The sequence below is a fragment of the Lissotriton helveticus genome, chromosome 2_2 (genome assembly GCF_964261635.1).
Source record: "Lissotriton helveticus chromosome 2_2, aLisHel1.1, whole genome shotgun sequence".
NCBI classification, from domain to species: Eukaryota; Metazoa; Chordata; class Amphibia; order Caudata; family Salamandridae; genus Lissotriton; species Lissotriton helveticus.
In genome coordinates, this window is record NC_136060.1 from 5,082,969 (window position 1) to 5,155,057 (window position 72,089).

Genomic DNA, 72,089 nt, shown 5'->3' on the forward strand with positions numbered 1-72,089 from the left:
GTCATGGGCCAATGATTGGTTTTTCATCAGGAAAAACCTGGGGCTGTCTTACTATTCCAACTTTGCCCCAATATGGGACTCCCCGGGTCAACCTTTGTGTTTAAAGGATAGCCTGTCCTCTTCGTTGGAGGAGGCCGGGGTCACAAGATGGGGAGAGCTATTGGTGGAAGGATCAATAATAGCCTGGGATGAACTACGTGAGCATATAGGCTCAGGGCTCTCCAGATTTAAGTGTATCCAACTTGATAGTTGGGTCAGGGCCCAGTGTGGTAAGGGGTTACAACTAGGTAAGGCCAGTACCTTGGAGCAGATGTTGGTGGAACGATATAGGGGCGGTAAAGAAGTTGCCCTATGGTATTGGCAGTTGATGGAAGAAATTGATGGGGAGTTTGTCCTCCCAGATGAACTTTGGGGGGAGACGACTGGCTTTCAGTGTGAGGAGATATGGCCAGAATCTTTCACCCTCCTTTATAAAATTGTAAAACCATCATGGTTAAGACGTAACCACCTGTTCACAGTTCATCGGGCATATATTACTCCGTTGAGACTCTCCAAGTTTCTCCCAAACAAGAAATGCAACAAATGTAATTTATTGGAAGCATCAGATATTCATATGTTCATGGAGTGCCCTAACATTGCCCAGTTCTGGGAGGAAGTGAGATCTACTCTAAACTCCATTTTAAATACATCACTGTCAATCACTCTGTCACTTATTATCTTCGGGTGGGAAGACAGTATTATTGGCAAGGCGAGATCTTTCTTGTTCTATGCCATTTTACTAGCTGGTCCGTGACTTCACGAGGGGACACCATGCACTGATGTGATGCTCCGACGACCAAGCTGCAGTGGGCGGGGGGTTGTAAGGTCAGGACAGCAGGTTTTGCCACAAGTGAAATCCAGGTGCGAAGGGAACAGGAGGCAGACATCGCCCACTTAGGAGAGTACAGACGCTGAGTGACTGCCTACGTGAAACTCGGAGTACCGAGTTTCGAGATGCTCCCTTGTGCCTACCAAATGACTACAACCAATCGCAGTAAGCCAAGCTGGTTTTAAGTGGACATTGGTCAGCATTCATAATTTTAGGCATTTGAATAAGTCTTCCGACGAAACGCGTCATGCCCTGAAAGCTGAATAAAACCGAGTTGGTCCTGTGTACCTGTGTGGCTCGTTCTTCCTGTGAGAGAGGAGGTTTTGGATTTGATGTTTAAGTGCATGGCCACAGCGCACTTGGAGCCCCCTCCCCACAAGTTGTTCAGCGGTAAACAGTGGCAAGTGCTCGTTTTGGATTATTCACATGAACTGGGGAACCGCTGAACCACCGCTCGCTGCAACCGGTACTTACCAACAAGCTGGTCCGTGACTTCACGAGGGGACACCATGCACTGATGTGATGCTCCGACGACCAAGCTGCAGTGGGCAGGGGGGTTGTAAGGTCAGGACAGCAGGTTTTGCCACAAGTGAAATCCAGGTGCGAAGGGAACAGGAGGCAGACACCGCCCACTTGGGAGAGTACAGACGCTGAGTGACTGCCTACGTGAAACTCGGAGTACCGAGTTTCGAGATGCTCCCTTGTGCCTACCAGATGACTACAACCAATCGCAGTAAGCCAAGCTGGTTTTAAGTGGACATTGGTCAGCATTCGTAATTTTAAGCGTTTGAAAAAGTCTTCAGACGAAACGCGTCATGCCCTGAAAGCTGAATACAACCGAGTTGGTCCTGTGTACCTGAGTGGCTTGTTCTTCCTGTGAGAGAGGAGGTTTTGGATTTGATGTTTACGTGCGTGGCCACAGCGCACTTGGAGCCCCCTCCCCACAAGTTGTTCAGCGGTAAACAGTGGCAAGTGCTCTTTTTGGATTATTCTCATGAACTGGGGAACCGCTGAACCACCGCTCGCTGCAACCAGTACTTACCAACAAGCTGGTCCGTGACTTCACGAGGGGACACCATGCACTGATGTGATGCTCCAACAACCAAGCTGCAGTGGGCGGGGGGGGTGTAAGGTCAGGACAGCAGGTTTTGCCACAAGTGAAATTCAGGTGCGAAGGGAACAGGAGGCAGACACCGCCCACTTGGGAGAGTACAGACGCTGAGTGACTGCCTACGTGAAACTCGGAGTACCAAGTTTCGAGATGCTCCCTTGTGCCTACCAGATGACTACAACCAATCGCAGTAAGCCAAGCTGGTTTTAAGTGGACATTGGTCAGCATTCGTAATTTTAGGCATTTGAAAAAGTCTTCCGACGAAACGCGTCATGCCCTGAAAGCTGAATAAAACAGAGTTGGTCCTGTGTACCTGTGTGGCTCGTTCTTCCTGTGAGAGAGGAGGTTTTGGATTTGATGTTTAAGTGCGTGGCCACAGCGCACTTGGAGCCCCCTCCCCACAAGTAGTTCAGCGGTAAACAGTGGCAATTGCTCGTATTGGATTATTCTCATGAACTGGGGAACCGCTGAACCACCGCTCGCTGCAACCGGTACTTACCAACAAGCTGGTCCGTGACTTCACGAGGGGACACCATGCACTGATGTGATGCTCCGACGACCAAGCTGCAGTGGGCGGGGGGGTTGTAAGGTCAGGACAGCAGGTTTTGCCACAAGTGAAATCCAGGTGCGAAGGGAACAGGAGGCAGACACCGCCCACTTGGGAGAGTACAGACGCTGAGTGACTGCCTACGTGAAACTCGGAGTACCGAGTTTCGAGATGCTCCCTTGTGCCTACCAGATGACTACAACCAATCGCAGTAAGCCAAGCTGGTTTTAAGTGGACATTGGTCAGCATTCGTAATTTTAGGCATTTGAAAAAGTCTTCCGACGAAACGCGTCATGCCCTGAAAGCTGAATTAAACCGAGTTGGTCCTGTGTACCTGTGTGGCTTGTTCTTCCTGTGAGAGAGGAGGTTTTGGATTTGATGTTGAAGTGCGTGGCCACAGCGCACTTGGAGCCCCGTCCCCACAAGTTGTTCAGCGGTAAACAGTGGCAAGTGCTCGTTTGGGATCATTCACATGAACTGGGGAACCGCTGAACCACCGCTCGCTGCACCGGTACTTACCAACAAGCTGGTCCGTGACTTCACGAGGGGACACCATGCACTGATGTGATGCTCCGACGACCAAGCTGCAGTGGGCGGGGGGGTTGTAAGGTCAAGACAGCAGGTTTTGCCACAAGTGAAATCCAGATTTGAAGGGAACAGGAGGCAGACACCGCCCACTTGGGAGAGTACAGACGCTGAGTGTCTGCCTACGTGAAACTCGGAGTACCGAGTTTCGAGATGCTCCCTTGTACCTACCAGATGACTACAACCAATCGCAGTAATCCAAGCTGGATTTAAGTGGACATTGGTCAGCATTCGTAATTTTAGGCATTTGAAAAAGTCTTCCGACGAAACGCGTCATGCCCTGAAAGCTGAATAAAACCGAGTTGGTCCTGTGTACCTGTGTGGCTCGTTCTTCCTGTGAGAGAGGAGGTTTTGGATTTGATGTTTAAGTGCGTGGCCACAGCGCACTTGGAGCCCCCTCCCCACAAGTTGTTCAGCGGTAAACAGTGGCAAGTGCTCGTTTGGGTTATTCTCATGAACTGGGGAACCGCTGAACCACCGCTCGCTGCAACCGGTACTTACCAACAAGCTGGTCCGTGACTTCACGAGGGGACACCATGCACTGATGTGATGCTCCGACGACCAAGCTGCAGTGGGAGGGGGGGTTGTAAGGTCAGGACAGCAGGTTTTGCCACAAGTGAAATCCAGGTGCGAAGGGAACAGGAGGCAGACACCGCCCACTTGGGAGAGTACAGACGCTGAGTGACTGCCTACGTGAAACTCGTAGTACCGAGTTTCGAGATGCTCCCTTGTGCCTACCAGATGACTACAACCAATCGCAGTAAGCCAAGCTGGTTTTAAGTGGACATTGGTCAGCATTCGTAATTTTAGGCATTTGAAAAAGTCTTCCGACGAAACGCGTCATGCCCTGAAAGCTGAATTAAACCGAGTTGGTCCTGTGTACCTGTGTGGCTCGTTCCTCCTGTGAGAGAGGAGGTTTTGGATTTGATGTTGAAGTGCGTGGCCACAGCGCACTTGGAGCCCCGTCCTCACAAGTTGTTCAGCGGTAAACAGTGGCAAGTGCTCGTTTGGGATTATTCACATGAACTGGGGTACCGCTGAACCACCCCTCGCTGCACCGGTACTTACCAACAAGCTGGTCCGTGACTTCACGAGGGGACACCATGCACTGATGTGATGCTCCGACGACCAAGCTGCAGTGGGCGGGGGGGTTGTAAAGTCAAGACAGCAGGTTTTGCGACAAGTGAAATCCAGATTTGAAAGGAACAGGAGGCAGACACCGCCCACTTGGGAGAGTACAGACGCTGAGTGACTGCCTACGTGAAACTCGGAGTACCGAGTTTCGAGATGCTCCCTTGTACCTACCAGATGACTACAACCAATCGCAGTAAGCCAAGCTGGTTTTAAGTGGACATTGGTCAGCATTCGTAATTTTAGGCATTTGAAAAAGTCTTCCGACGAAATGCGTCATGCCCTGAAAGCTGAATAAAACCGAGTTGGTCCTGTGTACCTGTGTGGCTCGTTCTTCCTGTGAGAGAGGAGGTTTTGGATTTGATGTTTAAGTGCGTGGCCACAGCGCACTTAGAGCCCCCTCCCCACAAGTTGTTCGGCGGTAAACAGTGGCAAGTGCTCGTTTGGGTTATTTTCATGAACTGGGGAACCGCTGAACCACCGCTCGCTGCAACCGGTACTTACCAACAAGCTGGTCCGTGACTTCACGAGGGGACACCATGCACTGATGTGATGCTCCGACGACCAAGCTGCAGTGGGCGGGGGGGGTTGTAAGGTCAGGACAGCAGGTTTTGCCACAAGTGAAATCCAGGTGCGAAGGGAACAGGAGGCAGACACCGCCCACTTGGGAGAGTACAGACGCTGAGTGACTGCCTACGTGAAACTCGTAGTACCGAGTTTCGAGATGCTCCCTTGTGCCTACCAGATGACTACAACCAATCGCAGTAAGCCAAGCTGGTTTTAAGTGGACATTGGTCAGCATTCGTAATTTTAGGCATTTGAAAAAGTCTTCCGACGAAACGCGTCATGCCCTGAAAGCTGAATTAAACCGAGTTGGTCCTGTGTACCTGTGTGGCTCATTCTTCCTGTGAGAGAGGAGGTTTTGGATTTGATGTTGAAGTGCGTGGCCACAGCGCACTTGGAGCCCCCTCCCCACAAGTTGTTCAGCGGTAAACAGTGGCAAGTGCTCGTTTGGGATTATTCACATGAACTGGGGAACCGCTGAACCACCGCTCGCTGCACCGGTACTTACCAACAAGCTGGTCCGTGACTTCACGAGGGGACACCATGCACTGATGTGATGCTCCGACGAGCAAGCTGCAGTGGGCGGGGTGGTTGTAAGGTCAGGACAGCAGGTTTTGCCACAAGTGAAATCCAGGTGCGAAGGGAACAGGAGGCAGACACCGCCCACTTGGGAGAGTACAGACGCTGAGTGACTGCCTACGTGAAACTCGTAGTACCGAGTTTCGAGATGCTCCCTTGTGCCTACCAGATGACTACAACCAATCGCAGTAAGCCAAGCTGGTTTTAAGTGGACATTGGTCAGCATTCGTGATTTTAGGCATTTGAAAAAGTCTTCCGACGAAACGCGTCATGCCCTGAAAGCTGAATTAAACCGAGTTGGTCCTGTGTACCTGTGTGGCTCGTTCTTCCTGTGAGAGAGGAGGTTTTGGATTTGATGTTGAAGTGCGTGGCCACAGCGCACTTGGAGCCCCCTCCCCACAAGTTGTTCAGCGGTCAACAGTGGCAAGTGCTCGTTTTGGATTATTCTCATGAACTGGGGAACCGCTGAACCACCTCTCGCTGCAACCGGTACTTACCAACAAGCTGGTCCGTGACTTCACGAGGGGACACCATGCACTGATGTGATGCTCCGACAACCAAGCTGCAGTCGGTGGGGGGGTTGTAAGGTCAGGACAGCAGGTTTTGCCACAAGTGAAATCCAGGTGCGAAGGGAACAGGAGGCAGACACCGCCCACTTGGGAGAGTACAGACGCTGAGTGACTGCCTACGTGAAACTCGGAGTACCGAGTTTCGAGATGCTCCCTTGTGCCTACCAGATGACTACAACCAATCGCAGTAAGCCAAGCTGGTTTTAAGTGGACATTGGTCAGCATTCATAATTTTAGGCATTTGAAAAAGTCTTCAGACGAAACGCGTCATGCCCTGAAAGCTGAATAAAACAGAGTTGGTCCTGTGTACCTGTGTGGCTCGTTCTTCCTGTGAGAGAGGAGGTTTTGGATTTGATGTTGAAGTGCGTGGCCACAGCGCACTTGGAGCCCCCTCCCCACAAGTTGTTCAGCGGTAAACAATGGCAAGTGCTCGTATTGGATTATTCTCAGGAACTGGGGAACCGCTGAACCACCGCTCGCTGCAACCGGTACTTACCAACAAGCTGGTCCGTGACTTCACGAGGGGACACCATGCACTGATGTGATGCTCCGACGACCAAGCTGCAGTGGGCGGGGGGGTTGTAAGGTCAGGACAGCAGGTTTTGCCACAAGTGAAATCCAGGTGCGAAGGGAACAGGAGGCAGACACCGCCCACTTGGGAGAGTACAGACGCTGAGTGACTGCCTACTTGAAACTCGGAGTACCGAGTTTCGAGATGCTCCCTTGTGCCTACCAGATGACTACAACCAATCGCAGTAAGCCAAGCTGGTTTTAAGTGGACATTGGTCAGCATTCGTAATTTTAGGCATTTGAAAAAGTCTTCCGACGAAACGCGTCATGCCCTGAAAGCTGAATTAAACCGAGTTGGTCCTGTGTACCTGTGTGGCTCGTTCTTCCTGTGAGAGAGGAGGTTTTGGATTTGATGTTGAAGTGCGTGGCCACAGCGCACTTGGAGCCCCGTCCCCACAAGTTGTTCAGCGGTAAACAGTGGCAAATGCTCGTTTGGGATTATTCACATGAACTGGGGAACCGCTGAACCACCGCTCGCTGCACCGGTACTTACCAACAAGCTGGTCCGTGACTTCACGAGGGGACACCATGCACTGATGTGATGCTCCGACGACCAAGCTGCAGTGGGCGGGGGGGTTGTAAGGTCAAGACAGCAGGTTTTGCCACAAGTGAAATCCAGATTTGAAGGGAACAGGAGGCAGACACCGCCCACTTGGGAGAGTACAGACGCTGAGTGACTGCCTACGTGAAACTCGGAGTACCGAGTTTCGAGATGCTCCCTTGTACCTACCAGATGACTACAACCAATCGCAGTAAGCCAAGCTGGTTTTAAGTGGACATTGGTCAGCATTCATAATTTTAGGCATTTGAAAAAGTCTTCCGACGAAACGCGTCATGCCCTGAAAGCTGAATAAAACCGAGTTGGTCCTGTGTACCTGTGTGGCTCGTTCTTCCTGTGAGAGAGGAGGTTTTGGATTTGATGTTTAAGTGCGTGGCCACAGCGCACTTGGAGCCCCCTCCCCACAAGTTGTTCAGCGGTAAACAGTGGCAAGTGCTCGTATTGGATTATTCTCAGGAACTGGGGAACCGCTGAACCACCGCTCGCTGCAACCGGTACTTACCAACAAGCTGGTCCGTGACTTCACGAGGGGACACCATGCACTGATGTGATGCTCCGACGACCAAGCTGCAGTGGGCGGGGGGGTTGTAAGGTCAGGACAGCAGGTTATGCCACAAGTGAAATCCAGGTGCGAAGGGAACAGGAGGCAGACACCGCCCACTTGGGAGAGTACAGACGCTGAGTGACTGCCTACTTGAAACTCGGAGTACCGAGTTTCGAGATGCTCCCTTGTGCCTACCAGATGACTACAACCAATCGCAGTAAGCCAAGCTGGTTTTAAGTGGACATTGGTCAGCATTCGTAATTTTAGGCATTTGAAAAAGTCTTCCGACGAAACGCGTCATGCCCTGAAAGCTGAATTAAACCGAGTTGGTCCTGTGTACCTGTGTGGCTCGTTCTTCCTGTGAGAGAGGAGGTTTTGGATTTGATGTTGAAGTGCGTGGCCACAGCGCACTTGGAGCCCCGTCCCCACAAGTTGTTCAGCGGTAAACAGTGGCAAGTGCTCGTTTGGGATCATTCACATGAACTGGGGAACCGCTGAACCACCGCTCGCTGCACCGGTACTTACCAACAAGCTGGTCCGTGACTTCACAAGGGGACACCATGCACTGATGTGATGCTCCGACGACCAAGCTGCAGTGGGCGGGGGGGTTGTAAGGTCAAGACAGCAGGTTTTGCCACAAGTGAAATCCAGATTTGAAGGGAACAGGAGGCAGACACCGCCCACTTGGGAGAGTACAGACGCTGAGTGTCTGCCTACGTGAAACTCGGAGTACCGAGTTTCGAGATGCTCCCTTGTACCTACCAGATGACTACAACCAATCGCAGTAATCCAAGCTGGATTTAAGTGGACATTGGTCAGCATTCGTAATTTTAGGCATTTGAAAAAGTCTTCCGACGAAACGCGTCATGCCCTGAAAGCTGAATAAAACCGAGTTGGTCCTGTGTACCTGTGTGGCTCGTTCTTCCTGTGAGAGAGGAGGTTTTGGATTTGATGTTTAAGTGCGTGGCCACAGCGCACTTGGAGCCCCCTCCCCACAAGTTGTTCAGCGGTAAACAGTGGCAAGTGCTCGTTTGGGTTATTCTCATGAACTGGGGAACCGCTGAACCACCGCTCGCTGCAACCGGTACTTACCAACAAGCTGGTCCGTGACTTCACGAGGGGACACCATGCACTGATGTGATGCTCCGACGACCAAGCTGCAGTGGGAGGGGGGGTTGTAAGGTCAGGACAGCAGGTTTTGCCACAAGTGAAATCCAGGTGCGAAGGGAACAGGAGGCAGACACCGCCCACTTGGGAGAGTACAGACGCTGAGTGACTGCCTACGTGAAACTCGTAGTACCGAGTTTCGAGATGCTCCCTTGTGCCTACCAGATGACTACAACCAATCGCAGTAAGCCAAGCTGGTTTTAAGTGGACATTGGTCAGCATTCGTAATTTTAGGCATTTGAAAAAGTCTTCCGACGAAACGCGTCATGCCCTGAAAGCTGAATTAAACCGAGTTGGTCCTGTGTACCTGTGTGGCTCGTTCCTCCTGTGAGAGAGGAGGTTTTGGATTTGATGTTGAAGTGCGTGGCCACAGCGCACTTGGAGCCCCGTCCTCACAAGTTGTTCAGCGGTAAACAGTGGCAAGTGCTCGTTTGGGATTATTCACATGAACTGGGGTACCGCTGAACCACCCCTCGCTGCACCGGTACTTACCAACAAGCTGGTCCGTGACTTCACGAGGGGACACCATGCACTGATGTGATGCTCCGACGACCAAGCTGCAGTGGGCGGGGGGGTTGTAAGGTCAAGACAGCAGGTTTTGCCACAAGTGAAATCCAGATTTGAAGGGAACAGGAGGCAGACACCGCCCACTTGGGAGAGTACAGACGCTGAGTGACTGCCTACGTGAAACTCGGAGTACCGAGTTTCGAGATGCTCCCTTGTACCTACCAGATGACTACAACCAATCGCAGTAAGCCAAGCTGGTTTTAAGTGGACATTGGTCAGCATTCATAATTTTAGGCATTTGAAAAAGTCTTCCGACGAAACGCGTCATGCCCTGAAAGCTGAATAAAACCGAGTTGGTCCTGTGTACCTGTGTGGCTCGTTCTTCCTGTGAGAGAGGAGGTTTTGGATTTGATGTTTAAGTGCGTGGCCACAGCGCACTTGGAGCCCCCTCCCCACAAGTTGTTCAGCGGTAAACAGTGGCAAGTGCTCGTATTGGATTATTCTCAGGAACTGGGGAACCGCTGAACCACCGCTCGCTGCAACCGGTACTTACCAACAAGCTGGTCCGTGACTTCACGAGGGGACACCATGCACTGATGTGATGCTCCGACGACCAAGCTGCAGTGGGCGGGGGGGTTGTAAGGTCAGGACAGCAGGTTATGCCACAAGTGAAATCCAGGTGCGAAGGGAACAGGAGGCAGACACCGCCCACTTGGGAGAGTACAGACGCTGAGTGACTGCCTACTTGAAACTCGGAGTACCGAGTTTCGAGATGCTCCCTTGTGCCTACCAGATGACTACAACCAATCGCAGTAAGCCAAGCTGGTTTTAAGTGGACATTGGTCAGCATTCGTAATTTTAGGCATTTGAAAAAGTCTTCCGACGAAACGCGTCATGCCCTGAAAGCTGAATTAAACCGAGTTGGTCCTGTGTACCTGTGTGGCTCGTTCTTCCTGTGAGAGAGGAGGTTTTGGATTTGATGTTGAAGTGCGTGGCCACAGCGCACTTGGAGCCCCGTCCCCACAAGTTGTTCAGCGGTAAACAGTGGCAAATGCTCGTTTGGGATTATTCACATGAACTGGGGAACCGCTGAACCACCGCTCGCTGCACCGGTACTTACCAACAAGCTGGTCCGTGACTTCACGAGGGGACACCATGCACTGATGTGATGCTCCGACGACCAAGCTGCAGTGGGCGGGGGGGTTGTAAGGTCAAGACAGCAGGTTTTGCCACAAGTGAAATCCAGATTTGAAGGGAACAGGAGGCAGACACCGCCCACTTGGGAGAGTACAGACGCTGAGTGACTGCCTACGTGAAACTCGGAGTACCGAGTTTCGAGATGCTCCCTTGTACCTACCAGATGACTACAACCAATCGCAGTAAGCCAAGCTGGTTTTAAGTGGACATTGGTCAGCATTCGTAATTTTAGGCATTTGAAAAAGTCTTCCGACGAAACGCGTCATGCCCTGAAAGCTGAATAAAACCGAGTTGGTCCTGTGTACCTGTGTGGCTCGTTCTTCCTGTGAGAGAGGAGGTTTTGGATTTGATGTTTAAGTGCGTGGCCACAGCGCACTTGGAGCCCCCTCCCCACAAGTTGTTCAGCGGTAAACAGTGGCAAGTGCTCGTTTGGGTTATTCTCATGAACTGGGGAACCGCTGAACCACCACTCGCTGCAACCGGTACTTACCAACAAGCTGGTCCGTGACTTCACGAGGGGACACCATGCACTGATGTGATGCTCCGACGACCAAGCTGCTGTGGGCGGGGGGTTGTAAGGTCAGGACAGCAGGTTTTGCCACAAGTGAAATCCAGGTGCAAAGGGAACAGGAGGCAGACACCGCCCACTTGGGAGAGTACAGACGCTGAGTGACTGCCTACGTGAAACTCGTAGTACCGAGTTTCGAGATGCTCCCTTGTGCCTACCAGATGACTACAACCAATCGCAGTAAGCCAAGCTGGTTTTAAGTGGACATTGGTCAGCATTCGTAATTTTAGGCATTTGAAAAAGTCTTCCGACGAAACGCGTCATGCCCTGAAAGCTGAATTAAACCGAGTTGGTCCTGTGTACCTGTGTGGCTCGTTCTTCCTGTGAGAGAGGAGGTTTTGGATTTGATGTTGAAGTGCGTGGCCACAGCGCACTTGGAGCCCCGTCCCCACAAGTTGTTCAGCGGTAAACAGTGGCAAGTGCTCGTTTGGGATTATTCACATGAACTGGGGAACCGCTGAACCACCGCTCGCTGCACCGGTACTTAACAACAAGCTGGTCCGTGACTTCACGAGGGGACACCATGCACTGATGTGATGCTCCGACGACCAAGCTGCAGTGGGCGGGGTGGTTGTAAGGTCAGGACAGCAGGTTTTGCCACAAGTGAAATCCAGATTCGAAGGGAACAGGAGGCAGACACCGCCCACTTGGGAGAGTACAGACGCTGAGTGACTGCCTACGTGAAACTCGGAGTACCGAGTTTCAAGATGCTCCCTTGTACCTACCAGATTACTACAACCAATCGCAGTAAGCCAAGCTGGTTTTAAGTGGACATTGGTCAGCATTCGTAATTTTAGGCATTTGAAAAAGTCTTCCGACGAAACGCGGCATGCCCTGAAAGCTGAATAAAACCGAGTTGGTCCTGTGTACCTGTGTGGCTCGTTCTTCCTGTGAGAGAGGAGGTTTTGGATTTGATGTTTAAGTGCGTGGCCACAGCACACTTGGAGCCCCCTCCCCACAAGTTGTTCAGCGGTCAACAGTGGCAAGTGCTAGTTTTGGATTATTCTCATGAACTGGTGAACCGCTGAACCACCGCTCGCTGCAACCGGTACTTACCAACAAGCTGGTCCGTGACTTCACGAGGAGACACCATGCACTGATGTGATGGTCCGACGACCAAGCTGCAGTGGGCGGGGGGGTTGTAAGGTCAGGACAGCAGGTTTTGCCACAAGTGAAATCCAGGTGCGAAGGGAACAGGAGGCAGACACCGCCCACTTGGGAGAGTACAGACGCTGAGTGACTGCCTACGTGAAACTTGGAGTACCGAGTTTCGAGATGCTCCCTTGTGCCTACCAGATGACTACAACCAATCGCAGTAAGCCAAGCTGGTTTTAAGTGGACATTGGTCAGCATTCGTAATTTTAGGCATTTCAAAAAGTCTTCCGACGAAACGCGTCATGCCCTGAAAGCTGAATAAAACCGAGTTGGTCCTGTATACCTGTGTGGCTCGTTCTTCCTGTGAGAGAGGAAGTTTTGGATTTGATATATATATATATATGATCAAGGCAACCCAGCTGAAACGGGTCATGTTGTGAGAAGGCTTAATAAATCGCACTGAAACTTTGAAACCATTGTGGTGGTCCGTTCCTGGTAAAGGAGTTCGCTTTTTCCAGTTCAGGATTTGATTTCCATATATATATATATATATATTACCTACTGGCGGTCGCCAGTAGGTATATATAGTTAGGATTTTTTCTCTATGGGTTTTTTGAAAATTCTATGTCTAATAACTTTGGCGTTTGTGGACGGAATTGGCTGAAATTTTCAGGAAAATGGCACATTTTGTTTCTGAGCAGCCCTTGAAAATTTGGGGGGGGTTCGTCCAGGGGGGGCCGAGAAAAAAGGGGGGTCCCAAAACGTGTTTTTAACATTGAGTGTCCCATAGGGCGGTTGGCCTCACTTTTAGCCCGAACGGCTGAATGGATTTGCACGAAACTTGGCAAAATTGTAGGGACTGGTAGCCCGATGTGCCTTTTGTAGGTCTCAATATATGTGCTCCAGTGGATTTTGAGAAATTAACGTTTAAAAAAGATATATATCTGTAAGCGCGGACCAGGCAGCGCTCTGGTTCGCGGACTTTTCGCGCAACGGAGCTTTGTGAAGCGAAGCTGATTGGTTCTCCGGAGTCTGTCAACATTCCAAACAGTCCGTAGCGGCCGCCATCTTGTCTCTCGGTAGGATCGAGAGACAAGAGGAGGTCAAAACAAAGGGGGAAATAACTATAAGGGGGCATAGTAGATCCTCGCTGACCCCCTAGGTTTGATGTGGAGGTTTTAAAAGGGCCCCGCGGAGCAAAAAAAAATAATAAAAATAATAATTGAACGGCTGAATGGATTTGCACGAAACTTGGCAAAATATTAGGGACTGGTAGCCCGATGTGCCTTTGCTAGGTCTCAATATATGTGCTCCAGTGGATTTTGAGAAATTAACGTTCAAAAAAAGATATATATCTGTAACAGCGCTCCGCTTCGCGTAACGGAGGTTTGCGAAGCTGATTGGTCATTCTGTCACTGGGCTATAGTTGGGCTACATCTGGCTGATATTTGGGCTACATTTGTTTTTTTGTGTGTCTGGCGGCCATCTTTGGGCTACATTGGGCTACATTGGGCTTCATTGGGCTACATTCGGCTAATTAGCAAATAGCTCATCGCAAACTAGGAATGGTAAAGAATCGCTATTTATTCCTTAAAGTTCGCTATTTAGGAAATGCAAATAACTTTGATGATACATATGGCGGTTCATCTCTAACAAGATAAGAAGCATAGGGATAGATTTATGATGACTGGCGCATCACCAGGGATGTGTTAGTCATTCTGTGCCGCTGTTCCGTCACCTATGGTGTGCTGCATTTACAATGCGGCGCATCATGGGGCAAAAACAGCACAGATGCGTGATGTATCTGTGCCGTAAAGGTGGCGCATTGCTGGAGTTGTATCGCAAGTGTGATGAAGCTCCAGCAAGGGTCGGGGGTGCCCCTGTCGCAGGGTTTCTGTTCTCACACAGAACTGTGGACAGAGGATTGGAACCTCGGCGAATTAGGGTGTCCCAAAACTCACGTTAGTAATCAAAAACTATTTAGCAAGCTAGGTACAGTGTCACATTGGATATAACAAACTCTCAATGTTTAGACAATCCAGAATATGAACTTATAGTACCTCAGGATACGTGGAACTCATGAACAGTCGGTCGTTATAGATTTCTTAGAAACCAGAACATGGAGTTAAGAAGAACAGATGTGTATTTGAAATGTTTATTTACTAATGCCGTCTTCTCAGGCGTAGTACCTTAGATAATAAAAGTACACATATTATCAGTAGCAAAATTACCAGCATAGTTACTAGTACATAAAAAGTGAATGGTGATAGTATGTTAACATGCTGTAAATGAATAAGAGTTAGCAACACTTATAAGCAGCCGCGGGCCGTGGAGGGAGTTACGGTGAGGCAGGGAGGCGGGGAGGGGGAGAAGCAGGGTGGAGAATACAAGTACACATATTATCAGTAGCAAAATTACCAGCATAGTTACTAGTACATAAAAAGCGAATGGTGACAGTATGTTAACATGCTGTAAATGAATAAGAGTTAGCAACACTTATAAGCAGCCGCGGGCCGTGGAGGGAGTTACGGTGGGGCAGGGAGGCGGGGAGGGGGAGGGGCAAGGTAGAGAGGGCTCCACCCTGCTTCTCCCCCTCCCCGCCTCCCTGCCCCATCGTAACTCCCTCCACGGCCCGCGGCTGCTTATATCTCACCCTCCCTAATACACATATTATATTATTTGCTAAGAAGGTCTCTTTGTGTTGGTTTAGGGCGTGCCCATACTTTAGTGTCTTAGATTTGAAGGAATCACATCAGCATACACCAGCTCTCTCTTCATGTGAACCGCATCAACTGTTGTGTATGTGTGTTTGGCAAAGCAATATAAAACCCGCCTCATGCCCAGAATTGGCAGAAGTTGCACTTATGTTATGAGTATGAAGTCGTGGAGATCAGACCTCATAACAATTCTGTATCGTGTTGTTCTTGAAACTTTAGCACTCGCTGTACAGATATAGTTTAACAAGTAAAGCAGATAGTAGACCAATAACATATTATTCTCATGTAAACCACGATGAACTACTAGGTGGAAAGCTAAAGCAACAACTAAGTGTCGTGTGCAGAAGTTGCAAAAAAGGAAAAATGGCGTTTAAACCGGTAATGAGCCCATGCTAACTTAACACGGTGTAAAGATATCCAGGACCTAGATGACACCTCCTCATGATCCGGAAACGAACTGAATAAGATAATAGAAGTGCCATCTCATGAGAGCAGATTGCAAGTTTATATGTGGACGGTCCGCAAGGTAAAGCATTAAAAACTAGGAAAATTCAATGCTAAAGAAAAATAAAACAGCCAAGTACTTTATCGAGTCTTAAGCCAATAGGCAAGGTAAATAATAAAAACTTGACAAATAAGTCAATGAATTGTCAATGAAATGCTAGTACTCAGCATATCAAACATGAAAAAGGTCTATGACATAACTGTGTATGCAAAATAAGCTGCAACAGCCTCCAATAGGAAGTCACCGTCTTCATCCGAAAACAGTTCAGCCATCCAATTTAAAAGCGGAAAAGAACATACGTGCTCTCCCAGCACCGGATCCTCTATCACCATCAGAGGACAGCTCGGTGGGTTTTCAAGAAAGCTGTGTTCCAAGAAAGACTGTGCTGCCGCCAGTAAATTCCAGGGACCAAGTAGTCCATGCATCAATGCCACAGCCATAATCCTTTCGCCAGGACAAATCAACTCGTGAGTAATGATAGGAGTCATCAGCTGATTAAAGTCGACGTCAGGAGAAACCAGTCCGCAGAGACACAAATCAATGGCCCAACCGAAATCACAGGTCAGGCAGTGAAATACAGGCTGGACACAGGTGAAGTAGGAGAACCGAAAAGATAATCCATATGCCGTGCTTAATATCGCCAACGGCATTGTGCCATAATATTCTAGCATGCGATTGCGGAACAGTGTCAGCAGCTGCAGGGTCGGAGGTTGCATAGGAGGGACATCCATATTTAAAAATGTAAAAAAGCACAAGAGCGTCCGCTGGTAATGCAAGTAAAAATGCCAATCCACGAACCAGAGTGCAGAAAATACAATGAAAGGGAGCAGGGATGACTCCAAAGATTTTCTCAAATGAAGTCACGAGACCACTGGTAACAACTTTAAAAAAGTGTGCCAGGGATTTTGTGGAGGATGCGTTAAAGATAGTCGGAAACATGTTGCTGAAATTGAAAGGCAAACCTGTGTACGGGTGTTCGCTATGTGAAGTACGAAAGTTTCACGGGCCGAACTCAAGGCCACCTCTCTCTGAGACAAAAGAGCTCTTATTCTTGCCATGCCGTTGAAACGTGTCCCAAGGTTGGTATTTGTGGCCAGATTGAAAACTCCCTATGTTCATGTGTGGGAGGAAATAGAACATTTCTGCAGCAAATAACCCGTTCACTTACTGTTACGATAAAAGGAATACTTTTAATTAACTCAGAACAATCTTCATTATTGAGCATCAAATAACTACCATTTTCCAACAACTTGAACGTGGGGATGATAGCAGGAACTGGCGTGCCTTGCAACACGCAAGCCATATTTGGTCGGTGTTTGTTGCATGAATCGTGTAACTGTATGTGCCTACACATTAGTGAATGATCTGGCGTCTCAGTGCATTCCTCTCCATTCAGATAAACTTCTTGATCATCTTTGAAACATCTGTATGTGTATGGAAGCGACCAGACCTCATGAACAAAAGCACTACCTAAAGGTTCATAAAGACCTATTGGTATATATTTCATACAATTTGAAAACTTATATAAAGCAAAAGGCAGCGTTATTAAACCGTGGATAAGGCATGTTGCCAAAAAACCCGCAATCCTCTGCTGATGATGTCACTGAGCATGTCATGAATGATGTAATATGTGACATCATCAGCAGTGGATTATGGGTAATAGTATCTCTAGTTTACTCCCCTATAGCTGTCTTTCTTTTAACATAAGTGTGTGTTTCCTTCCCTTATACTTACTGTTTTTGGTTCGCTTCCAGTTCGCGTACCAGCGAGCGAACTAGGAAGCGAACTAAGAGAAATAGAGGTTGGCACAGTTCCAAATATTGTACCAATTTTTTAATAACGGGGAGGTAGTTCTGAAAAGAACTTTTTTTTTTATTTTTCTGAACATTTTTTTACTGTTTTTGAATTTTTCGGAACAGTTTTATATTTTTTTGGGTTTTTCTTGGAGGGGGCAATGAAAACGATTCATTGTAAAGGGCTCAACAGGAGCAACAAAACAAAAAAAAGAAGTATTTATTATTTTGGGCGTTTCGGACAAACTTGCATATGATAGTCAATAGCTCTGTTGATCAGAGTGATGCTTCTTTCTCCGTAGGAAATGAATCCATCGCAAAATACGCAGGTGTGTTTTACTTCACCAAATCTCATTTGTATATTTGGCACCATCTCCCTGCCCTCTGGTCCCGTTACTTCCGGTACAACAGATCTTCTGGCCATAATAGGGAGATTATCTAGGTCGTTCCGAAACTGTGCAGCACTGTAGTTGTTAGGATGCCACCTAGTCATATGGCGATGCATTGTGTAGTTTCCGAAACTGTATTTTTTGTCGGTCCCTCTGGACAGTCTATCTTGACATATAAGGCAAGTTACGTATCTTGCATTTACTTTTTTCTGACCTTTGGGAATTTTAAAAAATTGCCAAATGAAGTTTTCTTTCCGGTGAGACGTCTTGGGCTGCTCAGGCAAAAACTGCCTCTCTTCGTGCTCGTCCTCCTGTTCCTCTTCTTCTTCTTCTTGTTGAATTACAACTTGAGCAGGTGGTCCACTCTTCCTTGGATGTGGTGGAGGTGGTGGGGAAGCACCAGCTGAAGCTACTAAAGAAGCCATTGCTCAGTGATCACAAAGGGTCTTTCTCTCACAATGATGAAAGTCAGAGTGAGGAAAGAAGGAGGGATTTTCATCATTTGGGAAAAACAAGAGTTCTCAACCAATCAAAAGTGTTCATTTTAGATTATATGACCTAGTCTTACATCATTAGGAAACCAAAAGTGAAATGAACCAATGAAAATTGTTATTACCAAGTCACATGACTTGCTGTGTTTACGTTAAGCGCTTTGCAGGGCCTCCCGGTTTGCTTCCAGAAACCTGCGCTTTGGCACTCGCTTCGCGTACCAGTTCGCTAACGTAGCACGTCATATGACGTATCACGCGACAACGTGAAACGTCATGCGGACGGGAGGCGTCACGATGTTGTTTTCTAACGCGGCACTTGCGGTAAAGAAACGTTTACCGGCTCGCGGTCTATTTCGCGGCATCAAGGTCAGCTAACGGGAAGCTTCCCGATTCGCGAAGCGGGAACGAAGAAAAAAAAATATTTAAAAAAAAAATTATTCATAAACATATAAAATATATTTTTGGATTTAAAGAAGAATACATTTTACAGCTACAGATATTAGCTGTTAAAAAACCAATGAAATTCACAGAAAAAACCATAGGTTATAGACCATATATAGTTAGGAATTAGCATTTACAAAACCTTGAAAATTCACTGAAAAAACCATAGGTTATAGACCATATATAGTTAGGAATTAGCATTTAGAAAACCTTATTTTACTCACACAAAACCATTGAAATTCCATATATAGTTAGTTGCACTAACTATATATCGCGCACCCGCAATCCACTGCTGATGATGTCACATATTACATCATTCATGACATGGTCAGTGACATCACTGATGACATCACTGATGACATCTCAAATGACATCACTGATGACAACATCCAGTGACTGTATGTTTCTGTAAAGTTAAAATATGTCTTAGATATTGAAGAATGAGTGGATGTATAAGTGTCTGGATGAAGGATTTAGTAGGTGCGTGACTGACTGTATGAGTGAGTGATTAAATGTGTCTCACTGAATGCATGGGTTAGTGACTAAACTGTCTTAATTTGTGCATCATTATGTCTGTTGTGATGTAAACTGCTGCATGTGTTGATCATTAGCTATACGAGAGGCTATATGTGTTATTAATTGGTTGCCCAAGTATTTCTATGGGAGATTGAGTTTGTGTGGGGGTGGCTGGGAGGTGTGTGACTCTGTGCATAGATGTGTGAGCAGTTGATTCACTAGGTGTATGAGTTCAAGAGTGCATGTGGAAAAAGCTACATGGGCGGTTGACTGTGTGCATGAGTGTATTGATGAGTGAATGGATATCTCAATGCTACATGTCATAGTAAGTACATATGTAAAACACAGTACATGTGAGAGTTGGCATATATAAATAACTGTGCATGAGAGCCACTGAATGTGTGAGTGGCTGTATGGATCATTGTGAACTTGTATCAGGGATTGTATAAGAGAGTAAATATGTGTTAGTATATGTTTGAATAAGTAAGGTGTGTATAACTGTATAGTTGAGGAAATGGAGGTGAGATTGTTTCTTTGCATGACTGACTAGGTGTGTGAGTAACTCCATGGATGAGTGACAGTGTGTGAGTGTCTGTATACACTGAGTGTATCTAAGGTTATATTAGAGTCTGAAGAGGTTTATCGTATTAGCACAAGAATGATGTCAAATGAGATGTCATCAGTGATGTCATCAGTGATGTCATTTGAGATGTCATCAGTGATGTCATCAGTGATGTCACTGACCATGTCATGAATGATGTAATATGTGACATCATCAGCAGTGGATTGCGGGTGCGCGATATATAGTTAGTGCAACTAACTATATATGGAATTTCAATGGTTTTGTGTGAGTAAAATAAGGTTTTCTAAATGCTAATTCCTAACTATATATGGTCTATAACCTATGGTTTTTTCAGTGAATATATATATATATATATATATATATATATATATATATATATGTATATATTACCTACTGGCGGTCGCCAGTAGGTAGTTATAGTTAGGACCTAGTTTCCATAGGAAATCCGCAACATTCTATTTGGAATAACTTTGGTGCCAGTTGATGAATATCCGCGAAATTCTCAAAGAAGATGGCCTGCTCCGCTCCGCTCCTTCCCTGAAAGTTTGGGGGTGATTCGTGAAGCGAGACTGAGAAAAAAATGGGCTCCCAAAACGTGTTTTTCCCATGCAATTTTCTATAGAACCTTTAGCCAGGGCTACAGCCCGAATGGCTCAACGGAATTACACAAAATTTGGCAAAAAGGTAGAGTTCGGTTCGCAGATTACCCTTTTTGTTAAATGCTGTAAATTCGTTCAGTAGTTCCTGAGAAAATCAAAAGTAAAATCATAGATATATCTATAGACGAAGTACTGTACACGTACCTTCCCGAGCACGAGCTTTATGCTAATTGGCTGTCAACACTCCAAACCAGGAAGTGTTCGCAGCCATCTTGTGCCTCGGTAGAACCGAGGCACAAGAAAGCAGCAAAAGAAACGCGAAAAATACGCAAAGTGGGCAGGGTAGAAACACCCTGACCCCCTAGGCCTGCTCAGGGGGTCCCACAAGGACTTTTAAAATGTAAAAAATCACGGGATACCTGTAGCCACGCGTACCCCGTGAAAAAAAAAAAAACAGTCTCCATTTTTTTTCAAATTACCCCCCGGGGGGACCAAATCCCGGGGGCATAATACAAAAAAGTGTGGGGGGGCCCCAATCCCCCACCACCACTGAGTGTGCTCAGATGCATGTCTTGTGTTATCTGCGCTTATTTAAACGCTGCTCGTCTGCTGTGACAAGATAGGATATCCCCTTTCTGTGAACGGGTGTGCCGGCATGGTGAGGCCTGGCATCACTGGAGTCTGTGCCAGGGTTAATCCATTGTCAGGTCTCAGCAGAGGAACCCTGCCCCTCCAGGGCCCCCACAGACATGTCCCCTGTGTTATCCTTTGAGGTGAAGATCGCGTGATGCTGTGAGCGAATGTTTCATAATGTGGGCACGAGCGCTCTATGTGCGCCCCAGTGCCCTCCCTCACATCACATGTGAGACCTCAGACAGGCCTGGCTCCTAGACAGCACAAAGCAGTAACTGCAAATCTACGACACCCAGAATGCAACTTGTGTCTTTTTATGTCCGCGCTGCTGAGGGGACAGCCAGGAGTGCTGTGTGGCGCAGCACACTTCCACTTACTGTGCCATTTAGAGGGTTCTGAATTACATATTGTTTCATAAAATTTTGTTAAAATCCATGAAAAAATTGTGAAAAGTATGGAAAATTATTCTTTCAAAGCAAAATTAATGTGTCAGTAAGATATATGACGTTTTATACGAGCGCGCACCTCGTGTGAATAAAAGTCCCGCTGATACCAGGAGAAGCCTAGTTCGAGCAGAAAATGTGTTCCTTCGAGATGTTTTTTACACTAAGCAATCTCCAAATTTGCGAAGTTTCAAGAAAATTGGGCAATTTCTCAACACAGGTTGAGAGACTGCTGATGTAGCCACTTCTGCCAATCGGGGACCTTGGTCCCTGGTACACACACCACGGTGCATGAATTATGAGACACTACACATCAAGGAACGGGGGCTCTCTGGGTGGGGGTCAGGCCCCGGGGCTTTGAGGTATTGTGACAGCTTTTCACCAGGACTGTTTTCAGCATTCTGATGAGAGGAGGAGCGCCATGAGTGCCCTCCTGGTGCTAATCGCGTCTGTCAAGAGAGTCAAGCTGTTCTAACAACACCTCGAGTGTCACAGCAGGGCAACGCCTGAGAAAAACAAACAGAGCCCGCACGGTGTTTGGAGGAGAGCTCCTCCTTTGTGTATCAGAAATGTAATGCTTTGTTTACCCCTTATCAGCAATTTCCTCAAGCAGCAGGTGAGATAGCTTGACGGGTTAACGCACCTGCAGCAGGGCCTAGTGCACAAGTCATGTCAATCTATCCGTGTTTACTGCTCTCGCATTTTCGCAGCATGCTGATATTTCATATAATTGAGTGCGAGTATTTTATCCAGTCCCGGTTTTCCGATTGCATTCTGGTACTCGAGGTCTGTAATTCATAATGAGGTTAACAGTATCATGAACTCAAGGGGGTTGGAGGGCAGGAGATGTTGAAAGTTGATGATTTTCACCTTAGAGAAGGCTGTGTTCTTATTAGCAGAGGGTAATCTGCTGGTTTTGGGAGTCTGGTGGGGGTCCTGCAACCTCCCACACATGTGTGAGGGAGGTCAGTGTGGGCTGGGCTCCAAGTTTTGAGTTTTCTGTGTGGAGACTGTATCAGCGTCTTTAGTGGCCCGGGATTTGTGTTCTGTTGGGTGTAGTATTCCCTCTGTTAGGTGATGTAGGCATCCTGTAGGAGGCCATGTCTTGCTACCACTCCAGCCCCTTGTGAGGCACGCCTGAGGGGTTGTACTACAGTTAACCCCGTCGATGCTCATGACGAGCTCAGCTCGTCATGAGGTATACCTCTAGGGTGTCCTTGACGAGCTGAGCTCGTCATGACCACACCCATTATCATTATGGCCCAGCACAGGAGGAAAATAACTCAAGCAGCCAAGGTGTTAATAACTTGTTTACATGTGTGTCTTTTGTTGTACTACTTGAAACCTCAGCCTGGATGATCCTTTCTGCTGCAAATAACAAGAATTGTTATAACCAAATTTAATAGCACTACTCCTCATAGTGACCTGGGAAGGCTGAAAGTCAATCAAAGCCCTGTGGGTTTGAGGCTCACAGAGCTCCCTCAGTATTCATGCTCCAAACCTGGTGATCTTGTGCTGAGGGACTTAGAGTTTCCCCCCTCTTAGCATGCTGGGTCTATCGGCGGGTGTCAATAACTATAGGGCCTTTGGAGTCCCCTGTGACGTGAAGGGGCCCAGTGAGAGGCCCAGGACATGCAGTCACCTCAGCACCCTTCAGTGAAGTTGTTGGGGTGTCTGCTTAAATGCTGAGTGTTTCCCTGTGGATGCCCGCAGGGTTGGACTCTCTGTATCTCGAGTTGCTACCTCAGGGGGCCTGCGACACCTGCTTGTTCAATGGATGGTTTTGCCTACAGTGGAAGTCACACAACAGGGCCGGGTCGTGCAGCTTTTGTAACGTAATACCTGTCTGTGTACACGTTTATTGTATAGCCAGGGGTGTGACACAGGACAGGATGACCAGGGCAGACATAAAAGTAGGTTTTTGGGACAAAGGTCAAGTCATCCCAATGCAAAATCGAAACTATGCTCTCACTTCAAAGGCACCTCTAAAGTTCGAGGTGACTTCAGTTGCTTTCAGGCTGCAAAGGAAGAGGCCGGCTGTGTGCAGCGATAGAGAGAGAGGAGGGGGGGGCTCAGGGGAAGATCCTGCACCTAAAACAGAGAAGGTCATATAAAGTAACATTGTAAATATATATATGTATATATGTATATATATATATATATATATACATATATATATATATATATATATATATATATATATATATATATATATATATATATATATATATACATATATATATATATATATTACCTACTGGCGGTCGCCAGTAGGCAGGTATAGTTAGGACCTAGTTTCCATAGGAAACGCGTCTGGAGGCTGCCTTGCAGAGACGTGTAAAGAGGCCACGCCCCTTTTTACACCTATCTGCAACGCAGCCCCCTGGCGCATTCTGGAGGTTCCTGGTGGGCCAGTTGGCCCCCAGGGACCCCGGTATGCAAGAGGAATTAGTTCCCCCTCTGAAAAAGCACCAGGGGGCTACGTTGCAGAGAGGTGTAAAAAGGGGCGTTGCCTCATTACACCTCTCTGTAACGCAGCCCCGTGGTGCATACTGGGGGTTCCTGGTGGGCTAGTTGGCCCACAGGGACCCCCAGTATTCAAGGGAAATTAGTTCCCCCTCTGTAAATGCGCCAGGGAGCTGCGTTGCAGAGAGGTGTAAAAAGGGGCATGGCCTCATTACACCTCTCTGCAAGGCATCCCCCGGCCCATACTGGAGGTTCCTAGTGGGCTAGTTGGCCCCCAGGGACCTCCAGTATGCAAGGGTAATTAGTTACCCCTCTGCAAATGCCTCAGGGGGCTGCGTTGCAGAGAGGTGTAATGAGGCCACGCCCCTTTTTACACCTCTCTGCAATGCAGCCCCCTGGCGCATACTGGAGGTTCCTGGTGGGTTAGTAGGCCCCCAGGGACCCCCAGTATGCAAGGGGACTTAATCCCCCAACTTAGAACATGCTACAGGGCGCGTTTGCACAGTGGTGAATGTAGGGGGCGGGGGTTGAAGGGATGTGAGTGCAAACATGCCCTGTGGCGCGTTTTAAGTTGGGGAATTAATTCCTCTTCAATCCAGAGGTCCCCTAGGGGGAAACTAGTCCAACAGGTGTCTCCAGTAAGTGCCACAGAGCTCTGTTGCAGAGTATTGTAAAAAGGGGGCATGCCCTCTGAACACCTCTCTGCAACACATCTGCCTGGCGCATACTGAAGGTACCCGGTGGGCTAGCTGGCTCACAGGGGACCTCAGGATTGAAGAGGAATTAATTCCCCAACCAAAAACGCACCACGGGGCGTGTTTGCACACATATTACCTCAGGCCCCGCCTCCTTCCTTCACTATTGTGCAAAATATTCCTGTAAAATCAGCCGGACTACGAATTCCGATTTACTCACCTGTTATCACAAGAGACCTCAGTGTTGCATCTTTAAGCTCACTACTGATCCTGAAAAGTAATTCTAACCATACTTACAGTAACTTGAATTTCCTGCCATAGGCTAATATTGACTGGTTTCACTTGGAAATATTTCTAAGTGTGGATTTTTGGAACTTAAAAAAATTCCTCAAAAATCAGCCAAACTGCGAATTCCGATTTACTCACCTGTTATCAGGAGATACCTCAGTGCTGCATCTTTCAGCTCACTACTATTCCTGAAAAGTAAATTTAACTGTACTTACCAGTAACTTGAATCTCCTTCCATAGTATATCATTGCCTGCTATATAAAATATATATATATTTTTAAAAACATTTTTTTTTAATTTATATTAAAAATATGTAATGTAATTTAAAAGATGAAATATCTAAAAATAAATATTTTAAAACAATGTAGTAAATTAGTATAAAAAAATATAGCAATTAATAAATTTAAAAATTATCATTTACAAAACCTTTGAAATTCACTGAAAAAACCATAAGTTTCAGCCACGTTATAGTTAGGGATTAGCATTTAAAAAACCTTTGAAATTCACTGAAAAAAAACATAGGTTTCAGCCACATTATAGTTAGGAATTAGCATTTAAAAAACCTTAGAAATTCACTGAAAAAACCATAGGTTTCACACATGTTATAGTTAGCTGGACATTTCACTCATACAAAACCATTGAAATTTCCCCGTTATAGTTAGTTCAGCTAACTATAACTCGCGCGCCCGCAATGCACTGCTGATGACGTCACATATTACATCACTCATGACATGGTCAGTGACATCAATCATGACATCACTGATGACATATCAAATGACATCATCCTTGTGAAAAAGTGGCAGACCTCCTCTCACTGTAATATAATGTTTGTTACACAAATTCAAAAATAGGAACTCAAATTTTCAAAAAAACTGGAGATACCAACAGCAGTTACAACAACATATTCAGTAATTCCAACATCTACATACACATACACTCATTCACCAACAGTTCTATATAGTAACTCATACATGTACTCACTCATCATATGTACTCATACACCTAACATCCTGTTACACACCAACACTCATCCATAGTTACTCACACACATACTCACACATGCAAATAAACTATCAAACATCCATTTACTTGCATATACAGCTATAGACACACCTCTAGACTTACTTCTACAGAAAGGTGCACATAGTTAATCTCTTACATAATCACTTATAGAAACACATACTTATTTATACAGGAACTCTTCCAATCTCTCACTCTCACATATACTCACTTATATACATCAATACTCACATATACTAGTTTAAAACATATGTAGTTACTCATAAAGATACTATTGAGACAGTAATTCACTCACTAACACACCCATACACACACTCCTGCACCCATACAGTCCTGCACACATGCTGTCTTCAAAACACATACAGTGAGTCAGTCATTCATGCATCTATGTGCTAAGTAATACCCCTCACCAAACCATACAAACACTCATACTGATACTCAAAAAAACACCCAAATGCCCATATAGTCACTCATGTAGCTACTCACCAACCCATGCAGCCACGTATACACAAAGTGAGATACTGATACAGATATTTACATATTTAAACATTACTCGAGAATACATGTATTCACTAAGATACACTTAATAAGTCAGTTCTACAATCAATTTTACAAAAAAAACATCCATTGAGACAGTTATTTACCCCTTTATTCTTCCATCGACCTTTAGATATACATATACAAAAATATTTATTTTTTCAGAAAGACACACATTCACTGGATGATGTCATCAGTGATGTCGTTTGAGATATCACCACTGATGTCATGAGTGATGTCACTGACCATGTCATGAGTGATGTAATATGTGACGACATCAGCAGTGCTTTGCGGGCACGCAAGTTATAGTTAGCTGAACTAACTATAACGGGGGAAATTCAATGGTTTTGTATGAGTGAAAAGTCCAGCTAACTATAACATGTGTGAATCCTATGTTTTTTTCAGTGAATTTCTAAGGTTTTTTACATCACCCACTGAAGGGAAATAATTGTGAGACTGACTACAGGGACCATAATGCTTCATACCGCAGTCCACCACGGCGCCTACTAGAGGGTAAATCACTGTGAAATAAAACAAGCACTTACCTGGTTTCTGTATGTACGGCCCCCAGATACCTGAAGCTCCTCCAAGGAAGAAGGTCAATAGTTGGCTGAAATGCATTAGGAGCACTGGAGCTTGTGAAACTACAGCGAATAAATTCTGAAAGCTACAGTGATGTGTGCGGCTCATTCTTTCCCACAAGGAGAGGTTTTGTGAAATATAATGCGGCGTGGTCCTGCCGAGGAGCAACGCACCACCTTGAAAAGCACGCCACAACTACCCACATAGGGACCACGGAGTGAATTTTGGCGAGGGCAACTGGGTAGTGGCAGCCACCAGGGACTAACCCTCGGTTAAGTCCTCAGCACGCTCGAAAATGGTGTGCAAGGGGATCGCGGCAGCTTTTTACAGGCAGATTATAACAGACATCACCCGCTGAAGAGAAATAATTGTGAGGCTGACTACAGGGACCATAATGCTTCATACCGCAGTCCACTACGGCACCCACTAGAGGGTAAATCACTGTGATATAAAATGAGCAATTAACTGGTTTCTGTATTACGGCCCCCAGATGCCTGAAGCTCCTCCTCGGTTGAAGGCCAAAGGTTGGCCGAAATGCATTAGGACTACTGGAGCATGTGAAACTACTGCAAATAAATTCCGAAAGCTGCCTCGATGTGTGCGGCTCATTCTTTGCCACAAGGAGAGGTTTTGTGAAATATATATATATATTCACAGAAAAAAACATATTTTTCAGGGGTGCTATAGTTAACTGGCCATTTCACTCATACAAAACCATAGAAATTCCTCCGTTATAGTTAGTTCTGCTAACTATAACTTGCGCGCCCGCAATGCACTGCTGATGATGTCATATATTGCATCATTCATGACGTGGTCAGTGACATTACTGATGACATCACTGAGAACATCTAAAATGAAATCACTGATGACATCACTGCTCTGTAGCCTAAGAACTAGGTCAGCAGAGCTGCTCTAGAGCCAGAGAACCAGGTCAGCAGAGCTGCTTTAGAGGGAGAGAACCAGGTCAGCAGAGCTGCTTTAGAGCCAGAGAACCAGGTCAGCACAGCTGCTTTAGAGCCAGAGGACCAGGTCAGCAGAGCTGCTCTGGCTTACACTGACTGACTGACACTGACTGACACTGACTAATTGACACTGACTGACACTGATTCGCTGACACTGACTGACACCGATTGATTGACACTGACTGACTGACACTGATTGACTGACACTGACTGACTGACACTGACTGACACTTATTGACTGACACTGACTGACACTCACTGACTGACACTGATTGACTGACACTGACTGACTGACTGAAACTCACTGACTGACACTGACACTGACACTGACTGACTGATACTGACTGACTGACACTGACTGACACTGACTGACTACTTTCTACTACTCACTCTCTACTACTCTCTCTTTACTACTCACTCTCTACTACTCTCTACTACTCACTCTCTACTACTCACTCTCTACTACTCTCTACTACTCTCTCTCTACTACTCACTCGCTACTACTTTCTACTACTCACACTCTACTACTCTACTACTTCTCTCTACTACTCACTCTCTACTACTCGCTCTCTACTACTTGCACTACTCTCTTTCTACTACTCACTCTCTACTACTCACTTTACTACTGACTCTCTACTACTCTCTCTAACACTCACTCTCTACTATTCACTCTCTACTTCTCACTCTCTACTACTCACTCTCTACTACTCTCTCTCTACTACTCACTCTATTACTCACTCTCTACTACTCACTCTACTACTTACTCTCTACTAATCTCTACTACTCACTCTCTACTACTCTAAAACTCTCTACTACTCACTCTCTACTACTCTCTCTCTACTACTCTCTACTACTCACTCCCTACTACTCTCTCTCTACTACTCTCTACTACTCACTCTCTACTACTCACTCTCTACTACTTACTCTCTACTACTCACTATCTACTGTGCTCTCTACTACTCTCCACTACTCACTCTACTACTCACTCTCTACTACTCTCTACCTCTCTACCTCTACCTCTCTACCTCTACCTCTCTACCTTTACACCTCTACCTTTACACCTTTACTTCTATACCTCTCTCTACCTCTCTCTACACGCACACATATGCACATATATATATGCATATATATATGCATATGCATGTATATATATGTATGTGTATATATATATATATATTCACTGAAAAAACCATAGGTTATAGACCATATATAGTTAGGAATTAGCATTTAAAAAACCTTATTTTACTCACACAAAACCATTGAAATTCCATATATAGTTAGTTGCACTAACTATATATCGCGCACCCGCAATCCACTGCTGATCATGTCACATATTACATCATTCATGACATGGTCAGTGACATCACTGATGACATCACTGATGACATCTCAAATGACATCACTGATGACATCACTGATGACTACATCCAGTGACTGTATAATTCTGTAAAGTTAAAATATGTCTTACATATTGAAGAATGAGTGGATGTATAAGTGTCTTGATGAAGGATTTAGTAGGGGCATGGCTGACTGTATGAGTGACTGATTAAATGTGTCTCACTGAGTGCATGGGTTAGTGACTAAACTGTCTTAATTTGTGCATCATTATGTCTGTTGTTCTGTAAACTGCTGCATGTGTTGATCATTAGCTATATGATTAACTGTATGGGTTATTGATTGGTTGCCCAAGCATTTGTATGGGAGACTGAGTGTGTGTCTGGGTGGCTGGGAGGTGTATGACTCTCTGCATAGATGTGTGAGCAGTTGATTGACTAGATGTATGGGTTCAAAAGTGCATGTGGAAACAGCTGTATGGGCGGTTGACTGTGTGAATGAGTGTATTGGTGAGTGAATGGATATCTCAGTGCTACATGTCAAAGTAAGTACATATGTAAAACACAGTACATGTGAGAGTTGACATATATAAATAACTGTGCATAAGAGCCAGTGAATGTGTGAGTGGCTGTATGGATCATTGTGAACTTGTATCCAGGATTGTATAAGTGAGTAAATATGTTTTAGTATATGTTTGAATAAGTAAGGTGTGTATAACTGTATAGTTGAGGAAATGGAGGTGTGATTGATTCTTTGCATGACTGACTAAGTGTCTGAGTAACTCCATGGATGAGTGACAGTCTATGAGTGTCTGATTACACTGATTGTATCTAAGGTTATATTAGAGTCTGAAGAGGTTCATCGTATTATCACATGAATGATGTCATCAGTGATGTGATCAGTAATGTCAAATGAGATGTCATCAGTGATGTCATTTGAGATGTCATCAGTGATGTCATCAGTGATGTCATTTGAGATGTCATCAGTGATGTCATCAGTGATGTCATTTGAGATGTCATCAGTGATGTCATCAGTGATGTCACTGACCATGTCATGAATGATGTAATATGTGACATGATCAGCAGTGGATTGCGGGTGCACGATATATAGTTAGTGCAACTAACTATATATGGAATTTCAATGGTTTTGTGTGAGTAAAATAAGGTTTTTTAAATGCTAATTCCTAACTATATATGGTCTATAACCTATGGTTTTTTCAGTGAATTTTCAAGGTTTTGTAAATGCTAATTCCTAACTATATATGGTCTATAACCTATGGTTTTTTCAGTGAATTTCAATGGTTTTTTAATAGCAAATATCATAAGCTGTCGAATGTCAAGTACGTGGTAAGTGAAAACATTTTCGTGTTTATGCACACTGATCTGCTTTGAATGGTGCCCCCCCCCCCTCATTTCTATTAGGAGTACTCTCTCTTTGCAGATAGTGAAAGGAAGTTAACGCAGGCCTTTGCCCCCGTTGTAATCCGTCGTGCCTGCTTCTCTCTCCATTTGATTGATTGTTATCCAAGTATTTACTGTTTTAGAATTAGTTCTCTTTGGTTCATTCTCTATTTACAAACAAACACAGAGTCGCAATACTCTGTTTAGTCTTTGCAGATAACCAAAAATCGTGTAAAAAAAAAAGAAAAGGAATCGAGCAAAATCAGTAGGCCACTAATGGGATCTCTTTTTGACCTCGCTAAAATAGAAACATTAGGAACAACCCCTCATGACAAATACAAAACTAGTGAGATGAACTGAACTCCACACAATGATGGCTGCAAAACAGCTCGGCTCCGCCACCCACCCCGCCCAAAATAACGATAAAGAGCGGCTGCCATGATTGGTTGCGGAATGGCCACGACGGAGCTACGAAATGGTGCTGCTCTCATGCTAACCCCAGCTTCAGTCTGAAACATCCAGAAACACTGTAGACTACCAATTCGATCAGTTCCGGTAGCGCCCCAATGTAACCCGGTAGAGAAGAACTAGCCCTCCCCTCTTTGACTGATGGTTCTTGTTGCCTGTCCCTTCTGTTGTCATTTAACAGAACTATTTAGCCTGCTGAAAGGGGTTGTGTTCCGACCGCTGGTTGGTGGAGACATTTTGACTATATTCTGTACCTGCGTTGTCGCGTAATGCGTCATATGACGCGCCGCGTTAGCGCATCCGGAAGTCATCCGGGGCGCGCAGCGCGTAACGTAAGCATAACAAGTCATGTGACTTGTTAATAAAACTTTTCATTGGTTCATTTTACTTTTCTTATTGTAATGATGAAAGGCTTGGTCATATGACCTAAAAATTACGCTTTTCATTACTTCCGAACATTATTTTTTCTTAAATATATGTTATAATGTTCCAGGCTAATGTACTTTCCCGGAAATTTTACAACTGTCCTGCAAGTAAAATATATTCTTTTTTCGAGAAAAAGAGCGTTTCTTCGTCCCATGACGGAGCCGTTGAGCAAAAGAGGGTCGACCTGCTGTCTTAGTCGCCGATACGCCTGAATATGAGATTCTTATTGATCACTTTATGTTGCAGGAATAGAAAACACAACAGCCCTTGACCATTTATCTTTACTGCGTTCCTTCGTATTATACCTTTTACCCTTCATGTAATTGGTCTGCTTTATTTCACTTGCCTTTTAATGATTCTAAAACAGTCACTATTATTAAAAACTTTACCAATGTATATACTACTACCATGTTTTCTTTTAAAAACCTTTATTGTGAAAATTTCATTATACAAATACGAGCCTATAACCACGTGGGCCTGCCACTGAGCAAACTGTAATCGTATATGATGAATAGACATTTACACTGTAGAGGAACGTAACGGGCGGGCCATTAGGTTGCAAGAACTAAGGTGTCTAACAGTTACGGAATCGGTGGACGTACATTTTATAATTAAAATACGACAGGGCCAGTTACAATAAAATTATCTAGATATACATTTGCGGGCAAGTACCATGGGTGACGTTAATTCGAACTTTCAACAGTACAGTAATCAATAACACATCAGAACTTAATATCAATAGGGATGTCGAAATATTCAATCAATTCTCGTCCCCGCCCGCCATCTGCTTCAAAGCTGCATACGTATCTCGTGATTTCAAGGTTCTGCAACCAGTACACAACAAGGAGTTACGAGTCCCATTTATTCCGGCGCCATTTTGGGCGAGGACGGGCAGGTCCAGGATATAGTCAAAATGTCTCTACCAACCATCGACTATGATGATGTTCATATGCTGTATTTATTAGAGTAACACTCATCTGTCCACATGAAATTAATTTGCCACATTCTAAACATGTCATTTTAATCTTTCCAAAGTTCTTCTAAATATTTGGGACCGTTTCCCTTGCCTCTGAAGCTCTCAGTGCCACTTCTTTGATGAATGTACTAGCAGGTCAGGGGTTCTCCTCCAAATCTCTCTTTTATGCAGCACTATAATTAATTGGTGCCACCTCTCCATATGACGATGCATGGTATAGTTACCACAACTATATTTTTTTGCGGTTCCTCTGGAGAGTTCATCGTGGCAGATGAAGCGTGTAACGTACCGGGCATTTACCTTTTTTTGCATGTACAGGAAAGGAAAAAAAATTCGAGCGTCCGAGTTCTAAGGTGTCCCAGGGCCATTTTAGTGGACCAGGCCCAAATCCAAAGAACAGGCCGCCATTTTGAGAGTCCTCTTGCAGCCGCCTGTCGCTATAGCATCAAGAGCAGCCGAAACTCAGCTGAATGGCAACTGAAACGGTAAAGGGGCGCCCCACTACAGCAGACGAGCCTCCACCTAGGAAGGCCCATTCACGCCGGCTCCCCCCCCCTTCGGGCACCCCACGCCGTTATTCGGAGCAGTATTGTAGGATGGCCACACCAGTGCGGCAACTTGCTAGACATCACCTCGGTGGTAACCGAATCTCAACGCCTTGTGGTGTCTTCTATTCAGAAAACATTGTTATGCTGCCTTCGACCTATTCGCCGCAAGTGCGCACACAACTCAACTGCATAGCTTGCTAGACACCACCTCGGTGCCATCCGGATCTTGGAATGTCAGCACCTTTTGGTGTCTTCTCTTCAGAAAATATTGTTGCGCTGCCTTTGGCCCCATTCGCACATCAGTCCGCTACTGACGCCATCTCACAGGCTAATGGGGCGCCCCACGCCGACTTTCAGCATTGTAGAATGACCACATCAGTACAGCAACTTGCTAGACATCACCTCGGTGCCATCCGGATCTCGGCGCCCCACTGCAGATGAAGTGCCTCTCAACTATGAAACCACCACGGTGACATCCGGATCTTGGCGCGTTGTGCTGCCTTCGGCCTATTCGCACATCGGTCCGCTACTGACGCCATCTCACAGGCTAATGGGGCGACCCACGCCGAGTTTCAGCATTGTAGGATGACCACACCAGTACAGCAACTTGCTAGACATCACCTCGGTGCCATCCGAATCTTGGCATCTCAACGCCTAGTGGTATCTTCCATACAAAAAATATTGTTACGCTGCCTTTGGCCCCATTCGCACATCAGTCCGCAACTTAGACATCACCTCGGTGCCATCCGGATCTTGGCATCTCAGCGCCTTGTGGTGTCAGTCAGAAAATATTGTTGCGCTGCCTTTGGCCCCATTCGCACATCAGTCCGCTACTGACACCATCTCACAGGCCAACAGGGCGCCCCACGCCGACTTTTACCATTGTACGATGGCCACACCAGTGCCACAACTTGCTAGACACCACCTCGGTGCCATCCGGATCTTGGCATCTCAGCGCCTTGTGGTGTCTTCAAATCAGAAAATATTGTTGCGCTGCCTTTGGCCCCATTCGCACATCGGTCCGCTACTGACGCCATCTCACAGGCCAACGGGGCGCCCCACGCCGACTTTCAACATTGTAGGATGGCCATAGAAGTGCGACAACTTACTAGACACCACCTCTGTGCCATCCGGATCTTGGCGCGTTGTATTGCCTTCGGCCTATTCGCACATCGGTCCGCTACTGACGCCGCCTCACGTGCCAACGTATTTTCTCCGCATTTTATACCCTATGCCGCATAACAGGTCATGTGACTTGTTTATAAAACTTTTCATTGGTTCATTTTACTTTTGGTTTCCTAATGATGGAAGGCTTGATCATATGACCTAAAAACAACACTTTTCATTGGATGAAAACTTTTTTTTTTTTCCCAAACGATGAAAGCCCCACCTTGTTTCTGGATGTTTCAGACTAAACTGGCGTCAGCATGAGAGCACCACCATCTCGTAGCTCCGTCGTGGTCATTCCGCGAGCAATCATGGCAGCCGCTCCCCACCAGAAGCCTGCAGGAGTCGGGGCCCCCAAAACTTTTGATGAATTCTCAAGGCGGAGGGGACGCTTTCGAGAATGGGGTCCAAGACCTAGCAGACAAGCGTCCGATTTCCAAGGTGTCCCAGGGCCATTTCAGTGGACCAGGCCCAAAAAGGAAAGAGCCTGCCGCCATTTTGAGAGTCCTGTGACAGCCGCCTATCGCTGCACCGCAAGAGTGGGCACAACTCAGCTGAATGGCGGCTTTTGACACAGTGGACCAAAAACGGACGGAATGGCAACTGAAACGGTAAAGGGGCGCCCCACTACAACAGATGACACTCCACCTGGAGAGGCCCGTTCACGCCGCCTCCCCCGGGGCGCCCCACGCCGTTATTCGGAGCAGCATTGTAGGATACCAAAACCAGTGCGGCAACTTACTGGACATCACCTTGGTGCCATCGTTCTGCTGCCTTGGAACTATTCGCACAACAGTTTGCTACTGATGACCCACCCCCCGCGACGCCCCACGCCGTTATTTGCTGGGTGGCAACTTACTAGACATCACTTTCGTGTCATCTAGATTTCGGCGCGTTCTGCTGCCTTGGAACTATTCGCACAACAGTTTGCTACTGATGACCCACCCCCCGCGACGCCCCACGCCGGAAATCTGGACGTTGTGCTGCGTTGGGACTATTCGCACAGCCGACCGCTACTTCGTTGTTTTTCCCTAAAAATGTTTATATGTTATTACTATTTTTGTTTTCTTGTATATATTTATAAATTATTAAAGTTTTATAATCTTACTACTTTGTCGGAGTGCTATATATTTTTAATGTGACACATAATTGTAAAAACTTTGATGTACAAAGAGTCATCCCTGGAATCTTCCGCTTCACGCTCGGTCCCCTCCCCAATCACAATACAGGATGGTTTTCAGATAATAGCAACGCTTCTGCTGTGACGGATCTCATCGAGTGTGGGCCTTGATCTACTATAACTCCTTTGAAGAGGGGTGATTCTTTACAGCTGTGGCCATAAACTACATCTGCAGGGCTAGCTGATAGCCTAGGACCGGCCTGGACAATCGGACACAGAGGAAAAGGAGTGTCAGAGGGTGCGGTAGTGAATAGGGCGAAAGGGAGGTGTCGACCGGGCACAGGGTGTGATTCTCAGGGAAGAGCAGCGCAGATGGGGGGAGGTTTATTACCCATGCATAAGACAGAGAGCGGGGGTGACCACTGCCTGGGTGAGATGCTTGCGAGGGTGGGGAGCCATGCTAAGGATCGACAGCGTGCACAGAGTGGGTCTGGTCAAGGCATCTAAAATGGCTGCCGTGCACGACAAAAGTGTGGCATTTGAAAAAAGACAAGATGGCGCAGACAATGTTTTTCAACACTTCCTGATTTCCTTCGAATCGAACGTTAACAGACGTTGGGGCATATTACCAAAGTTAAGCGATATTTATCCCTAACGATGCATTGCAAAGATTTTTTTACCGTCAGAAATTATCGCAGATAAACCTTGCTATTATCAAGGTTTATCGCAAATACGATAAAAAACGACCGCAATGCATTAATATCGCTGAAAACTCAGCGATATTCATGCATTACCGAGCTAATGCTCTTAGCCATGTTATCCACCTCCCATTGGATAACATGGCTAAGAACTGCTCAGGGCAGCTGTTACTTTTTGGAGATATTCGCGCTTATCTCGAATATTTCCAAAAGTTGATAATAGGAGATAGCGATGTTAGCGACTGTTTCCAGTCGCTAACATCTTGGCATGCCCACTTTGCATGTCATTAGTGATAAATATCACTCACATGCAAAGTGGGGCCCAAGATGGTCGCTATCTCCTACTAGCCGTCGCTAACTGGTGTTAGCAACAGCTAGGTAATACAGATATAATTTTATCTCCGCGAAGCGGAGCGCTGTTACAGATATATATCTTGTTTTTGAACGTTAATTTCTCAAAATGCACTGAAGCACATATATTGAGACCTAGCAAAGGCACATCGGGCTACCAGTCCCTAATATTTTACCAAGTTTCGTGCAAATCCATTCAGCCGTTCGATTATTATTATTATTTTTTTTTTTTGCCCCGCGGGGCCCTTTTAAAACCTCCACATCAAACCTAGGGGGTCAGCGAGGATCTACTATGCCCCCTTATGGTCATTTGCCCCTTCGCTTTGGCCTCCTCTTGTCTCTCGATCCTACCGAGAGACAAGATGGCGGCCGCTACGGACTGTTTGGAATGTTTACAGACACCGGAGAGCCAATCAGCTTCGCTTCGCAAAGCTCCGTAACGCGAAAAGTACGCGAAGCGGTGCGCTGTTACAGATATATATCTTTTTTTGAACGTTAATTTCTCAAAATCCACTGAAGCACATATATTGAGACCTAGCAAAGGCACATCGGGCTACCAGTCCCTACAATTTTGCCAAGTTTCGTGCAAATCCATTCAGCCGTTCGATTATTATTATTTTTTTTTTTTTTTGCCCCGCGGGGCCCTTTTAAAACCTCCACATCAAACCTAGGGGGTCAGCGAGGATCTACTATTCCCCCTTATGGTCATTTGCCCCTTCGCTTTGGCCTCCTCTTGTCTCTCGATCCTACCGAGAGACAAGATGGCGGCCGCTACGGACTGTTTGGAATGTTGACAGACGCCGGAGAACCAATCAGCTTCGCTTCACAAAGCTCCGTTGCGCGAAAAGTACGCGTCCTGGAGCGCTGCCCGGTCCGCTGTTACAGATATATATCTTTTTTTAAACGTTAATTTCTCAAAATCCACTGTAGCACATATATTGAGACCTACAAAAGGCACATCGGGCTACCAGTCCCTACAATTTTGCCAAGTTTCGTGCAAATCCATTCAGCCGTTCGGGCTAAAAGTGAGGCCAACCGCCCTATGGAAAACTCAATGTTAAAAACACGTTTTGGGACCCCCCTTTTTTCTCAACCCCCCCTGGACGAACCCCCCCCCCAATTTTTAGGGGCTGCTCACAAACAAAATGTGCCATTTTCCTGAAAATTTCAGCCAATTCCGTCCACAAACGCCAAAGTTATTAGACATAGAATTTTCAAAAAACCCATAGAGAAAAAATCCTAACTATATATACCTACTGGCGACCGCCAGTAGGTAATATATGTTATTTTCAATCTGATGTCATATACATCGGATAGCCTTACAATTGTGAGTTAAAAAACCACTATACCATAGAATTGTTTAAACATGCATTTAAGCAGTTAGAACAATGAGAATTTTACTTAAAAGTTTTTTTTGTATATTACCTTAAGAAAGACGTGTATCCGTGTGATAGTCTTTTTATCATGTTCATTAATCATGTGACCTACTGACCATTTGGTGTAGGGGGGTGTGTACTTTTGATGTAGAAAAAACATATAAAACTTTAACGGTCGCGATATTTGCTGAATGTGATCAAGGGCTCTTGAAACCCGAAACGCGTCATTGCAGGCTGGAGAAGAAACGCAAATAAAATCTGCATCTTGCCTGACTCGCTGTGGTGGTCTGAGTTCCTTCCTCGCCGTACGCCGGAAGTGGTGGGAATTGTTTGGTGCTTATCGATACGGAGGTCGGTTGCCTCTGTTTCCAGACCACCTCCCTACAAGCTGGAGGCCGCTTTCAACCGCATTTGTGCAGGATCCGTGGTGGAATTGGTACAGCGGCTTCCCCCTGATTCCAGTAATTGCCGTGAAGCACAAACCAGCGTCGATACGTGTTCTACCGAGTCGGAGGGCTCGCCAGAAGACTGCGTACGCCGGTGAGTGGGGTCATTTCTTTGGAAACATCAGGAAGGGGGTTACAATCAGCAGGCAAAGACAAGGAGTAAAATTGACTGTTGTCAATTTAAACGAACACTTGAAGCGTTTCGTAGTACAGCCTGCCATGTCAGCGACGGCAGAACATGAGAGAGAAAGGGAGTTGGCGGCAGAAAGCATGTTTTCTATTCAACCAGCGGGGGCGCGTAACAAAACACAGCAGCCAGCCCTACAGCCTGATAAAAACAACGAGGCAAGAATTCTCTTAAAACTTTTCGAGACGAAATCCAAACTTGAGATCACAAAATGGTGGGAAAACAAATCTCTTTCTGCATATAGCGAGGTGGGTCGTGTTCCTCGTGGGCTAAGGATTCTGTTGGCCCCAAGTTTCGACAAACCGAATCCAGAAATGCTCCGTGAGTGGGGTGAGAATCATTTAAAAGGATCAATGAACTCTGTTCGTATTTTGTGCAAGTATGCTAAAATAGATCGCTTGGAGATTTTAAAAGAACTTGAAGAAATTACAGCTAAAATTGATAAACTATCCCCCACAGAGTTTTTCAGCAAAACTAAATCGGACATTGCAGAAAGGCTCAGAAAACACGAGGAAAAAATCAAGGCAAGGAAGGCCCACAAGTTCGCTAGGGATCTGGCGGACTACGAAAATGGCCAGATTTTTACATTTTCAAGGAAGTATGATTTGGCCAAGCGAAAACAATATTGTGCAAAAACCTCGACCACCAAAAATGTGGAACAAGTGGATAGTACCATTGGAGATCAATCTAATGACACAATGTCGGTGACTAGCGGGTCAAGCATCTCAAGTGCATCTGGGGAAACCATTTCTTCAAACCATCCAATCCTTAATATGAGTGAGGAGCTCGATTTTTTAGTAGAGGAGAGACTGAAGACATTGCGTCCCAGGACACAAAGAAAGCAAGACGCAAATCCAGAAATAAGCGCAGGAGAGAACAGCGCAAAAGGCACAAAAACCGCACCGAAAAAGAAAACATTCTGGAGAAAGAAAAACCGCAATTAGATAACTCTGTCATTAACTTAACTGATGTAGTGTTAACCAAGGCTGAACAACAACTTTTGTCATTAGGTCTGAACTTTTGCCCTGGAGAAAATTTTGACTATGCTCGTACCAGAATTGATGTTTTCTGTTTTATACGGAAACTCAAACTTATGAAACATTACGCATTAAAAGCAGATAAAAATCAAAATCATGTGTCGGATAATAATGTGCATGAATGTGAAGAAACTCCATGTTTACAGGCTGCAGACATGGGGGGGGTAATAACTATGCACGATCTCCTTGAGGAAGAGGAGCCCAACAGTCAACCTCTTGATCCCATTGATGCATCTACCCAAGACAGATTGCGAAAAATCAATTATGTCCAACAGGGGGCGGGTCTGAGTCCTTTCAGGAATAAATCTAAATTTGTACCCCTTATGCCAAAAGACTCCATTGACACCTACCATGACATGATTATAAAAGATCTTAAACAGCTGAATATCAGCACTAAAAAGAACAAACATCACCGTGGTGCTAGGTTTAGGAGAATTGCATACAACAAATTGGTTAAAAAACTTGGTGATGATTGCAATATCGTGATAAAAAAATCCGATAAAGGTGGTAACCTTGTGTTATGGCCTAAAAAACAGTACATAGCGGAAGCTGAAAAGCAACTGGGCAATGCACAATGTTACCAAATAGCCACTTCCAAAGAATATGACAATGCTAGAGTACTGGTGCAGAAAAAGATAGCCCAATGGAGAAGAGAAGGTTTGCTTTCCAATGAGGAAAGTAAATTCTTATATAAGGAACACCCGGTCCTACCTGTTTTGTATCTTATTCCTAAGGTACATAAGCAGGTGGTACCTGTACCTGGGAGACCTATCATTTCTGCTATAAACAGTGCCAGCGAGAACATTGGTCAATACATCGACCATTTTCTACAGGATTTGGTTAAATTGCTCCCAAGTTATGTAAAAGATACTGGGGATTTTCTTACAAAAATCAGACATGTGGATTGGTCGGATGATCTATGTCTAATGACCTTAGACATAGAATCCTTGTACACTAGTATCCATCATACACAAGGATTAGTGGCAGTTAAACATTTCTTGGCCACAAGACCCATTGAAATGTATGCGCACAACAAAGTGATTGTAGAGCTTATCGAGTGGTGCCTACACAACAATTTTGTCCTGTTTAATAACATCTTATACAAACAGAGGAGGGGAGTTGCTATGGGGGCCTGCTTTTCTCCCAGCTATGCATGTTTACACGTAGGCTGGTGGGAGGAGCATGTCCTCAGACAGGAATACAGGCAAGCCATAGATCAACACATGATGTTGTATCTTCGATACATCGACGATGTTTTCATCATCTGGCGCGGTAATACAGCATCCGCACAATGTTTCGTCGATAGCATCAATAAAAATAACCTTAACCTGACTTTCACTTCCCACATCCATACTTCTGAAATAGAATTTTTGGATGTAAAGTTAAGGATTGTCAACAACTCCCTACAGAGCACCCTATACAGGAAAAGCACGGCTGGCAATATTACTTTGCATGCGAACAGTTCCCATCCTAAACACCTCATCGCAAGCATACCGTACGGAGAGGTCCTAAGACTCAAACGTATTTGCAGCGATGAAGATGACTTTAGGAATTGTGTTGACAACATGCGCACAAGACTCATGGTAAGAGGCTATAGCAATGAAATCATCAACACAGCCATTACTAGAGCAGAAGATCGACCTAGAAGTAGTCTGTTCAAAGATAATTCGGTCCAATCCACTTTTGAAAATACCAACTGTGACAATCCCAGACTTATCATGACCTATTCACATCAGGAGAGAAAAATCAGGTCTATTATCCAAAAACATTGGCCAATTGTCCTCACTGACAGTATTTTAGGTGAGAGGCTATCTATCCCCCCTGCTGTAACCTTTAGAAAGGGAAGATCTATGGGCAATCATCTGGATAAAAGTTCACCAGAAACCAGAAAACCGACAATATGGCTTCAACCCATGAGGGGGTTCAAAAAATGTTCCACGTGTCGGGCTTGCAAGTTTGGCTGTAACAAATCCACATATGTGACCGCTTTTAACACATCCCCTGTGTCCATCAAGGGGAATTTTAATTGCAAAACGGACTTTGCTGTCTACATCCTGACATGCACCTGTGGCTTAAATTATGTGGGAAGCACAAAGCAACAGGTGCATGTCAGGATCCTGCAACATCTGAGGGCCATTCTTCATAATGATGCCTCCTACCCAGTGGCTAGGCATTTTGCTAAATGCCATAACAAAGACATCAATTGTCTCTCTTACTTTGTTATCGCTGCGGTTCCCAAATCTAAACGCGGCGGAAACAGAGAGAGAAAGCTCAGACAGCTAGAGACAAAGTTTATATTGGAACTAGACAGCAAGTGGCCTAGGGGTCTCAACAACTCGGAGGATATGTACACATACCTATAGAAAATCTTTGTGTCTACAAGTTCAGCACAATATGTAGCTACCATTGCATTGAACCTTCAGCCCAGCCACAAATCTTTTCATTTTCTCTGCCAGGTCAACTCCTATGACTCTCTCATGTCCTCAAAAATAGTCTACATTTACTGTTTATAAAACATAACATATAATATATGACTTCATTCCAGATGTATATATACACTGACAAAATTTTGATTGTAATAATGGATCTTATGAAATTATATGTTTATGTATATATATAGAAATGTATGTCTATAGAATTTTAATTGACCAGTTTGGTTATCATTAATTTGCACGTCAAACACAATTTTTATTAATTTCCTTTTGCACCATTATCACTAAAAGCACTTTATGTAGGAATTTGTTGAAAAATTAGTCATTGGTCATGGTTTAACAGTATTCACATGTTTTTCTCATTTTAATACATGATCACAGGATTCAATTCTGATATGGTACATGTTAGTTGGTCCAAACAAACATCTCTTTAAGGCTGTGTATAAAATGACCCATAGCGGGCAACAATTTCATAAATGGATTTAACCTGTTATTTTCAATCTGATGTCATATACATCGGATAGCCTTACAATTGTGAGTTTATAAACCACTATACCATAGAATTGTTTAAACATGCATTTAAGCAGTTAGAACAATGAGAATTTTACTTAAAAGTTTTTTTTGTATATTACCTTAAGAAAGACGTGTATCCGTGTGATAGTCTTTTTATCATGTTCATTAATCATGTGACCTACTGACCATTTGGTGTAGGGGGGTGTGTACTTTTGATGTAGAAAAAACATATAAAACTTTAACGGTCGCGATATTTGCTGAATGTGATCAAGGGCTCTTGAAGCCCGAAACGCGTCGTTGCAGGCTGGAGAAGAAACGCAAATAAAATCTGCATCTTGCCTGACTCGCTGTGGTGGTCTGAGTTCCTTCCTCGCCGTACGCCGGAAGTGGTGGGAATTGTTTGGTATATATATATATATATATATATATATATATATATATATATATATATATATATATATATATATATATATATATATATATATATTACCTACTGGCGGTCGCCAGTAGGTATATATAGTTAGGATTTTTTCCCTATGGGATTTTTGAAAATTCTATGTCTAATAACTTTGGCGTTTGTGGACGGAATTGGCTGAAATTTTCAGCAAAATGGAACATTTTGTTTCTGAGCAGCCACTGGAAATTTGGGGGGAGTTGGTCCAGGGGGGGCCGAGAAAAAAGGGGGGTCCCAAAACGTGTTTTTAACATTGAGTTTTCCATAGGGCGGTTAGCCTCATTTTTAGCCCGAACGGCTGAATGGATTTGCACGAAACTTGGCAAATTTGTAGGGACTGGTAGCCCGATGTGCCTTTTGTAGGTCTCAATATATGTGCTCCAGTGGATTTTGAGAAATTAACGTTCAAAAAAAGATATATATCTAGAGCCGCGCCTGGAGCGCTCCCACGTACGCGTACAGGGGAGCGCTCCAGGCGCGCCACGCGATCTGCGCACGGCAAGCTGATTGGTTCTCGGGTGTCTATAAACATTCGAAACAGTCCGCAGCGGCCGCCATCTTGTGTCTCGGTAGGATTGAGACACAAGAGGTGGCAAAAATCAAAGGGGGAAATGAGCAAGAGGGAGCAGGGTACACACCTCCTGACCCCCTAGGTTTCATGTGGGGGCCATAAAAGGCTCCCGCGGGTGAAAAAAAAAAATAAAAAAAAAATCGATTTTCGCGGGGATGAGCGCCCGGTACGCGCACCGGGGAGCGTACGGGGGAGCGTACCATGGAGATTAAAAATGACAGACTTTAAAAAAAATAAAGCTTCTTTTTAAAAATTGGAGGTAGTTCTGAAAAGAACTTTTTTTTTCATTTTGTTGTTTTATATATATTTTTTTTTTGTTTTTTTTGTTTTATATTTTTTTAGACTTTTTAAAACAATTTTATATTTTTTTTGTATTTTTTTCAAGGGAAAAACAAAAACAAGGATTCCAAAACTGCTCAACAGGAGCAAAAAAAATTGAAAATTTAGGGACTGGAAGAGCAGCGGTGTTGCTGTTTCTTTAGGGCAATCAGTTCAACACTCTGCTCCCCATAGCAGAGCAGTTCGTCACACTCTGCGCACAAAAATTTGATGCCCGCAAACACCGGCTGAATGTTAGGGATCATTCTTCCACGGGGTGGTCCCGAAGGTGTTGCTCCACCAGTGGAGGTGCTGCCGCCATCTGTTGGTACATTCCGTGCCAGCTCTCTGACACTCTCCCTGGCAAAGTTGTTAGGGTGTCTTCTTTTGACATGCCGGATCAAATTGGCATTGCCAAAACTATATTTTTTCAGAGGATTGCCTCTGGATAAACTACTCCCACATATTTTGCATGTTACTTTGGGAGCGTTCACTTTTTTCTGTCCTTCTGGGATGTCGTAAAATTTCCAAATGAAATGGGTTTTTTTCTTTTGCTGAGGAGGGTCCTCATCCAAAAATCCCTCTGAATCACTGCTGGATGACTCTCTTGCAGCCATTGCTGGAGATCAGAAAAGTAGGAGATAGAGTAGACACAACAGCTCTTGCTCTCTCCAAGTACAAAGCAATAGTGAGAGAAATGGGTGGGTTTCACACAATTTGCAAAAAAAAAAGTTCTGAACCAATGAAAAGTGTTATTTTAAAGTCACATGGTTTGACGCGCTTACGCTACGCGCCCGGGGCGCGTCCCGGGCGTGTATCGTAAGCGCATCGGGGCGCTTACGTTGCGCGATCGTATGCGCTTCCGGGTGCGCTTACGCGGTGCGTCATAAGACGCATCTCGCGGCTACGCGATACGTGTCTTATGACGCAAGGCGTGGCGGCTACGCGATACGTCACGATGTTGTTTTCGTTCTCGACAATAGCGCTTCCGGGACACGCATTAGTACGCGCCTCGGGGCGCGCCGCCAGATTGCGCTTACCCGTGCGTTCACCTGTCCGCGCCCCGGGAGCGCACTAAAAATAATATTAAAAAAAAATAAAAAAATTATAAAATATAAAATTAGATTTAAAATGTATTATTTTTATAAAGATTTGCTATTAAAAAACCTATGAAATTCACTGAAAAAACCATAGGTTATAGACCATATATAGTTTGGAATTAGCATTTACAAAACCTTGAAAATTCACTGAAAAAACCATAGGTTATAGACCATATATAGTTAGGAATTAGCATTTAAAAAACCTTATTTTACTCACACAAAACCATTGAAATTCCATATATAGTTAGTTGCACTAACTATATATCGCGCACCCGCAATCCACTGCTGATCATGTCACATATTACATCATTCATGACATGGTCAGTGACATCACTGATGACATCACTGATGACATCTCAAATGACATCACTGATGACATCACTGATGACATCTCAAATGACATCACTGATGACATCATGACACACCAATACCAGTTACTACATACGCACTCACTGATTCCTACGTCTACACACACATTCACTCATTCACCCATACAATCACTCATAAATACAGTCACTCATTATTACAACACTATCATATGCACTCATACACCTAGTCAGTCCTGTGAAGAATCAATCACACTTCGATTTCCTCATCTATACAGTTAAACACAGAACACCATACTTTTCACACATAAACTAACACATACTTACTCTCTTATACAATCACTGATACAAGTACACATTGATATGCACAGTCACACACCTCCCAGCCAGCCACACACACACTCAGTCTTCCATACATCCACTCATTCTTCAATATGTAAAACATATTTAAACTTTACAAAAACACACAGACACTAGATGATGTCATCAGTGATGTCACTGACCATGTCATGAATGATGTAATATGTGACATGATCAGCAGTGGATTGCGGGTGCGCGATATATAGTTAGTGCAACTAACTATATATGGAATTTCAATGGTTTTGTGTGAGTAAAATAAGGTTTTTTAAATGCTAATTCCTAACTATATATGGTCTATAACCTATGGTTTTTTCAGTGAATATATATATACATATATAAACATATATCTAAAATGCATATCTATATAAATACAAATATAAATGCATGCATATATATATATACATATACATATATGCATACATATGCATGTTATGTACATGAAAGTTTGAAAAACACAAATAAAAGCAAAGCTAAAAAGCCACCTAATTACAAACAGAATTGCTTTAACTCAAAAGAGGGCGAGCCATATTGCATTTTCAATGCTTGTTTACTTTGGTTCCATCAAGAAGGCATTCAGAAGTGGCACGCATTTGCCATAAATTCTGTATGTTAGCACTCTAGTTGCTCATTAGATCACTGTAGTAAAGTTACTGCTCACCAGGGAAGTCTGCTGCTGGTATTCTAAGGTCATGTTTCAGTTTGCATGTCAGAATTTTAATGAAATAGAAGAGGATTTGAGAAGTCAAAGTGTGCCCTAATTTTTCTTTCTGAAGCACTATTCATAACTTCTATGGCAAAATGAACCCCATCATTTGGTTCTTCTGCAAATTAAATGTTTTAAGTGTTACCACTTTATTCCAATCAAGATGGCTTCAGGTGTGCCATACTTTTGCCATAAGTAAGACTGTTAACGCTCTAGTTGTTTAGAACACTCTGGGACATTCTGTCATTGGGCTATACTTGTGCTACATCTGGGTGATGATATTTGTGCTACATTTGGGCTCTTTTGTCTCTGGTGGCCATCTTGGGACACTTATTTGTTATGAATTTCCTCATTTACTAACTCTGTTTCCTCAGTAGGAAATACTTTCAGTTTTTTACATTGATTCCATCAAGAAGGGATTCAGATGTGTCACACATTTGCCATAAATTCAGAATGTTAGCACTCTAGTTGCTTATTAGAGCACTGTAGTAAAGTTAGTGCTCAACAGGGAAGTCAGCCGCTGGTATTGAAAGTGCATGTTTCAGTCTGCATGTCAGAATTTTTTAATGAAATAGAAGAGGATTTGAGAAGTCACTCAAAATATGCCTAATCATACTTTCTATGGCAAAATGATCCCCCTCATTTTGTTCCTTTTTAAATTAAATGTTTTAAGAGTTACCACTTTATTCCAATCAAGATGGCTTTGGGTGTGCCATACATTTGTCATAAGTAGGACTGTTAGCGCTCTAGTTGTTCTTTAGAACACTCTGGGAAGATTCAGTAGAACACAAAGGAATCAACTGTCAGTCTCTGCCCTTGTTGGATGTTCATGTTTTACTGGGAATGTTTTACTGAGAATGTCAGACTTAATTCTCACATGACTGAGAAAGATAATGTGAATTTACAGAAAATATGCTCTCAGTTTAGCTTATAGATCACCTTCCAAACCTCTGTGTGAAAAGCATGAGAAAATAGTTTTCTCTCAAACATGATTCATGACATCCCAGCAGAAGGCTTTTTTACATGGTAAAATCACCTTAGAACACACCACAATTCCTAAAATGAGTATGGTACCATAAACAAATGATTTATAATGTAACTAAAGTCTTAAAACCTTCTATTAACTGCAATGCTTTTTATTGAGTTGATATCATGTATATTGGTCCCAAGATGGCTGCCAACACTTCTTGGATGAAGTGTTGACAGCCAATCAGATCTCATGATGAGATGTGCGGTTAGGCTCTAATCAGATATATATGTATTTTATTCCTTTAATATCTAAAAAACTACTGAACAGATTTACACCACTTAAGCAAAAGGCACGACTCTGAACCAAGGTTTACCTCTCTGCCAAATTTGGTGTAATTCCGTTCAGCAGTTCGGGCTGTAGCTGCGATTAACGGTACCTATGGAAAATTGCATGGGGTAAACACGTTTTGGGACCCCCTTTTTTCTGTGCCCCCACTTGACGAATCACCCTGAGACTTTTAGGATAGGAGCAGGCTGAAGTGGGCCATAGATTTCGAAAATTTCGCGAAGATTAGACACCTTGCGCCAAAGTTATTCCAAATAGAATGTTGCAGATTTCCTATGGACAATAGGTCCTAACTATAACTACCTACTGGCGACCGCCAGTAGATGATATATATCTATATATATATATATATATATATATATATACCGCCAGTGCGGGCCCGTGATGCTGCCAGTGCGGCGTCATCTACACATCGGGAGCAACGAGCGAGGCCGCAGCTTGTAAGATGGTCAGCAGAGGGAAGCTGGTGGTTCTTCATCCCACTTGGGTATTATCATAATAATTTTAATAACTGGACTTCACCGGAATGCGCTCATTTGAGTAGTTATTCACTTTCACTACTGGGACCAGAATGCCAAAGTTTTGGCTCCGCCCACTGGGGCAGTCCTAAGAATATAACTGGTGTCTGTTGAGCAAGATGGTGATTGCGGGACTGTGCTGCCATTGAGGAAGGGAACCTGGGTTCCCGAAACGCATCTGGCCAAGTCAAGGACTCGAGATTGAACTTACCTGCACTTCTGTCTGCCCGAGCTGTTGCCTATAAAATTTGCTGCACTACGTTCCAGTGGCCTCTCTCACATGAATGGCACTTGTATTTTGGGGATATATATATGATTTTGAGTAGTCAATACTTTATTTGATTTTAAAAAATCATAAAAGGGTGGACTTACCACCATACAAGCAACAATACATCATAAAAAAAACCAACACAAAGCCAACTTTAAGTCAAGTTAAAAACTGATATCGTAAAATGTGCAAAATTAGCAAGGAAAGGTCTAAAAGAAAAAGGATAAAAGGTATAGTGTAAGTTTAATCTACGTGCACGTTATTTTTAACTCATGATAATAGGGAAAAAATAAAAAATAATCGAAGAATAACAGAAGTTCAAACAGGGTGCACGTTGCTTTTTGCTCTTAATACGAAAAAGATGGTCATTTAGGGAGGTGGGGAGAGAAGAGGAAGAGTCCGTGGCCGGCCAGAGCCTGGCCTATTGTCCAGAGACTTCTTTGGTTGCTGCCCTATTTTCCAGCTCTATGGCGGCAAGATTCCAAAATTTTATGGTTTTACATGAGAGTTCTATCCAAGATCCACTTAGGCATCTTATCACCGCCGCCCTGCAAGTTCTCACCTGGGCTTCCCTTAAAAGTGGTAGAAGGAGCGTTTTTCTAAGATTCTGAAGTGCCGGGCATATGCATATAAGGTGCAGTAAAGACTCTGCACCGTTGCCGAAGAGGCGACAGTCGGGAGTTGCCCACAACCGTAGCCATTTGGGAGTGAGATCTTTGGACGAGAAGCAGCCCAGCCTTAAAAGGCTCAGTTTCCTTTTGTAGTGATCCCTGAAGCAGTCTTTCAAATATTCCTGAGGTTTTAAATAGGTATATGACGACAAGACGATCCATGCATGGCTTTTGCCAGCCACTGCTGCTTTATCCATAAGTATTGATGCTTGTTTAACTGCTTTCTTGGTTATCAGCTTGAAAGCAGAATAAGTCATTGGCAGAAGCCAGGATTCTTTCAGTTTTAGTGCTTCAAGTGCTTGCCTCAAGATCTTATATGTTGAGTCTGGTAGTCCGGCCTGGTTTTCAACTTCTGACCAGCAAAGGTGAGCCAAGGATTCGTCAGCTGCGTCCCTCATTCGCCAATAATATTTGGCGAGCGCTCCTTGTCTTGCTGGTTTGTGAGACCAAGCTCCAAACGAATTTGAGCTTGATAGATGTGGCATGGGATTGAAAAAAGATTTTTAAACAGCCTGGATTGGGCGAGATTTAGCACTGCGGAGTCCCGGAATGCCAGTAATTCAGAGCCATATGTTAGTGATGGCAGAAATTTTGCGGCTGCGATCTTGAGAATGTGGCCGGTGGAATGTCCGCTTAGTTGCTTTTGAACAGTTTTAAAAGCAAATTGGAGCTGTTTGGCTTTGGATTTCCCCTGTTCCGTGTGCTGTTTAAACTTGAATTGGTTGTCCAGTAAAATTCCCAGGTATTTATATTGATCTACCTGGGTTAATGAGGTTGAATTTATCTTCCAGACAATTTGTTTTTTTCCGAGAGCCGCTGAAACATAGGATGTTTTTTATTTTTATTTATGGTTAGTTGTGCGTTAGAGAGATATTGCGACAGTTTGGAGGAGATCGAGCGTTGTAGACCAATGGGGGTTTTTGAGAGGAGCACAATGTCATCTGCATATTGTAGACTTATTATAGATGAGTGGGCCAATTTTGGTGGGTCACCCTGAATGGTACATAGGTCGCTTTCTAAGTCCGCTGTATAGATGTTAAAGAGGCTGGGGGCCAGTACGCAGCCTTGTTTTAAGCCATCGGTTGTATGGAATTTCCTTGTCAGGCGACAACCGTCTCCTTTTTTTACTTGGACCCAGGTGTCTGAGTAAAGCTTGATAATTGCTCCCAATAACTTTGGCGGCACTCCCGAAGCTTTCATTTTGGCCCAAAGATTGGATCTGGGCACTTTGTCGAAGGCCGCTTTTAAGTCCAGGAAACAGGTATACAGCGGGGTGGAGTTGTAGATTGCCTTATTAACAAGGAGGGTTAACGCAGATAAGTTGGTCAAGGTACCCAGTCCTGGCCGAAAGCCTGTTTGTGTCTGGGGTATTATCCCTGTACTGCTCACCCAGGATTCCAATTCTACCAACAAGTTGGAAGCGTAGATCTTGGCCTCCACATCTATTACGGCTATTAGCCTATAGTTGTTAGGGTCTGAGCGGGACCCGGATTTATGGATTGGGTGGAGAATGCTGCCTCTCCATGATTCGGGGATGTTCCCGTCTTTAGACTTTGACAAAATAAGGGTGTTAATTGGGTGGCCCAGAACGTTGGGTCTTTCCTGAATAAGGCATTGGGAAGCCCATTTGGTCCAGGCACTCCATCTGCTCTCAATGATTTTATGGTGTTTGAGACCTGCTTTAGTGAGAACAATTCCATGTTTCCTGTATTCTTTGAAATTGGTAAATTGCCAGTGATTTCTAAAACTGGCATTATACTCAGACTGGGCCGGGGAAGCTCTTCAGGACGCTCGGCATTATTATCCGTGAGAGACTTGTGCGCCGAATTATATAGTAGGTCAATTTGACTGCTCCAGAGCTGATCCGTCATGTCTGAATTAAACTGGCGATGTTTGCCATTGAGCATGAAATGTATTTTTGCCCCAAAATTTTTTGAGTTCTGCTGTTTGCTTTCATGGAGTATGGAGCACGCTAGTTTTTCCCTATGCATTCGCTTGGCCAAATTGATCTCTCTTTTTAGTTCTTTTTTTAGAGATTCGATTGTATTCAGCGTGGGTTGTGATAACTGAGGATCTTTTTTGCGTTCGGCCCTAAGAAGCAAGTTTATTTGCCTTTTTAGTTGTCGCAGTTTTGGTGTGTACCATTCCCCCCCTCTATTTCTTATTGGTTTGCGTCCTCTATTGCTCGATTGGTGTAACTTATTCATTTCCATTACGAAGTTTGTCCAAGTTTTTACTATGTCTCTCGATGTTTCAGATGATTGGAGCAATGCGTGGCATGACGCCATTAGGATGGAGAGATTTCCTTCATTCCAGTTTACCCGTTGTAGGTTAAAAATCTTTGTATTCAAGGACAAGGGCTGGGCCTGCTCCGCCATTATAGGTTGAATAGTCAGGATGAGGGTCTGTGGGAAATGATCGCTTTCCCCACGTACCTGAATCTGGTAATCACTGATGTAATGGAATAGGTCGGGGTCAGCCAGGGTGTAAATCTAAGGTAGAACCTGAGTTCTTAGAGACCCTTGTTAGGGCGGCTGGTCTGTCCGGATGGCCTCTCCCATTTAGCGTGTACAGATGGAGAGCTTCCAGTTCTAAGGTGCATTTCCTGCCCAGTGCGCTTTGTCTGCATTGATTGCCCTGCCTTGGCTCGATGTGGATGGGGAAGCTTCCCTCCTGTCCACAGATTAGGTTCAGATTAAAATCTCCCGTTATAATCATGTTTTCGCGTGGGTAGATTGATTTCAATGACTTGATTGTGGTGACTAGTTGTTTTATCCTTTTCCCTTTATGTTTCCCACCGGGGTGCATGTAGAGGTTCACAATCAGGAGGCCCAAGTTGGGGGAAATTTCCACTTTAATACATTGCATCCATGGGGAGTCTAAGTTGATGCAAGTCGGTGATCAGGTGAAATCTGTTGATGTGAAAAGGGATAGGCCCCCTTTGGCCCTGCCGGAGCGTCCATCCTTCTGGGCTGGGACGAAGAATTCTTTATATCCCACTAGAGGTGAGTTTTTGGTTTGCCATGTTTCTTGGAACAGTAGTATTTTGAAGTGGGTTATAAACTCAATAAAATCGTCTTCCTCCAACTTCGCATTTAAACCGTTGATGTTCCATGAGCAGATCGTACAGCCCTGCGTTTCCCCAATCGTTCGTCTACTGTCAGTTCAAGCTGCATTCCTGTGGGATTGTGCCCAGATGGCGTGTTGTGGCCTTTCGGCCGTATCTACCTCATGATGGGCGAATGTGATTGTAAATTGCCTTAATCGCTGCGTTTCCACTTCGATGCTGCATCTTGAATCTGGCCCTTTGGCGTTTTTTAAAAGGCTTGTTTTAGGGTTCTGTTTCTGCAGCGGGCTGGGATATCGTGCGGGCTCCACCTTTTTTAATTCAATGCCCCATGCAACAAAAGCCTCCCTATGAGACAGGATTAGGTCTACGGTGGTGTGATTGGTCCATGTTGTGATCGTCGAGTCGGAGCCTAGTTGGAGAGGGTTTGGTTTGAACTCTATTAATTCAAGGTCGCTCAATTTTAAATGTTGCAGACCAGGTAGCTCTTCTAGAAGTCTTAAAATGGCCCCTCTGTTCAGAATATCATAGGACCCTCTTGAGCAATATTGTGGAGTGAACTCGATTTTATTGCTTAGCATGGACCGCTTTGGAATTTTTGATAGTCTGCACTCTTCATTAAGTTGAGGGGCCATGCCTGCCCGGCCCACCTCTAGCTCTGATGTGTGCGGATTTGCCATCTGTGTGCTGTTAGTGAAAGCTTGACAGTTTGGGACTGGAGCTGATGGTACATGAGATTCTCCGCCCAGTGTGTCTCGTAAATTGTTTCCCTTGATCTTCGTGGCATTGTCTAGGTTGGCTTGACTTTTGATGTCTGGGGCTTGACTGGGTGAATTATTATTGCTCAATTCCTTCCTTTGGTTGGTGTTTATGTTAGTTCCTGTGTTTTCAAAAGGAGGGAGAGCGTGATCCAAGTGGATCGGTTGGGGCGTGATTACCACTCAAAAGGAGTGGAAGGTCCAGCCTCAGTCCGTGCCCTCAGTCGACATTTTATTCAAGAAAGTTGGACAAGGCTGTTCCTCGGGTGGAAAGGAGGAAGGGCAGTGGGGTGCACTGGTCAAGGGAGAGAGTGGTGGTTAAAGGGTGTTAACCTCCCACTGGGTATCCATTGTGTTGGATATGTTTGCCTCACACACCCTTGCAGGTGTCATGCTTCATCATAGGCGTTGCTCCTCGTCGGGTAGGCGGTGCAATTCCCAACGGGCTCACCTCAAAGAGGGGCTCTTTGGCGGAGATCTTTTGAATCCAACTGCCTATTGGTGAAGTGTGGGTATGGGGCCAGAGGGATTGTAGACTTGATTGTGAGTTAAAATGAAGCGTAGGGTACCTGAGACTCCTTTATTCGGGTGGTCCCTCGTTACAATTAAAAGGTGCAACTACACTAGACTATCTGGAAAGTAATGTTTCCTTGTTCTAGACTAGACTAGGATATAAAAAGACGGTCGACATGTTTCTCGCTATGTGCATTGACTTGCGATTCGTCAGGACCTATGTGGTGTTGTCTACAAAAAGAATATTGTTTATGTCAACTAAGAAGGCTCATACATCAAATTATGGGAAGAGCTTTTACCTCAATTGTGTTGTTCCTTGCCTAAAAGTCAAGAGTTATCCGCCCCATCAATACTCGGCGGGTTGTACAGCGTGAAAGATGCCCCGATATTTGAGGCTTAAGCTGTCCGCGTAGCAGGCTTTAGTCCTACCCTTCATCCGCCCGATCTCGGCGAGCAACGCCTATGATGAAGCATGACACCTGCAAGGGTGTGTGAGGCAAACATATCCAACACAATGGATACCCAGTGGGAGGTTAACACCCTTTAACCACCACTCTCTCCCTGGACCAGTGCACCCCACTCCCCTTCCTCCTTTCCACCCGAGGAACAGCCTTGTCCAACTTTCTTGAATAATATGTTAGTTCCTGGCCTTTGAATTGGTACATTACAGTCTGGTTTTTTTCCCGCGGTTTTAAAGATGCTGAACACTTTTACTGCGTTCTGATTTATCTTTGTGTGACCTGTTGCTCCTTCTGAAATTGAGGGTGCCATTGAGGGTGCATGAACGGTCGGCGTAGACCCTTGCTCAGACATAGTTCTAGTTTGCAGTGAGACGCTCTCTGGGCGCTGTTTGGCTTTGTTGATCTCAGAATTGTTGATGTATTTTTCCACAGAGGAGTGTGGGACCCGTTGGTTGTGTGCTTTTGCATTTCTGGCTTTCCTTAGTCGCTTCCGTTCTCTCTTTGTAAGCGTTGGAGCCTGTTTGGTGTGATTAGGGATTGGCGCGGCATTAGGAGTTAGCCCCTGGGTTAGCTCGGCTACCTCTATACGGTTAACCAGATTGTGTCCGTCTAGGCTGACTGTCGTCATCGTTTCCTTCACTGGGGGAGAGTGGAGATGGTTTTGGAATTCCAGGCTGTCATCGCCCGTGCTGACTTTGGTCAGCCTGGTCTGCCTGCCTGGGCCCTTGTTGGAATGCTGATTACCAGTTGTTTCACTTGTTGTTTTGGGTGTTTCCGGTGAAGAGTCTTTTGACGAATCTTTGGCGGCCCCCAGTATCTGGGTCGTCAGACTGGGTACTGTAGCCAGTTTGTCTATTATGTCAGAGCAGTGGCAGGTGTAAAAAGTATGATCCTTATTTGATTGAACCTTGGTGATCATGTTATTTAGGTCTTGTAGGTTTGCTTCAATCCCCTGGACGTGAGACGCCAGGAGGTTGAGAAGGTCGACTTGGGTATCCAATTTGTCCGCATGATAGGACATAGCGGCTCCTATGGTTTCCATTGTCTTTAATAGTTGCGGCCAAATGGAGACCGTTTGACTGTTCTCTGGAGATTCCCCCTGAGAATGACTGTGGATGGGAATGGGTGAGATAGCAGAGTAGACTAAGGGGTCTAATTGAGTGAGATGCTCACGCGGTGGCCGCTCCCTGGCCTTTTGTCGGTGCTCTCTTCCTTTCCAGAACATTGATAGTTTTGAGCTGATAACTCGTGTGTGCTTCGTTCGAGTTTTACAGTCTCAAATACTATTCCACTAGAGGAGAGTTCCAGTGGCTTTGGTGTCTGACTATCTTTGATAGCGTCGATATCTTCAGTAGCTCGTCCGATGGAAGGGGGGCGGTGATTTTTTTTCAAATTCAGCTTGAGCTGACTGGACGTTGGTCTGTGGGAATTTGCCTGTGGCAATGGACATGGCTTTTCCACGCTGGATTGCACCTGAGGCTGCGGAGGGGGTTCCTCAATTGTGGTCCGAGACGTGTTCTGAGTTAGGTGTATACTCTGCTCTAGGAAAACCGAGTCGTCAGTTGCGTCCGGGACCCAGTGTACTAGGGCACGCTCCGGTGATATGTGAGTCATTTGTTGTGGCTTAAAAGGTGGTTCCCCCTTTGCTTGCTCTAAGTCTTTGACTATTTGTTGGGTCATTGAAACGTTTGACCAGAGAGGACCGGACCCCTTACTCCCGGGGTTCATTCTTGATTTTGTGGTATGGGATTTGCAGGATTCACTGTAACACCTTGGATGGTAAAGCGGTGATGCAGACCGTAGGGCTCCCCTATTTGTGCCCTCCGTGTGAGCGTCATGTTGTTTGCTATTGCTTTTGGGGGTGGAGTCATTTGGTGGGGTTGCCCTCCTGCTCCCGCTCCCGCTCCCAGTTGAAAGTCTTTGACAAACTTTGAGGAAGTCTGTGATCAAAGCCCTTTTGCTCGCTTTTAAATGCGGGGCCTGTTCTCTGTGTGCCGGCAGTGGTGTTACTTCTCTCTGTATTTTTCCCTCGTTCTTCACTACGGGGCCGCTGGATGTGCGGTCCTTATTGATCCTCTTGGCTCCCTCGCCCAAGCTTATCGGACTGGGATTGTCAAATTGATGTGTCATGCCTTGGGGGGTTTTTACGGGGTCTGCTGAGTCAGTAGCAGGGTCTATTGTGCTAAAGCCATGATCTTCCTTGGGTGACCTAGTGGGACTCTTACCCCTTCCCACGGCTGTCCCTTCGGCTTCCTCCACCACCCCATCCTCTGCCTCGTTGGTCATACATGGGGGGCCCCCCTGACCTTCTTTGTCTTCCCCTGAGGTCTAGCTGCCGGGGGCGTCCTCGCCTCGTAATTTCCCCGATCTCATGCTGCTTCGAGGCGGTGCTGCTTCGCCTTTTGGTTAATAAATAGATGGCAATATGCGCAGGCAGCGATGATGGGTCGGTGCTCGCCTTCTTTATAAGTTTTGACTCTGTTGACTTTTGTAGTTAGTTTGCTGTGGGGGAAGTTTGCTAATTTGTTTATTAGGTTTTTTTGAACCGTATGCTGATTTACTACTGTTTGGTTTAGCCGCTTGCGATAAAAGTGGCAGGAGTAGCAAAGAATGGCAACAAGCAACAAGCAGCAATGGCAACCGGTCAGCGGCAAGCAGCGGCAGGCGGGCAAGCGGAGCACACGGGGGGCCACAGGCTGAGAGGACCTAGTCAACCAGCCACCCCAGGTCCGCCCCCGGCTCTTACTTTGCGGCCACCTCTAACGGCTGCCGCGCTTGCTTTCGTCTCCACTCCAGCCACTGCCTCTTACCTTGCTGGCACCTGTTCACCTGTTCTCCAAGGTGCAGTTAACGGCTACTCCTCCGCAGGTTAAGCGCAAACAAACGGATTGTGGGGGAAAAATTGTCGGATTTAGCCGGGGGGGGCCCGACTCACAGGATGACTCGCCGTCCCACCGTTTCCACTGTTCCTGCTGCACTCAAGATGCCGCCGAGATTGCTGCCCAGATTGCTCCCGCGGCTCCCGTGGCTTCTGGGCAACTCTAGGCAGCTCGCTGCTCTCGGGCCGTTCTCCGCCGCCGCCGCCGAGGACCTGGAGCCGCTCCGAGAAAACCGCCAATGCTCGGCCGTAGCTACCAGGGGCGGTACAACGGGGCGGCCGGCTCCGGTGGGCACAGATGCAGGCTGTGGCTTCGTGGACCTCGCGGACTTCGCGGACTGTGAGCACCAAAGTGTCTGCCTTTCACACATGCGCAGTGCGGTATCATCCGCGTGATTGGGACGGGCCAGAAGTTGCCGATCATCTATCATATGTATGTAGTCATGATGCGTTTCAGTCGGTAAGACAGCCTCGATCAAATGCGGAAATAGCTTTTGATGAGACATTTTAAACGTTTTTTCTTTTCATTTGCATATCATGTGACCCCAAACAATACAGAAGAAAGACTATTGCTGGAAATTCATACTTAGTTGTGTCACCCACCCAGGTATGTACTTTTTTAACAGATTTTCACTGTAATTTGGCCGAACTGCTCCATTAAGACTATATACAAATGTACATTCAGAATTTGTGTATATACACCCTTATTCTAGTATCGATATAGTTGTGCCAAGCCATCAAAGCCACTGTACCATTATATTTATTTAATCTCATTCAAAAAATCGCTGGTGTCTTTTATATATGTGGGCAATGTCTGAACATAACTCTGAAGAAAGTACTCAACATATTTGCTTATATTCTGACTTATTCCTCCCAGAGCAGATATAATAGGTCTGCTCGGCGTTGTTATTATCCCTTCATGTATTATTGCTATAAGGTACAAAGTCTGTATGATAGGAAATGAAAAGGGGGGGCCCTCGGCCCCCCCCGCACGCATGGCGGCGCGGCGACCGTCGCCCCCCCTTTCCCCCTTTGTTGTCTCTCGGCGGTGGGGGCGGGCCCTGGGGGGCGCGACCCACCGCCGATTGGCCGGCGGCCTCCCTGACCCGGATCCAAGGTAGAAGGTCCGGGTCAGGGGGGGCGGGCTACAGGAGGGGCCGCCTGGCCCCTCGGGAATAAAGAGGTGGGGAGCGCCCAGGAGACCCCCTTGTCCCTGGACGCTCCCTCACTGAACGGTGTGCCCCGCGCTCGGGGCTTCTTTGTTTCTAATTCTTTTACTTTGTTTTTGCAGGTTCCAAAGCATCGTGCTGAGGTGTAGCGTGATGAGCCTTCCCCACGGTGTGTGGTGCCCTGCGCTCGGGGCGGCTTGGCGATTAACCTTTCCGGTTTTTGTTTTGTGGCAGATTCCACGTTCGACGGGTCATCGGGGCTGTTGAGTACTGGTAGCAGCATCGATCAAATTCACCTCGCGCTGAGGTTACCGGGACACGGAGCGGCGGGTGTGCGGATTGAAGAGCAAGGTTTTTTCTCTGCGATCGGTCAGGCGGCACAACGGAAAGAGGTATTTTGCGGGAGGGGGGCGCCGGATCGGGGATCCGTGAACGTGCTGGTCTAATTAGGGTAGAAAGAGACCGTTTGTGAGCACTCACCCTGACCTGGACGATTTGGGCGGTAAAAAGTCCTTTTGTGTGGGGCAGTACGGAGGAATTATATTTCCCGCCTTCATAGCGGCAGGGGAAGGATTCCCGCCTGGTTTTGCGCTTGTGTTTTCCCCGCGATTGCTAGTGCAAGTGAGTTTGGTGCAACTGACACAGGGGGAAGCGAAGCAGGGTCGACCAGGGCAGGAACTGGAGGGGAGACCTCAATGAAAGTTGGCAATTTTGGGTAAATTGTGGATTCGACGTTTAATGAAAGTGCTAATTATTATATGATAAATGTTTTCGGCGTGAGTGGGTGTTATTGCACAATTTATTGATACAACAATTTGGTGTTTTCACACATCACGATAGCTAACGGGGAGGGTTAAGCCCCCAATTAATTCAGGGTTGGTGTAATCTGAGACATTTTCATTAATTTAATTGTTCAAGAACAGTGAATTGGCTTCTATAACTGCTTTATGCCTGTTGTTTCATTAAGTGACTAAGGGGGGCAATTGTGGGTAAGAATTTAATTCATTAGGTATTTTAGGCCCCTTTTTCACTGGTCTAAGGAGAGAGTGTTGTCTTATTATCTACACCAGAAGTTTTAGTGGTGCACAGCACCAGAGAGTTAACGGGGGGGGTTCAAGCCTCCATGATTTGTGAATTGGGTGGTGTAAGCCTGCTCCTGTGTTATCGCACGGTGTTAATACATCTCTCCATTTCAGGCAACTAACGACGTTATTCCGCGCAGATTCACTCATTTGACTTGGCGTAAGGACGCACGGACGGCCAACACCCAACCTGGTGCGCAGGACTGGTCGGTAAGAGGGATACGGGGGGCTAGCATTCATCGCTTCTGGTGGCCGCCGGGTGGGTCTACATTAGGTTTACTCACCCCCTTACATAAGCGGACAAGCCGCTAGTGTTGCGGTCGCCGTTGCATGGTGCTGAAAGCCCCCTGGTGACCCTCCATCAAAAAGGTACACGAAGTCGGCCTGCTGTGATATTAAGAGTAGGCTGCGGTTTGTTGGGGTGGTATCATGCCAGGTCCGCGGGGTGGAAAAAGGGGGTCCAACATGGAGGCTATGATGCGGGCCATGATGCGTGAGATGGGTGAAATTAAGCAGCAGCTAGGGAAAGTAGATGAGCTGGAAGCACGGTTGAATGAGAGGCATGGTGATGCCCCGGGCCCATCGGGTAGGCCTATCCGCAGGAAGGTGGCACCAGTGCCAAGGGGGGATTTTGTTACCCCACCTAGGAAGTCTAAGTCCAAGAGACCCAGGTATGCTGCCCCCACCCCAGGGCCAGTAGAGCCGGTACCTGCCGTGCCGCCGGCGGTCGTCCCACCCCCGCATATACCTATGCCTACACCCCTTGACCCCGTGGTGCCGGTGCCTGTAGGTCAACCAGTAGACGCTGGGTCTGCTCCCCCACCGGTGCCCACAATCCCGGGTACAGGCGTGCCACACCCGGCACCTGCCCTGCCTGCTGCGCCGGTACCACAGGGCATAACCCCAGTGGTACCTGTTGTCCCAGGGGGGAATTTAGATTCAATGCCCCCTGAATTGTTATCCCAGATAACGGCCTTGATGCCATGGCTCCAAAAAGGGGGAGCTTTCCCGAATTCTGCAGACCATGCAGCAGAGGCGGCGAGGTTTGTAGAAAAGATCAGATCGGCAGCGGTCGCCGACAGTGTTGCATTGCCAATATCTTCTCCCCTTGCAGGTCCAAGTCTTCCCCAGCTGGACGGAGCTAATGGGCAGCCGCCCCCGGTGCCCGCACTTGGTAAGGAAGTGGCATTGCCGCTCTTGGGGGACGGTGTTCTACCTTCCAGGAGTGAGAATTTGGCTCAGCATGTGTCATTAGCTGTGAAGGAGATGATTTGGGCAGACAAATATGTTTATATTTATTCTTTGTTGTTAGATAATAGGGAAATGGAGCAGGCGAAAACACTGAAAGAGTGGATGCTCCCAAGCGAATGGAGGGTGCAGTGTGCTAGATTTAGGGTTGAGGAAACTCTGAACAACTGGATGAAAGCTTGGGCTGTATTCACTGCTATTAAAGCTGAGCGACCTCCAGATTTACAGGCACCATTGGCATGCTACTCGAGCAGGATTGTGGGGTGGAGTGGACAGTATTCTGGGGAGGCATGGAAAGGGTATGATGTCAATTTCAGGAAGGCATTGGAATTTAATAGAACAATGGCATGGGACACGGTGGACTCCATGTCTTGGCATAAACAGTTCTCGGATACTGCACCCCCCCTCAGTTCTCCGGTTCAGTCAAGGTGTTCTCTGCTAGACCTCAACAGCCCTTTCGGCCCCCCCAAACGAGTGAGGTGCCTGGGAAGTTTAGGGCCAGTGGGCCAGACAAAATAGGGGTGTGCTGGGATTTTAATAGGCGCACCTGCACAAGGGCCGCGTGTAAGTTTAGACATGCATGTTCCTCCTGTGGTCACTCCTCTCATCCAGAAACTGCCTGTAGGTCCAAGCAGGGAAACACAGGTCAGAGGGGTAGGGGAAAGCCACTATAAGACAAACAGGTTAGGCCCCCCCACCCCAGTGGATGTGGTGGCAATGATTCCATGGTTGAACAGATACCCGGACCACACAGCGGCCACCCTACTCCAAGAAGGTTTTTCTAAAGGCTTTAGGATCCCGGCGGCGGGATACACAGGCAGCGCGCACTGTAGAAACCAATTGTCAGTAAAGCACAATCCGGCTGTGGTGGCCGCCAAAATTGACAAGGAGCTATCTTTAGGCAGGATAGCCGGCCCTTTCACTGAAGCGCCGGTACCTGATTTTGTGTGTTCCCCATTAGGAGTTGTCCCCAAAAAGGAGAAAGGGCAATTCAGACTGATTCACAACCTGTCAGCACCTAGGGGGGCGTCTCTGAATGATGCCATTGACGAGGGTATCTGTAGCGTTAAGTACGCCTCTTTTGATCAGGCAGTTAACTTATTACAGGCCACGGGGCCCGGGGCGCTAATGGCGAAATCAGACATAGAATCAGCCTTTCGCCTCCTCCCGGTACACCCAGCGGATCAACATCTCTTGGGCTTCACCTTTGGGGATATGTTCTATATGGATAAATGCATGCCCATGGGTTGTTCTATATCTTGTGCTTACTTTGAGATGTTTAGCTCTTTTCTTGAATGGGCCATGAGACAGGTGACGGGCCATCAGCAGGTCATGCATTATTTGGATGATTTCCTCTTCCTGGGTACAGCGGGATCTCAGGAGTGTGCACTGGCATTGCAGGAATTTTGCGTGCTCATGCGGACTTTTGGTGTCCCGCTTGCGCCCGGGAAGACTGTGGGCCCGACTACCTGCTTAGAATTCCTCGGCATTGAGATTGATTCAGTGGAGGGATGTTTTAGATTGCCTAGGGAGAAGGTAGACAAATTCAAAACAGCACTACATTTATGCCTACGAAAAGATAAGGTCACCCTGCAGCAATTACAGGAGGTGGTAGGGCAATTGAACTTCGCACTGAGGATCATCCCCATGGCTCGCCCTTTCTCTCGCTCCATTGCTCAGGCAATGAAGGGGCTGAGGGAGAAGCACCACCGCACTCGGCTATCGTCTGAAATTCGCCAGGATATGCTTATATGGATGGCATTCCTGGAGGATTTTAACGGCAGGGAGGTCTGGCCCGGCCCGCTGACAACATCAGCAGAGTTGGGCCTGTGGACGGATGCTGCCGGGAGTGTAGGCTTTGGCGCCATCCTAGGGAACAGGTGGGTCGCTCAACAGTGGCCAGAGGTATGGCGATCATGGGGTCTGACCACCAACATTGGCTTCCTGGAACTCTTCCCAATATGGGTGGCATTGATGGTCTGGCCCGAACACCTATGTAATCAATCAGTGGTGTTTTGGTCAGACAACATGACGGTTGTGGAATGTATCAACCAGCAGGGAGCACGCTGTCCTTTCATTCTTCGTCTGATCAAAGAAATAGTTTTGCAGTGCCTTAAATTCAATGTCATTTTTAAGGCCAAACACGTCCCTGGTGTTCTGAACAATGCAGCTGACTCCCTCTCTCGCTTCAAAATGCAGGTTTTCAGGGAGCATCTTCCTACAGCAGACCCCTCGCCAGCACACTTCCCAGCAGTACTTTGGCAGATTGGTGCCCCAGATTACAGGACCTCGTGGTCGCTAGCCTAGCTCCCAGGACAAGGACGGCTTATGAAGGGGCGTTTTTGTCTTATTGTTCTTTTTTGGGGCAACAATGGGAAGTGCTTTGGGCGCAGGAGGATGGCTTTGCGGCCTACTTAGAATGGATGCATAAGGAGGGGCGCTCGGTGGCAGCGGCAAACAGACATAGGGCAGCGGTGTCATTCTACGCTCAAGCTAGGGGCTTGCGCGATCCCACTAATACCTTTATGGTGCGTAAGGCGTTGAGGGGATGGCGCCGTATTCAGGGCCATCATAAAGATAAGAGAAAGCCCATAGGATTAGCCCGGCTGACAGCCTTACTGGGCGCGCTGGACACTGTTTGTAGCTCGGAGTGGGAGGTGCTTCTTTTTAAGGCAGCATTCTCCTTAGCATTCTATGGGGCGCTGAGAATTAGCGAACTTGTGGCAGGTTCCAAATCAGACCTACTGGGCGGCCTGCAAAGGGCTAGTGTGACGATAAGGGGGGACACCATGTGGGTGACGATTCAGAAGTCAAAGACCGACCAGGAGTCTAGGGGCCACACCATAGTCCTCCAACGGGCCCCCGCCAACCCTTGCTGCCCAGTGAGGCACGTGGAATTATTGCACGGGCAGCTGGTGGGCACAGTGGGCAGGGCACTGCTCAGTCATGCAGACGGTAACCCCTTGACCAGGTACCAATTCAGGAGGGTATTGGAGATGGTGGTCAGGAAAGCAGGTCTTGACCCTAAAGAATTTGGCTCTCATTCCTTTAGGATTGGGGCGGCAACTGAGGCGGTGGCGGGGGGCCTCCCAGTGGAGAGGGTGAAGACAATTGGGAGATGGTCTTCAGAATGTTACAAACGTTATGTACGAATTGACATGCTGTGATTACAGGGCACTCACGCTTGGTTTGTTTCCGCTCTCTTACAGTTTCTCAGACCTGTTACGCAGGGGAGGAATTTGTCGTCGGGCACCAACAACATACATCAGCACGGAGCTGCAGCCAGGAAACAAGGAAGAAAAGTGTTTGGATTGTGGGTCACTCTTATGTGAGACGAGCAGAATGCGTATTTATGTCAGGTGACAGGGGGAAAAGGGCGGCGCAACTGGGGTTGGACATCACGTTCTTCGGGAGAGGGGGGCTGTGTCTCAACCAGTTTAGGGGCTTCTTCCAGGGGCTGTTAGCACGCCGGCAAGCTCCCCCGTCAGTGGTGATACTTCACCTTGGGGAGAATGATTTGGCCACACTGGGAAGGCGCATTCTGATCGAGGAGATTATCTCAACGGCGGGGTGGATGGCCAGGACCTGCCCGGGTTGCACACTAGTATGGTCGCAACTCATACCTCGATTACAGTGGCGGGGGGGGGACTCGGTCAGGGCGTTGAATCACTCGGTAAAGAGGATCAACACACGGTTGGATAGGTTGTTTCGAACCCCCCTGTTACAGTCAATACCTCATGGGTGTATTTGGGGCGACAGGTATTACTTGAGGGACGGAGTTCACTTAAATGAGGAAGGGAATGTCCTGTGGTCTGACAATATCTGGGCCTGGCTAGAGGGATTTGCAAGTAGGAGGGTTCCTTAGGTAGGGGCTGGAGGGGGGAGGCCAGATCGTCGGTTAACAATGCTGGCCTGTGGCGGTAAGGTCATTATCGGTGAGCACATATTTGAGGTCTGAGGGGGCGGGCATCATCCTATGGAGGTTCCCGCCCAGGGGGAGGGGCCTGCGGGCCACTCCTATAACTCCAGGGGCAAGGTAATTCATGCTGCAAAGGAGCGCGGGTAGGAGTAGTTCACGCTTTCCTTAGGCTGGTAGCCACCCCGCGCGCGTATACTCATGACGTCACCGGCTGGCGCAGAGTAAGGGCCCTCCTTCAGTGGGTAAATGGAGTTCAGGGCGTAGACCGGGCAATTCCCGGGGTAACACTGCGCATGCGCACGTCTCAGGGGGAGGCGCAGCTTGTAGGACCTGACACCGGTAGTGACCCTGCCATATGGCCAGAAATGTACAAAAATCAAGATGAGGATGTTTTAGACTCGGTTAGGAAACAACATGTATTAGAGTTTTGTTAAGGTCAGGCTCTCAAACTTGTTGATAATAATTGTGTATCTAATGTCCTGCTGATTTTTGTATAAATTGTTGATTATGCAATTAAACCTTTTTTAATTTCATACTTTAATAAATACGGCCGGGCGACTAGCGCCCGCCTTCCAAAAAGTAAAGACGTCTCGTGTCCACGTTCCTGGGTGTTGGGTGCCGGTTTGGGGGGGAGGCGGCAGCTAGTCGCTGACCATGTGAAAAGGGGGGGCCCTCGGCCCCCCTGCACGCATGGCGGCGCGGCGACCGTCGCCCCCCCTTTCCCCCTTTGTTGTCTCTCGGCGGTGGGGGCGGGCCCTGGGGGGCGCGACCCACCGCCGATTGGCCGGCGGCCTCCCTGACCCGGATCCAAGGTAGAAGGTCTGGGTCAGGGGGGGCGGGCTACAGGAGGGGCCGCCTGGCCCCTCGGGAATAAAGAGGTGGGGAGCGCCCAGGAGACCCCCTTGTCCCTGGACGCTCCCTCACTGAACGGTGTGCCCCGCGCTCGGGGCTTCTTTGTTTCCCCACCCACCATCCCTTGGAACAAAAGTCTTGTAGCATTCTTTATGTCTGGTTGAATGGTAAATTTTTGAAGGTACTGTCCACATGTCTCACATGGTAGTAGAAATGGAACTGTTGGTATATTTTGTTGACGCTTTTGTTTAGGAATTTTTTCCCCTTTTGTTTAGCAAACTGTGTGTGAAGTGAACTGTCTTTGATGCCAAGTGTCTTTAGGCCTTTTTTCCCTTTGTAGCTGTACGTTGAAACTGTTATTTATTAGCCAGTGTAGCTGTCCTTTAGAGTTTTTTCCCATAGGTCGTCGTATTTATTAGGTATGGGGCATGCGGTAAGGTCATTATCGGTGAGCACATATTTGAGGTCTGAGGGGGCGGGCATCATCCTATGGAGGTTCCCGCCCAGGGGGAGGGGCCTGCGGGCCACTCCTATAACTCCAGGGGCAAGGTAATTCATGCTGCAAAGGAGCGCGGGTAGGAGTAGTTCACGCTTTCCTTAGGCTGGTAGCCACCCCGCGCGCGTATACTCATGACGTCACCGGCTGGTGCAGAGTAAGGGCCCTCCTTCAGTGGGTAAATGGAGTTCAGGGCGTAGACCGGGCAATTCCCGGGGTAACACTGCGCATGCGCACGTCTCAGGGGGAGGCGCAGCTTGTAGGACCTGACACCGGTAGTGACCCTGCCATATGGCCAGAAATGTACAAAAATCAAGATGAGGATGTTTTAGACTCGGTTAGGAAACAACATGTATTAGAGTTTTGTTAAGGTCAGGCTCTCAAACTTGTTGATAATAATTGTGTATCTAATGTCCTGCTGATTTTTGTATAAATTGTTGATTATGCAATTAAACCTTTTTTAATTTCATACTTTAATAAATACGGCCGGGCGACTAGCGCCCGCCTTCCAAAAAGTAAAGACGTCTCGTGTCCACGTTCCTGGGTGTTGGGTGCCGGTTTGGGGGGGAGGCGGCAGCTAGTCGCTGACCATGTTCATTATGCAAATTCTTATGTTCTTGGTTTGATATGAGGCCTTGTCTTTTCCACAATAATAAGCTCTTTTTTAGAGATTCTTTTGACTTTACGTATTCTGTCATGGTGGCTTTCTCATAGCAGTCTAAATTGCTCAATTACCTTGTTGCCTCCTGGATGTTTTATTTTCGTGGCCAGATGATGATATTGCCACCCTTGTCTGATTTGTTTATTACAACTTCCTGATTAGTTTGTAATTTCCTTATCAAATGTTCATATTGTTTATCCTGATGCTTCCTTCTTTTTTTTACTTGTGTTGACTATACGATATAGATGTTTCAAATCTTCAGTCACTCTATCATGGAAAATATCGATAGCGTCTTTTGGCATCATGGGGTAAAATGTGGACTTTGCCTTGAAGGGGCTGATCCCGGCACTGGATTGAGATATGTTGATACCTTCCAATCTAACTTGAGTTGATTCTTGTTCTTGATGTTCTAAATTGTCTGTAGCATTTAATTCATGTAGGGTAATAAGCATATGCGCATCCAAAACTTAGATATTGACATGCCTGTATTCATTGCAACTGTCTCTCCTTACATTGCTCTTTGTTCCCTTCTCTGATCGTGAAGAATTTTTTCAATTTTAGTTTTCTAATGTAGCTAAAAATGTCAATTCGAGGCCGTCCATAATGGAAATTACTCTCAGGACAGTAAGAAAGCCCGAGAGCCAACAACTGAGTTTCTTCTTTTGGAAGGACTTCAGAGGACAGATTCACTACCGTGTTGTCATCCGGCTTTATCTTCTCTGCCACCGAGGTTTTCTTTTGGGCTTCTTCCCGCCTGCATTTGCGCCTTGCTCTGCGCCTCTGATTTCTTCGTTGTGCTGAGGTTTTTTCTTGTACCGTGTGTGCAGCGGCTGACGACGGTCCTCCTATAAAAAATTCAACTCCTCTGCAGGACGTAATCTTTTACTTTCATCAGGCTCATTAGGTGTATTCTTTCTCTCGTTAACAAGATCATTTCTGAACCTGACACTTTCACCATGGCAGTACTGGCGCTTGCCCCCTAATTTGGATTTGTCAAGGGTTTAGTTGTTTTACCAAAGCACATTTTTTGTCATTGGTCATACTTTCGGCAAAATGTGAATACTTGTCCCAGTTCGTAATCCGCCTTATCTCGGGCGAATTTGTAGCCTTTTCTGACTTTCATTTTTTCTTCTTGTTTTTTCAGCCTATCCGCTATTTCTTTTCTTGTTCTTGTTATGTACTCAGTATGTTCCAATTTGCTCAATTGTTCATTTAAGTTATCTATTTCTTTTAACAATTCTTCCTGATCACTTTGCGCATATTTAATCAATATCCTCACCAGATTCATTGACGCAATCACATTGTTGGATGCCCATTCCTTTAACATGTTAGAGTTTGGGTTATGGAAGCTCAGGCCAATAGAATCCATAACCCCCGTGGAACCTGTCCTGCTCCTCATACTTTCGTGTTTTCACCATTTTGTTACTTCCGATCTCTTGCATTTTTCAAGTGCCTTCAGTAGATATTTTTCGTTCACTTCATTTCGACTAGGTTGTGTTGTTTGATTTCGAACTGTGGTGCTAGGGAGATTGCTAAAAAGTTCATCAGCTGCTACCTCGCTCCCGCATAGCATCCGCAGACATGATGATGAGATATGAGAGTCCCATGTTGTTACTCTTTAACACCGGGATAACCGATATCGCCAAAACCTCCCCACCTGTGCTCTCTCAACTTTTCACTCACCGATTCCGAATGCCTCTCAGGGTGAGTCAAGTCAACCTGTTCTGTGACTGGTGATAGGCTTCGGAGCTGCGCAGGGGGCTGCCGTCAGGGTTTCCTTCCAGAATGCTTCTAACAGAGAAGGCTGTCTGCTTGTGTCGAGGGGTTCGTAACAGGAAGCAGTCCCACTTCTGTATAAATAAATATATAAAATATGTATATGTATATATAAACACCTGAGAGTGGAGGAAGTCACTGTATAGTTAGGATTATGAATTTTGAATTCCAGATGCAAATACCTTTTCCCTCTTTCGACAAATCTCCTCAAAACTCTTCAGACCAATAAGTTCAAGTTCAGAAATTTATATAGCGTGCTACTCACCCAGAGGGTCTCAAGGCGCTTGGGGTAGGGGGGTGCATTTACTTATCGAATATCCAAGTTTTTAGTTGTTTTCTGAAGTAGAGGTGGTTCTGTATAAGGCAGAGGTGGGTGGGGAGAGAATTCCAGGTCTTAGCCGCTAGGTAGGAGAAGGATCTGCCCCCCATGGTGGATTTACGGATGCGTGGGATAGCGGCGAGGGCTTGATTAGATGATCCTAGTTGGCGGTTGGGGGTGTAGAAGGTTAGTCGTGTGTTGAGGCATTCTGGTCCGAGGTCGTAGAGGGCTTTGTGTGCGTGGGTGAGGAGATGAAACGTTATTCTCTTGTTGACGGGGAGCCAGTGTAGGTCTTTCAGGTGACCGGAAATGTGAGCTTGACGAGGAATGTCCAGTATGAGTCTGGCCGAGGCATTTTGGATGCGTTGGAGTTTTTTCTGTAGTTTGGCTGTGGTTCCGGCGTAAAGGGTGTTTCCTTAATCTTGACGGCTGGTGACCAGGGCGTGGGTGACCGTCTTTCTTGTGTCGGTGGGGATCCAACGAAAGACTTTTTTGAGCATGCGTAGGATGTTGAAGCAGGATGATGAGACGGCGCTGACTTGTCTGGACATCGAGAGAGAGGAGTCTAGAATGAAGCCTAGGTTGCGAGCGTGATCCGTAGGGGTGGGTGCGGATCCCAGGGCGGGTGGCCACCAAGATTGTCCCAGGCAGAGGGGGATGAACCTAAGATGAGGACTTCCGTTTTGTCCGAGTTTAGTTTTAAACAACTGTTCTTCATCCACTCGGCTACATCTTTCATTCCTTCGTGTAGGTTGGTTTTGGCGGTGTTTGGGTCATTGGTGAGAAAGAGGATCAGCTGGGTGTCGTCTGCGTAGGAGATGATGTTGAGGTTGTGTTGACGTGCGATGGAAGCAAGAGGGCTCATGTATATACGTTGAAGAGGGTGGGGCTGAGTGATGATCCTTGTGGTACGCCGCAGATGACTTTGGTGGTCTCTGATCTGAAAGGGGGGAGGCGGACTCTCTGGGTTCTTCTGGCGAGGAACGAGATGATCCATTCCAGTGCTTTTCCTTGTATTCCGACGTTGCTGAGGCGTTGTATGAGGGTGTTATGACAGACTGTGTCAAAGGCTGCGGAGAGGTCAAGTAGGATGAGGGCAGCTGTTTCTCCGTTGTCCAGAAGCGTTCGGATGTCGTCTGTAGCTGCGATGAGGGCGGTCTCGGTGCTGTGTTTGGCTCGGAAACCGGATTGTGATGACTGTTGACGGCTTTCTCTATGACTTTGGTAGGGAACGGGAGGAGCGAGATGGGGCGGTAGTTCTTAAGTTCAGTGGGGTCTGCTGTGGGTTTCTTTAGAAGGGCGCTGAGTTCGGCATGTTTCCAGTTTTCCGGGAAGGTAGCGGAATTGAAAGAGCAGTTGATGACATCGCGGAGATGAGGTGCGATGATAGAGTCTGCTTTGTTGAAAATGTGTTGGGGGCAAGGGTCGGTTGGTGATCCTGAGTGGATGGAGTTCATCAAGCGGATGGTGTCTTCGGTGGTAATAGTGTTCCAGGTGTATAGGTTGTTGGAGTGCTGTTTTGGTTCTAGGTTGGGTGAAGTGTGCTGGTCTTCGGATTGGTTTAAGAAGCTGTTATGTATGTCTGCGATTTTGTTGTAGAAGAATGAGGATAGAGAGTCGCAGAGGTCTTGGGAGGGGGTGATGTCGTTGGATCCAGCGTTGGGGTTGGTAAATTCTTTGACGATGTTGAATAGTTCCTTGCTGTTTTGGGCGCTGTTGTCAAGTCGATCCTTGAATGCTCATTTCTTGGTGGATCGGATAAGTTGGTGGTGTTTTCGGGTGGCGTTCTTGAAGGAGGCCAGGTTGTCAGTGGTTGGGTTTTTTCTCCAGGCTTTCTCGAGGGTACGGCAGAGCTTTTTGGATATCTTAAGGTCGTCGTTGAACCAGGGGGCTTTTTTGTTGCCTTGCTTGATTTGATGGTTTTTCAGGGGTGCTAGTTCGTCAATGCTGTGGGTGATCCATTGAGTGAGGTTGGTGGCTGCTTCATTTGGGTCCGATGATTTGGCGGGAGGGTTTTGGTGAAGGGATGTGAGGAGCTGGTCGGTAGTGATTTTCTTCCAGTTTCTTCGGGGAATTGGTTGTGGGGGGTTGTGGGTCGAGGTCTTTTTGTAGGTGAAGTGAACGCAGTTGTGGTCCGTCCAATGGAGAGTAGTAGTGTGATCGAAGGAGATGTGCTTGCTGGAGGTGAAGATTTGGTCGAGCGTGTGTCCGGCAAGGTGGGTGGGGGTGTCAACAAGTTGTTTGAGTCCGAGATTGGCCAGGTTGTCTAGAAGGTTGGTGGTATTGCAGTTGTTCTTCTTTTCAAGGTGGAAGTTCAGGTCTCCCAGTAGAATGTAGCTTTCGGAGGGGAGGGCATGTGGGCTGATAAAGTCGGTATGTCTTCGCTGAATTGTGTGCGGGGTCCTGGGGGTCTGTAGATGAGGGTGCCTCTGAGTGTGGTCTTGGGGTCGGTGTGGATCTGGAAGTGAAAGTGTTCTGCGGTTGCGAGATTATCGTCGGAGTTGGTCGTGATGCGGATGGTGTTCTTATGGACTATGGCGATGCCTCCTCCTGTTTGGTTGGTGCGGTCCTTCCGGATGATCTTGTAGCCGTCCGGGATGGCTATGGCGATGTCGGGGGCTGAAGAGGCGTTCATCCATGTTTCTGTGAGGAAGGCGACGTCCGGAGATGTGGTGTCGAGGAGATTCCAGAGTTCAATGGAGTGTTTGTGGACCGAGCGGGTGTTGAGGAGGATGCACTTCAGGTGGTTGTTGTCAGGGCACTGTTTGGGGTTACTGGGTTCGGTGTGGGACTTGATACAGTCGAACTTGCAGGAGTGACAGGTGAAGAGTCCATGGGTGTGTCCTGGGGCGGCTTGGTAGCAGTTTGGGAGTTGGCCGGGGTTAAGGGCTGAGAGGATAGCGGCGTCGTACGTGATGCGGACGGGGTAGGTCTTGCGGGGAGCTGGGGGTCTGGTGCTGGGCGCGGTCCAGGCGTGGTCGGGCGTAGACGGGCTTACCTTTGGCGCACCTTCGGCGCGCATGGGGCGCAACCGCTGCGCGCGGAGGCATCTGTCATATGTGGATAGTAGAAGGTGAGGGGCGAGGGAGGGGCAGCTGGGAGGCGGGATCTGGGAGGATATCCGGTCAGGGAGTCAACAACAACAATAACAAAATGTCTGCAAGCCAAAGCGGAACAGGATTGGGGGCACAATCAGCGTCAACGCGATGTAAATGGCAGTGCACAAATCACAATTACAAACCAATTCCACAGGTAGCGTAGCGCAAATGAAAATATGTTCAAATCAATAAACAATCAGGCAATTAGCGCTACGTTGCAGTTGCAATAATTAATCAGGCAATAGCAGAAGTGGGAGCGAGGCAGCAGATAGCAGTGTGTCGGTATAGCGCTACGATACCACAAGGCAGGTAGGGCGGGGAGCAGCGTGAGGAGCGGCCGCCTCCGTTGGAAACAGGACGGTCACAGCGCTGAAAGCGGGAGAGCGGGGCTAATAGTAACAGTGGGAGGGAGGGGCAGCTGGGAGGCGGGATCTGGGAGGATATCCGGTCAGGGAGTCAACAACAACAATAACAAAATGTCTGCAAGCCAAAGCGGAACAGGATTGGGGGCACAATCAGCGTCAACGCGATGTAAATGGCAGTGCACAAATCACAATTACAAACCAATTCCACAGGTAGCGTAGCGCAAATGAAAATATGTTCAAATCAATAAGCAATCAGGCAATTAGCGCTACGATGCAGTTGCAATAATTAATCAGGCAATAGCAGAAGTGGGAGCGAGGCAGCAGATAGCAGTGTGTCGGTATAGCGCTACGATACCACAAGGCAGGTAGGGCGGGGAGCAGCGTGAGGAGCGGCCGCCTCCATTGGAAACAGGACCGTCACCAATAGCTTGCCCTACATTGAAGGAGGATGGAAATTGTGGTGATTGGTCGAGGGGATGCAAAGATTAAAGTGGGGTCCCAAAACAGGTTTTTCCACCAATA